Source organism: Cornus florida, unplaced genomic scaffold (genome assembly GCF_030987335.1).
Source record: "Cornus florida cultivar Cherokee Brave unplaced genomic scaffold, ASM3098733v1 CherokeeBrave_3.0.0_Hap2_Chr07, whole genome shotgun sequence".
NCBI lineage: Eukaryota > Viridiplantae > Streptophyta > Magnoliopsida > Cornales > Cornaceae > Cornus > Cornus florida.
The window spans coordinates 58,936,234-59,008,322 of NW_026775577.1; the positions used below are offsets into that span (position 1 = coordinate 58,936,234).

The 72,089-nt window shown below is 36.7% G+C and overlaps 1 protein-coding gene across 1 annotated transcript; it reads right to left on the reverse strand.

The window, feature by feature from the left end:
• Positions 1–17,728: 17,728 nt before the first annotated feature.
• On the reverse strand, positions 17,729–47,040 carry LOC132267241 (MICOS complex subunit MIC60, mitochondrial). Its single transcript, XM_059768342.1, has 12 exons — positions 46,852–47,040; positions 46,384–46,447; positions 30,738–31,430; positions 30,562–30,666; positions 30,249–30,401; positions 30,013–30,090; positions 29,263–29,355; positions 29,053–29,172; positions 25,399–25,476; positions 21,090–21,269; positions 18,324–18,425; positions 17,729–18,232 (listed from the first exon to the last, which is right to left on the reverse strand). The coding sequence occupies exons 1-12, from the start codon at positions 46,860–46,862 to the stop codon at positions 17,999–18,001; spliced, it is 1,911 nt and encodes a 636-aa protein (XP_059624325.1). The 5' UTR covers positions 46,863–47,040; the 3' UTR covers positions 17,729–17,998.
• Between the last annotated feature and the right edge of the window lie 25,049 nt (positions 47,041–72,089).

Sequence of the window (72,089 nt, forward strand, 5' to 3'; positions counted from 1 at the left end):
ATTTAAATGATATTTATTTTTAGTTATTTGATTGGAATTACTTGTTAGTGTTTTAATTATTTAATTGGCATTAATGGTTTAAGTGTAATTGGTTTAATTATTCTATGTATGTCTTATTTTATGTGTGTCTTATTTGGTTTAATTGGGTTTACTAATTATTATTTTGTTCAATTAAATTATTTGTTAAGTATTTAATGGTGAATAGGGTAATTAGGTAAATACATCTAACTAGGGTTTTAATTACAGTATAAATTAGGGCTTTATATTATAGCCGTCGTAGGTTTCTACGTTAATTGGATGGGCCGGTTAGGATTGTGAGTTGGACTTAAATGAACCTAGGGTTTAGGAAAACTCTATAAGTATAAGGTAGACGTTTGTGTAGGGTTTTTTTAAACAAAACACACGTTTTGTGGAAGTGGAGAAGGAAAAACGCAGTTTTTCACATTCTGCCAAGGTTTGATCAAAGCTCCGATTCTGCTTCGTCTGTGGTCCGATCGAGCTGAATTTTGGAGGAGAGGTTCATGACTCAGTGACGCACAATCTGAACGGTGGAGATCAGAGTTTGACCTCGGGAACAGTGATTCGTACTCATGAACAGTAACTGGGTCGCATAGGTTTTTTCCATTCTGCCCAGATTTCATCAAACATCCGATGCCGCTTAGTCCGTCGTCCGATCGAGCTGAATTTTGGAGGAGAGATTCACGACTCAGTGACGCATAATCTGAACGGTGAAGATCAGAGTTTGACCTCGGGAACAGTGATTCGTACTCGTGAACAGTGACTGGGTCGCACAGGTTTTTTCCATTCTGCCCAGATTTCATCAAACATCCGATTCTGCTTCGTCCGTGGTCCAATCGAGCTGAATTTTGGAAGAGAGGTTCACGACTCAGTGACGCACAATCTGAATGGTGGAGATTAGAGTTTGACCTCGGGAACAGTGTTTCGTACCCATGAACAGTATCCGGATTTTGGAACTCGCCGGGATTTTTTTTAAGAAGACGACATTGAAACTTTGAACAAACGTTTCTGAGGCAAGATTCTATCCTTACTCTTTTCCTTAGGCTTCATACTCTTTGTACTCTTAAATGATTCCAGGATTAATGAAGATTAAACCAAACTAAAATGATATCTGTTTTGCTATGAAATTGGTAGTTACAGTAGTGTTGTATGCTTGTTTAACCTAGACTAAGCATGTTTGTGGATGCATTGTGGTTCTGTGGTTCACGTTTTTCCTTACCACTACTAGTATAAATTATTGGAAGGATGGGTCTAGACGATAACTATCTTAACTTCTGTAATAGCAACTGTTGGAACTTAAATACTAGGAGGATTTGAGTTTAACACTAGATCGGTTTTGTGGAACACTATAATTTGAGCATGTCTACATACATACTGTGAATATTGTTTTGATGCTTACATTATCATAGTTAGTATCAACTGTGGAGGTTAGGATTTTGTGATACATACCCTACATATCTGTATGTCATTTGTAAGGTGTTAAATGGAAGTTTTAATTAATTCTGTCTTTATATCAGACTAAAGGGAACAACTTAAATTGGGCATGTATATGTTGTTGTTATGACCCTGTTTATCAATGCTTATTTTATCACTGCTAACATTGAATGTTGGATGTTGGAATTTAGTTGATATGTACTTGATTTATTGGTATTATTGACTACTGGAGGATTGGAAAGTAGGCACCGGTATGGGACGGTCGCATACTAAGGATGGGTTTGGTTTTTAAAACAATACCATTACCCACCTATTTGGAATAAGGATGGGATTAACTAAAAGTTAAGTCCCGTGGATTTGTATTGTCATGGCAACTACTTGTTGAGCGGCAATACCAGGGATTTTGGATGAATTTTATATATGTACTGTTATGGTGCCTCGGTATGAGCTTGAGCCTCAGGACCGATGGCTAGGGAGTGTATATGCATCGGGATGTGTAGCTGGCTACGATGGTTGGAGGTGTACCCTGTTTAGGTATAGGTACATATGCCCACTTCGTGTGCGTTTTAGCATGTTACCTCTATTCAGGTTGAGACCGGCCTGTAGTCCAGTGAGAGTCCTTTAGTGTGACTATATATATATATTTACGGACTATTAGCTATTGTTGAATTGTTTAGGATGTACATGCGTATCGGACCTCTGTTTGGATTGTAGTAGTATAGAACTTGCGTGATTAATGCTAAATTATAAACTTGTCGTGTTCTTTGGATTATCCCAACCTTATTCAATTTCATAGACATCGTGATTCATGTTGCTTAATGTTGATATAACTTAGGAATGATCCTATATAAGCATTTTGACTTAGATTCTAGGTGGCATGAACCGTTTTAGTAGTTATCGTATTCTAGGTTAATAGTTGATAACTTTGGATCCTATGTTTTATTGCGATACACTATGTGCTCCTATGTCGTTTAATTGCACGAATGATCTGGTTTATGCTAGAAACACTATAAAGTAGCTTAGGATGCTCCATGAGTCTCACTTTGACATAGACGTTAGGTGGCGTAAGCCCTTTTAACATGTTTCACCTTAAGGTGATAAATTTGTAAAATATTAGGTTTATGCATGCTTATCTCCAACGAGTAGTTTTATATTACTCACCCCAAAGTTACCGGGGCATTTTTCAGGTACGAAGACTTGGTTCGTGATGATCATCATTCTTTGGATGACTTGTAACTTGTAACGTTAGCATGAAATGTCATTTTGTAGCCTTATATGTCAAAACTTGTATCCTTGATTCCATAAGTACACCTTTTGTAATGTATTTGACTTGTATGAAATGAGGCCGGAGGCCAATGACATTTATATTGCATCTTATGTAATTCTTAATTTCATGAAATATTATGAAAATATTGAAAAATTATAAGTCATTGTTTCACCATGGTTGCATTGGTTGTGGGAATTCCAATTTTATTCTTCCAAAGGGTCTAATTAATCATATATGAAGTGTGGCCAAGAGCCAAATGGTAATTTGATACTATTTTATATTTTTGAGTTTCAAAATTTCGATTCCAAGATCATTTTTCTCATTTTTGGCCGCCGGGGGGTCGAATTTTGAGTCGGGCCTTCTCGGGAGCCGCGGACCATTCCCATGCACTTAGAATCATTTATTACACTTGCGTGTACATTCGTTTCAACCTAGAAATGCATTTAACGTCAAATGCATACTTGATGCAAAGTTATATTTTCTGAGTTTTTAACTCTTTTCTGATCTAGAGGCATTTTGGCCATTTCACAGTGGGTATTTTTCATTTTTTCCCGCGATGCCGGGTAGAAAATTTTATTTCGGGAGGGGTTTCTTTTTATGTTTTTCCTCAAAAATTCATCTACTAGCTCATTTTTGCTCTCAGTTGTTGACAGATTCATAAATTCCATAAGGCATTAGTCTTTTTTTTTTTTTTTTTTTTTTTTTGCTCTTTTCTGATCTAGGGGCATTCTGGGTATTTCACAATGTGTTTTTTTCATTTTCTTCCGCGTGATCGGGTAGAAAATTCGATTTTAGGAGGGTTTCTTTTTCGTATTTTTTCAGAAAAATTCGTTTGATAGCTCATTTCTGCTCGCAGATGTGGACAGTTACTATAACAGCTTTTGGCCCTCTTCACCTCTTCTGATCTAGGGGCATTTTAGGTATTTCACAGTGAGTTGTTTTTTTTTTTTTTTTTTTTTTTTTTTTTTTTTGCGTAATCGGGTAGAAAACTCGATTTTATGGGGGATTTCTTTTTCATGTTTTTTCAGAAAAATTCGTTTTGAACCTCATTTCGGCTCTCAGTTCTGGCTGAATTTTTTTCTTTCCTAACATGTCATGGTGCTCGTAGGATGCTCGTGGGGTGCTCGTGGTGCCTCATCTCGACGTCGTGACATCGATTTTTGTTTTCGCTCGTTCTCTTTCATCCGAGCTCCAAATCACGTGAACTTTTTTTTGAACTTGACTAATTTTTCGCTGTCTTTCCAACTTGGTTGCACCGGGATCTTCCTAGATAATTACCAGTTTATCCTTTTAGCCTTAAGTGCTCGTTTTTCTTCGTCTTGTCATTTCTCCTTCGTTCGAACTCCGAATCATGTGATTCTTGAGTCTATCTAGCAGTGTGCTCGATGGCACTCGAATCCATATTTTTAAAAATGACTGGCTATTTTGGTCCCATTTTTTTCTTGCTTTCCGCCTTCGTTACTTTCTTTTGAGTTTCGTGACTTCATGGGAAGTCACGGATGTGTCTCGGGAATGATACACATTCTAGGGACGTCATTTCCATATAAAATGACTATTTTGCCCCTGTGGGCTTACATTGTTATTTTTCTGATCTTTTGTTTCCGCATCAGTTCTCATTGAGTTCTACGACTTCATGAAAGGTCATCAAAGTGTCTTAGAGATGTGTTGTGCCTTGAGAAACCGTGGTCTTATTTCTTACTTCCGCATCTGGATTCGTTATCGGGTCAATCTTCGGTTTATCACAAGACGCATTGGCTTGAAAATCAGGGTCGTCACAGGTATTGACCTCTGAACCAAAGGATTGGGTATTGTCCTCCAAATCAAAGGGTATTTTATAGAGCATTGATTTTGCAATGGTATCGCAGTATATACACACACACACACACACACACACACACACACACACACATATGTGATTTATAGTGTATACATAAGATATAGTTGTACCAGGGATGATTTACTTTTTATAAATTCAATGTAGGAAAGTTAAAATAATAATGCTATAAAAAATGATGTAATAATTTGACTTTTATTTTTAAATAGTTAAAAAAATAAAAAGTATATATATATATTTGTTGAGACGAGGAGTAAAATCTCATTTTCATCAAGTTGATCAATCTAATAATTTTAAATTCAATTGAACCACTCAAATGACTTGTAGACTTTATAGTCTAAAATCTTTAATTATACAAATTTGTTTGGAATTTATATATATCTTTTTTTTTTCTTTTTTTTTTTCTAGACCTTAAGTCTCATTTAAATAGTAAGTTTTTGCTATGTTTATATTTATGCTTGTTTATGTTGTAATGTTATTGCCTCAATTTATTTTTCATTTTGATTGCTTATATTTTATCTTTGTTATATTTTGGTTAGTCACCCAGATAAAAATCCCGATCTAGAATCGCGGAAGTTGTTTATGAAAGTTGCAAATGCTTATGAGGTATTACTACTTCTTAATTGAATTAGTTCAGCAACTTCTGTGATTTGAATTTTCCAGATCAAAATTGATTCTTTTTCTTTCTCTTTAGTATTGTTCGTTGAATCTACAACAATTTCAAGTGGGTTGTGCACTAATTGTTTACACACACAATGAGAGCCTTTTACTCTCTACATATTATCTTCTTCTTCTTCTTTATTTTTATTTTATTGACTTAATTATGCAATTTCAAACTCAACCTTGGTGATGCTTATTATCTTAGCCCAAAGCTTATAAAATAAGAGTGTTGTTTTAAGTTTCTTAAATTGATGCCTTGCAGATTTTGAAAGATGAAGCTACAAGGAAATAGTATAATTATGCAATTGTGCATCCAGAGGAGGTTAGTTAGTTTGAGTTTTCACTTGTGGCATTTGTAAAGTTTTTCAGATGTCACATATGTGCTTGTTAACCTTGTTTATGTTCAGCTTCTTATAGTGAACCAACCATCTATTAATTTTTTTAGTCTTTCTAAGATGGCTTCAAATTTAATTCACTAAAAGATTCTAAAGAATTTCTAGTACCACTTACCTAATATAATTTATGATACATATTTATAGCCTGAAACATAACTGTGGTAGTTGAAACTGTTTAAACTGAACACCTTGATCATTGTTTTTTAGTTATTGGTTACTAGCTAAAGTTTGTTCCTAAATTGGGCTTGACATTCTTTTCGCAGGCAATTATCCAAGAGAATACTAAACTAATGAAAAAAATGAATATAAGATTCCAAAAATTTGTAAAAATTTTAATTTATAGTCGTATTGAACTGTTGTCAATTTCAACATGATAAGAGGGATAGAGAGGGTTGATCGGTGGGATCACGGGAGAAATAGAGAGGTGCAGAGATAGAGAGAAAAAGAATGAGACAAGCATGGAAGTAGATATAGTTGCCATTAATGGTTCTTTTTGCTTTATTTTAATTATTTTCTTTTTTCTCATTTTTTTAAAAACAAACAAGAATATTTTAAAATATTTTTTTAAAAAGGTGCAAAACGGGGTGTCTACACAATTAATGAGGTGGTATTCCATGCATTTGAGGGAAAAATAATGAGACAAGCATGGAAGTAGGTATAGTTGCCATTAAAATTTTAGTATATATAATGGACCCGTATGATGTCATGTAATTAAAATATGGGACCTTGATCATTCATTAAGTTTCATACCGTACATTAATCTCACATGTGTTGGTTGTTCAAGTATAGGCAGTGTTGTTTAATCAGTGGTGAGTGTTGAGGTTTATCTATGATATCCTTTTTTTCTTGTCTTACCTTAAAGAAATTTTTTTCTTATCATGCAAAGCTTAAGCTAATTGATTGGAACTAATCTGGGTTTTGATCTGCTAAGTAGCTTCTAACTTTGTGGATTATTTTTTCTCTTCACTCATGACACATGATAGCCATATAAGATCGCCTGTATATTAATTGATTATAAGTTAATAGCTTGTATTAAGGAAATATTGAATTGTGATATATCAATGTTCAATTAATTAGACAACAATGCATTTGTTGCATAATTCTAGAAAATTTGCATCCGTTTCTTCTTTGCTCAATTCTCTCACCACCAATCCTCGAACTCTAGACCACACAAACCAACTTCTATGCCAAAAAGTCCATGAGTGAATTAGTAATTTGCATCTGTATCATTCTGGATTTCTTTGATTGATATATATTCATAAATTTATTGCCTCAAACTTGAATCCCTCTTATGCTACATCGATTAATGTAGCAAAAGTTTACTTAAAATACCCTTGAATTTTTTTTTTTTTTCGAACACAAGATTTTGTTGCCAATATATAGGATAGATATATGATAATTTTCGATGACAACAGGAAGCTGCAATACTTACTATTCCCTCTTCTTCTATAAAGATTCTAAATGCTTTATAATAACTCCAACACAGATTATAATAACTTTAATTCGTGCATTATTGACCTGCATAGAAGTTAATTTTGCACAGAATACGCATTAGCAATAAATTTGGTAGCCAAAATTTCTTATACACACACTATACAGTCTCGTTGTTCAACTCTTCATTTGTCTATATGTTATCAAATTGAATACATTATACTAAGTTTTGTGTGTGTGTGTGTAAATTGCTTGATATAATAAGAAAAGTTAAGTCACTTAATTCCGAAGGAATATCTTGTTCTCACCCGGATATCAAGTTTTCTAAAATACTCTTTAAAAAATTTATTTCAGTCTTGAAATTTTAATCTCAATTTTTTTTTTCTTCTTATTTATTTTGCAGTTTTACATTGATTGCAATCTGGCTCCCCTTTTGGATTTGGATCTTAGATTTTTTTTGAAATTTTGATATGTGAATGTGATTAGTTGTGTAATATTGGATTTGGATATTAGCATTTTGATATGTGCTGGAATTATCATTTTTAATTTTGGATGATTTGCACATTTTAATATCTAAATTCTTAATGGAATATGTCTTATATTCTATGATTGATTATCAAATATATTGATTTTGAGTGAGATGCTTGGATTTTAGTTTAGATTGTTTAGTTTATTTATATTCTAATTTAAGTTACAGGTTCCAGATTTTATGTTTCAAATAGGTGAAAACAAAATTATAATATTGTATTTGTTGCAGGACATGTTATTTTGTCACAAGAAAATAGCTTATAGTGATAATAATTTTGTCGCAACATGGTAAATATATTGTGACAAAAGATTTTGTGACAATAAAACAACTTATAGTGACAATACTTTTGTCGCAACTTGGCACATATATAGCGATAATAATTTTGTCACAATATGGAACATATATTGTGACAAAAAAATTTGTCACAATAAAATAGCTTATATGGACAATATTTTTGTCGCAACATGGTATTTTTATTGTGACAAAACATTTTATCACAATAAAGAAACTTATAACGACAATATTATTGTCGCAACATGGTATATATATTGTGACAAAATATTTTGTCACAATAAAGCATCTTATAACGACAATGTTTTTGTCGCAACATGGTATATATATTGCGACAAAATATTTTGTCATAATAAAACAGCTTATAGCGACAATATTTTTGTCATAACATGGTATTTTTATTGCGACCAAACATTTTGTCACAATAAAACAGATTATAGCGACAATTTTTGTCACAAAAGAGTACACAAATAGTGACAAAAATTCTTTTCGTCACAAAATAGTGATGAATAGCGACAAATTTCATAAGTCTTGGAGGGTATAAGGCGACAATTTTTGAATATTTTACGACAAATGTTTTGTCGCAATTTTTAGTCCTTTTGTGACGCAAAGTAATTTGTCACAATATATCCTACCTCTAGCAACAAATCAAAATTTGTCACGAAAAACATATTGTGACGAGCTTCTAGCGACGACCTGGCGACTAAATTTTTTTTGTCGTGATAATTTCTCGCGACAAAATTTGGACTTTTAGCGGCAAACTTTTTTGTCGCCAAAGACCAAATTTGTTGTAGTGCATTGAATTGTGTGAAGATTGGCATGGTGAACTTGTTAGGCCTCTCGACATAGTATATTTCATTGGTAAATGGGGTCTTCACCAAAGAAGCCTTGTGTTCTTTAGCTATCTCCGCTGGTATCTGAATCCTCAATAGCCTGATGAGCACTGAAAAGTGCGCATTTAAACCCGTTAAGCTTAAGCATTCTAGTACCTTTATCTATCTTACTTTGCCGTTTTAGACTTATTACGTGTTATTTATATTTTCAGGCACTAATCCCAAAATTGAGCTAACTCAGCCAAATAAGAGCTTAATTGAAGCAATCCTGAGATAAACCAAAGGAAGGAGCAAAGTGGAGAAAGAAAGGAGCAAAAAGGAATCAAAGTTGTGCAGTTGAAAAGTTCGATCGATCCAACTTAGAGTTCGATCGATCGAACATCTATGATCGATCACAGTACTTCTCGATAGATCCAACCTTGGCCTTTGCTAAAATTCCAAGTTCGATCGATCCAACATCACCTTCGATCGATCGAACCCTATTTTGTCCTATTCAAATGATTGATCTTATCCACAGCTGTACGCCTACCAACCACTTTTGTCCTTTTCCCCATAAATATCTTCGAAATATCTCAGCCTTGTCCTTATCCGGAGGAGTTAGACCACTTCGATCGATCCAAGATGCAGTTCGATCGATCAAACCCATCTTCGATCGATCAAGTTAAGGTTTGATCAATCGAACTTCCTCCAGCGAGAAAAAGTTAAAGTCCAGCTCATTTATTCCGTCCTTCACCCAATCATTGGAGAATATGCCTTGCACGACCACAGCTCATCATAGGGTATATTTGACCTACCTATATAAGGAATATGATACACTTTTTGGTGAGGACCCTAGAGTCTCTTGTCACACATTGAAAATCATCTTGGAGGCTCTCCTTGGAGAGGAGGAAGGAGGGAAGCTAGAGCACCATTGGAGGAGATCTTCACCAACAAGGAGCAGCCATGGAGTTAGCCCTTGAGGGTTGGATCATCACTACCATGAGTGTCTAGACATCCTCTTGGGGCTAGAGTTAGCCCCAAGCATGCTTTCTATACTCTAATCTTGTGTATTATTGAGGGATTAGTGTTGTATGATACATCTTGATATTCATGTATATATAAATCTTGATTATTTCATGGTTTGTATGGTTTAATGCTTCCAATTGACTATTCTATTCTACCCATATGTCTATGTATGCTAGAGTATGATATTCATGTGCTTATCTCTAGATTTAGTGTTTTTGATGCATGTCTATATGTATTGATGCTATAGATCTAGAGATTATCAAGATGATATGCTTAATGAATGCTATTTTGGTTCATTTGATGGTTTATGCCTATTCTTGATGGTTTGTGCCTCTCCCCTAGTCTAGATAGCTTTATTTTCATGCTAGTAGTGTAGATTTAGTGTAGTGGTAGTATAATGTTAGATGGGAGGACAATCTACTCTTGATGTTTGATGTTCCATGCTTGTGAGTCCAAATGGCATATTCCTCTAATATTGTGTTGTATGTGGATTGTGAGCTTAATGAAGGATTAATGACTAGTTATGATATGTTGTATCTTTCACATGTGTTTAGACAATTTATTCCTCTCCCAATAGATAAATTGTGGCCTCTCACATGATGTTTAGATAATGCATGTTTAACTAAGTCATCCTTAAGGATTGCTTGGACTATGAGCTTAATGAAAGGTTCAATGACTTGATTTGATATTTTGTTCTCTTCACATGATGTCTAGACAATATATTCCTCTACCAATAGATGTATTGTGGCCTCACACATGTTGATTGAGACAATTTGCACTTGTTGAGTCACCCTTACCAATTGAATGTCTTTTATACACACAACATTGTTGCAACACATTCATTTCCCTCATTAGTCACTTGATTATGGTTTGGAATAGTATTGTTTGGTGGTGATCTCTACACCTCAAGACCTTTCCTTCTTACTCACTCTTTATCTTAATGCATTTTAATTAATTCTTTTCTAGAAGTAATCAACTAACCCAATTCTCTTTTGCAATCATTTGGTACGCTAGAGTCGAAGTTGAAATTCCAACATGTATAATCCCTTGGGACGATCCCTACTCACTCTTACTACGTTAGTAGTAGTGTTGGTAGTGGTTTTTATAAATTTAAATTTGACATAAAAGGCTTTTCTTGAACCACACATTCACTACATTCAGTTTGGCGTATTGGAACGGCCGTCGTCATAGCCTCTTTTCATTGAAGGCCTCTGGGGTGCCATTCGACCATGTTGTGAGTCGGTGGTTAGACTCAGCCTGCTCGTCCTGCGCGCGCTGATGAGGATGGTTCTCCGAAGTTCTAACTTCAATTCTCGTCCTCTGCTCTTGCCGACTTTCGTTGACTTGGACTTCAACCGCTGAAGGTATGACGTGGTTAAGAGGAGCTCATTGGGCTTTGTTTAGCAAGGTGGCATTATTTAGCGGTGGTTGCGCTAGCATCTGCTCCATAGCTACCTAAAGAGCATCATTTCGTTGCTGAAGCAATGCGATTTGAGCTTTCTAGCTTCGTTTGCTTGTCGAAGTGTCTCGAATTGCTGTAAGAACTCTTCTCGCATCTTCTGCATTAGTTCCATCTGTTGATCGGTTGCAGCACCTCCAGTTGACATCCTGGAACGTAGTCACATAAAAAAAAACACTAATCACTTGTGGGGGTATATTTTTATACATTTTCCACAGACGGCGCCAAAATGTATATACAAAAATTCGTTAACTCCAATGAGTTGAAGAATAAGAACAACATACTCAATAAAAACAGTCAAAATAATACATAATAGAAAATTGGGATTTTTCGATATATTTCATTGTAGGTTCATGCCTCTATTTATACAAGATTTGGTGGTAGAATTATGGTAAGTTTCGCCTTGCTTGCCCCCCACGATTCGTTCACCGTTTTCCTTTTATATTTTGTTCCATATGAGTTTTCTTCTATACAAGGCTATTTCTTCATATAGCTTATTCCATGTAAGACTTCTTTAATGTCGTGATTGATTGATCCGAACTATGTTAGGCCGGAGAGATAACTTCAATCAGTCTTATAATGGGTTGAAATACTGATGAAGGTTCTTTTAGGCTTATCGGGCTAAGCCTTAAAGGTTTGGTGGCCCAAGAGAAGTAGTTCAGAATTCATCTGCTGACGTGGTTAAATTTTATTGGTAGGGGGATTTTTCCCTCCACAATGGTGATTGAAACTTTAATTGCCAACAAAGATACTAGATGAAGATGAAACCTAAAAAAGGATTACAACTTTCTAAATAGTTAATTACCTTATATTTTAATATGGATTCTATTATAATTGACACATAAATAGCCACATTTACTCGGTGAAGTAGTACGTTTTTATTTGTCGGACTAAATAGCAGGACTCATTTGTTTATTATTATTTTGTTGCAAATGAGTAAACTAATATGAGGTTAATCCTAATTCGAGAATTGAATTGCATGTTGGGTTTGAATGAACCTCTCAATTTGATGACTCGCCCAATTTGCATACTTGATCTCAATTCATATTCTTTCAAACATTATATATATTTTATATATGAGTTCAAACCATTAAACTTCTACTTTTAAAATCATACCTAAAATTCTCAGTAAAATAAATAAAAAAATATTCTGAACTAACAAAATTTATCAAGTTATCCCAAAATCCGTGCCCGACTCGTTAAATCGGTTGGGAAATGTCAAATTTAACCTTACTATTTAATATTAAATTGAAGGCTATAATTATTATTTTAAAATTATAAAAATACCCGTCTCGTCCCAAATACTTTGAAAGTCAAATTTGAATTAATAGCTTTTAATTAATATTTTTGTAAGCACTTTGGGCTCTATTCATATCCCAAAAAAAAAATAACAAAATTGGATAACCAAGGATTCTTGTGGTTCCAGAGATCCAACTATAGGAGAACCAGGAACCGAGAGCTTTCCCCTCTTTATTTTTTTCCCCAATTCAATTCATTATTATTTTTCCAATTCATTTCATGCTTTCATTTGGGTATTTTGTAACTTAAAAATAATTATTATATCTTTTAATTTAATATTAAATAACAAGGTCAAATTTGACATTTCACAATCTATTTAATGGGTCGGTCACAGGTTTGAGGAAAACTTGATATGTTTTGTTAGTTCGTGGAATTTTTAATTTTACTAGATATTTTATGCACAATTTTAAAAGCATAAGGGAGTTTTGTGATTTTAACCTATATATATATTCAGAAAATTGGAACATAAATTTTCCAAGGCTAAACAGGAAGCTTCGCCCTTGAAAAGTGAGCCAAAAAGGAATAAAGAATTCTATTGGACCCAAAAATGTATGGGTTGTCCATTCTTTTGCAGGCCCAGTGAACTCATCAAAGCAGGCAAATGGAATAAATTAAGTCATTAAAGGGACTTAATTCTCTTTCTTCAAAAATTAAGAAACAAAACTGAAAAAAGAAGCTAGTCCCATAAAGGTTCATTTTGGTATATATAATATACACCCTCCCTTCCTCCCATAATTCCTGTCCATCATTTTATTTTGAATTGTTCCAGAAAATTTATCCTTCAGTGTAAAAGAATTTTATATCGTTAAAAATATCCTTCACTTTTGAAAACCTAGGCCAACTAACACCATTCTTAAAAAAAATAGTTTTGGAATTTTAAAAAAGACAATGTATTAAATGTTTTTTTTCCTTTAAAAGTTGGATTTTCAAATATGAACATCTATTTTGGGACAGATAAATTATGTGTGTGTGTGTGAGAGAGTGAGAGAGAGATTTTCAAATATGGACATCTATTTTAAAACAAATAGAGTATATATATGCGTATGTGATGCAGTGGTTTGAATTTGGTCCTATTGCGACCTGACGACCATTGATTGAATTTTGTGTGAGCGTAATGTCACACCTGGGAAGTTCACCAAAAATCTTGGAATTTAGGGGGCAGCACCCGTGAGAAAAAAGTTTACCTGAATTTTTGCTTGAAGGTCGTGAACTCTATTTAGTATTCTCTTGTAATCCGATATATAAAGGTGTTTGGGGTTTGGATTGTAAAAAGGAGAGACATTAAAAAATCGTTGAAAAGAGATTTGAGCGAGAATTAAGGTTTGGGAGCTGAAACTTGTAATTTCAAGATTTTTGCGTAATGAATTCTTTTGTTGGATCTTCAATATGGACTTAGGTTTTGACTAACTATGTAAATCTTTATGTTCTTTATGATTGTGATGACCTTGTAGGTGGGTGTGCCGTGGACGGGTGCCAGACATTGATAGGCTATCACACTGGGTAAGTTACAGGTGTACAATCTCACATCACCTGGGTAAGGGAAAGGTGAAATGTTTATATGTAGGTGTATCATTCCAATTAGTGTGAGGCTTTTTGGGGTGAAACTCAAAAGTAAAAACATGCGTGCTCAGGCCCAAAACAGATAATATCATACCGTGTAGTGGAGTAAGTCATTACAAATGGTATCAGAGCCTGATCCAACCGAAAGTGTGCCGATTTTAATTATTTCTTAAGTTTATTTGCCGTAATATCATAATAATGGGTATCTAAAATTTATCTACTTAGCTACCAAATTTAGATAAGTAGCTAAGTAGATATTTCTATTTCGTAAAACAACTTTATCATATAATAATGGGTAGATAAATTTTAGCTAAGTAGATAAATTTTAGGGTTAATTACAATGACACCCCCTGAGGTTTGTCATATTGACAACCATATACAACTTAACAATTTTTTGGACAGAGACACCCCCCATGTTTACAAACTTGAAAAATGATACCCTATTTTTAAAAAACAGAGCCAAACACAGCTTAAAGTTACATAAAATGTCTAATATGCCTTAAGATATATTTTAATCCTCAATTAAAATGACCAAACTACCCCTCATCTCATCTATCTCTTTCAACAGCTCTCATCTTATCTCTCTTTCTCTCACACAAACTGCTCCATCGCCCTCCTCTTCTTCCATACCCTCAAACCGCCAATCCGTAAATCAAACCCAATTTTCTCTCTATCTCACACACACAGTATCTCTCAAACCCCCAATCTCGATTCTTGGTCGCCGATTCCATGCCGCAGTTCCTCTCACGGTTGAGCCCTCCACCGGCTGAGCTGCCAGCTGTCATCAAGTGATCGTGGAGTTGGGTTTTAGATTCGTGTGATGGGTGACTATCTAGCACGGTTCGAAGAGCACTTTTAGGATGACGGCCGGCGAGCAAGAGGGAGTGCTCGGCCGGTGGAGAGCTTGACTGTGGATGTAGGCTCAACCGTGGAGGTCTCACTGCGGCTGGTGAGGGCTCGGCCGTGATGAAGACGGCCTCGGCTGTAGGGAATCAACACTTTTCTTTAGGCTAACTATCACAGAAAGAGAGGGGAAGAGGATAGAGAAGTTAGAGAGAGAAGGTATAGTAGAGAGAGATTCTAACATATATATATATATATATATATATATATATAATTGTATGTGTAAATTTCTTGATTTCATCTAAGCTTACTTGAATTTGGAGTGTCGCCGGAGTTCTTTATGATCTTAACGAAAATTTTAGATGTCAGTTTTTGATAGTTCTTGGGTTAAATTTGAAGCAAATATGGTTAATTAAATCTATGCTCATTGGTCCGGATTGCCACAAGAAGAAACAATATGTTGTTGCCCAATCAATCCGAATCGATTGGTCACACCAAATACATATCGTTGCCCCTTCAACGACGTCGGAATCGTGTCATCGTCGTGCAATCACCACTGCTAGTCGTCGGACCTCGTTGCCTCGTCAACGTCGAATCGTGTCACCGGCATGCCATCGCTGGTGCTATTGGCTGGAGCCTAATCACATCGCTTGGTCACCACTGTCGCTAGAGTCCAATCTCATCGATTGGTCGTCGCCAGAGCCAAAGCCTAGAAAGTTGCAGATATTTGCCATGTTTACCTTCTCTCTCTAACTTCACTTTAATCGATTGACGGTCGTCGCCAGAGCCAGAGCCAAAGCCCAAGGAAGAGAGAGTTGCGATGGCAGTAAGCAGACAGTGGAGGAATGGACTGCGGCTGTGGATGGCTCGGATGAGAGTGACGGCGGGACGGTGATGGGCTCGGTTGTGGGCCTCTGGCGGCGGGGAAGAAGGGCTCATAGGAATGAATGGAAAGATAAAAAAATTGGAAGAAGAGAGAATTTTTTGGATGAGGGTAATTTGGTCATTTTACTTGGTCAAAGGGTAAACATGTACTTTCATCATGTTTGGGGTGTCATTGTTCAAGTTTGCAAACTTGGGGAGTGTCTTTATCTAAAAAACGACTAAGTTGTATATAGCTGTCAATAAGGCAAACCTCAAGGGGTGTCGTTGTAATTAACCTTAAATTTTAGATACCCATTATTATATGATAAAGTTGTTTTACGAAATAGAAATGAAATAAGTTGGTATAGTTTTTCACTATTAATGAGAATCGGTGGCCTTACAATCAGTGACAGATCCAGAAAATTTTATGAGAGGGGTAACTTTTTAATTTGTGGGGACAAACTTATATAATGGGTCCATTTTTGTAATTTCAATGAAGTTTTTTTCATAAATTTTCAAAAATTTAAAGTATAAAATGAAAAAAAATAAATTCAATAAGATGAATTGTAATTTTAATGGGGGCATTTTCATAAAATCATAAAAATTTGAAGTAAAAAATGCAAAAAAAAAATATATAAAAATAAAAATAAAAATTCAGTGGGTTAAATTGTAATTTTAGTGGTAACATCTTCTTAAATTCTAAAAAAATTGGGTATAAAACGAAAATATAAAAGTCAGTCCTATGTTCGGTCGGTCGGTCCCTGCTTACGATGTCAAGGCAAAATTGAAATTACCAAAATGTTCTTCATTGATGAAAAAACACTATTAGATGGGTATATCCTTTATTGCGAGAGCATTTTGCCAAATATATAGGCATCATTTATTAGATGCGTGTCCTTTATTGAGCTCGTAAATAAGTTCTAAATTTTCACTGAAAAAATGTTGTTTATAAGCGCTTTCAGATCATCCACGGGGCCACCATTTTAATGACACCTACTTTGTTAACCCTCGATGAAGTAATTCAACATATATATATTTATACACACACACACACACACACACACACAAATATATGTATACAAATATATGTATTCATGGTTGGCGGTCTTTGGTGTACACAAGTCCGAAATGGAAACATCTCTGCATGAAAAAATAAAACCACATACATCTGACTCCCTTCAAATCTTCCCAAAGACAGAACTTGATAGTTTCCATACTTATTTGTTATTAACAAAAAAAAAAAAAATTATTAAGCTACCGATAAAAAAACAAAAATCAAATCCAAGTATATTTCCTTCTAATTAATTGAAACAAATAGGGAAAAAGTCAGCAAATAGCCGCATCAATTCTAGTCAAGGTAGTAGCCGTTGGCTTGCCATTATCTAATAAAGGGGTGACCTGACATTATCTTCGTGACAATAAAGCTCTACAACAACTAAATGTCCGTTTATTGTCTCGAATGCATTATAGCATGGTCGAATTGGACCCAAATCAAATCCTACCAATTTGAGAATAAGAGTCCCAAGACGCAGAGGTACAAGTCACTCTCGAGTTCTCTCCTCCCCTAAATCAAACGGATATATATATATATATAATTGTATAAGCCATTACCAAGTTTACAGTAACTTATACAAGAAGTGTAATTAAAAACATGTCAAGCAGTATGTGAGATTCGATAACGGGTTAATCCCATCTGTCCACTGTGCATCTTTGAGTGACAGAACACAATTAAAACAAGATGATAAAGAAATTAGACTCCAAAAACACTAAAATTTCAACATTTGTATTGGTAAGTAAGCACACAGATGCCCAACTCGCACACACCATTACCACACCACTTAACACTTGAACATCTTATGTGAGGAAGAAGGAGATGTAACTTGGCAAAAGCCTTGCTCCAAATTTTGACAGCACCTGCAGCATTTCGCATTCAATAGCGCCATAAAACTGGTTAACTAGAAAAACAATTCAGCTCTCCCACGAAAAAAGGACCAAAGGAAGAAATCTTTGGTGGTGAAGTAATGGAATTTTATTAAAGTGAAGAAAACCACTCAATTGTTCATCCCAAAAGAGAAAATGCCGCAATTGCTCACAGTAACTCCCGAGTTTTTAAACCCCTCAAAAGACGAAGGCCATAAGGTCATTATCATCGTTCCCATGGATTACAAATTGGAAGAGCATACTCTCAGTATGCAAGCCCACTAATTCAATGAAAACCTAATATCATACATGAGAAAGTCTACACGCTAAAAGATTGATCCACTATGGATAATAGTTTAAGTAACGCTGATGGAAGTAGCATAGGACTGAAGCAGTGTTAAAGCTTGTTGCGTGATAGCTCTGTTTCTTGCTTGCTTAACCCAATCACGAACTATGTCTGCTGCTTGGCTTCCTTTGACACCATCCTCAAGAGTATCAGCTGCTTCAGAGAGTTTCCCTTTGGCTAAGAAGCTCTCGACTCTGTTTATTACAGATTCAATCCCATTACCAGATTGGTCAGCTTCCCTAACCTGAATATAAGAGAGATTCCAAGTAGTGAGTGAATGATCACTTATAACAACATTGTGAAACTTTAAGTGGAATGTAAAGTCGTTTATGCACCTTCATCCAGGATGCAACTTGAGCTAATTGATGTGAAAAAAAGCCACTGCCACCAGGTGGAATTAGGCTGAATTGCCGCAGTGTCCCTTTCAAAGCATCAAACTGTGAGAACAATAGGGAGTTAGATAAATATATGCATCTACATTGGTTCCTTTTTTTCAATTTTTATTTTTTGGGAGGGGGGACTGATTCTATGTGAACTTGACATCATAGATGTATTCCATCAAGAATCAAAGAAATTTTAACTGGTCAACAGTAAGTTTAAAACATAAAAAATAAATAAAAATAGATGTCTTTCAAAAAACTTGAAGCTTCCAACTAGAATGTGAGTTTTATTTCTATTGTTTGAACACAAGCACAAACCACACCACCGACCCCACACCAATCTGTGGTTCAACACAAAAATCATTAACCATATGGTAAGTTTAGAACTGGAGAAGTTATGATTTAGCCACGAATTTTGTAAGAATCTAGGAAGGATGCACTGACATGTGCTGCATACGTCCTAAGAATCTGGGAAGCACTGGGAAGCACGGGCACGCTAACAAGTGCACACAGAGGGAGGCTTGCCTTTCTTTTTAGCAAAGGCGCTGAATTTTATATTATTATTATTTTTTCATTTTTGTGGATTTCGACAATAAAGTGTTGATTGTGAAATGACAATGAGAAGGGGCTTTGCCGTACTAAGCAAAAAAAGAGCCGTCGCCTTCGCAATTTGACACAACAGTAAAGTTGCTCCATTGTGACTTGAAAGTCACAGGAAACAATCTCTCTAAATGCAGAGCTGAGACTGCATACATGTAACACTCCCAAACTCCGCAACGGCGGGGTCTCGTGCATTGGTTAGTCCATTGTGAAATGATAATGGATGTCCAGACTTTGTGACGGTCGTCATTCAGCCCTCATTGCAGTGAGTGTGGGGATTCAAGGTTGAGTAGTGGGGTTCCGGGAATCCTGTGTAAGCTTGACATTGAGAAATCCTACAACCATCTTAGTGGAGTTCCTTGCTTTACCTATTCGAGAGGATGGGTATTGGGGTGAGGTGGATTGAGTTTTGAATTTCTTCAATGAAGTTTTCGGTTCTTGTGAAAGGGTCCCCGACATTATTTTTAGCAGTTCGAGGGGTTTGAGGCAGGGGGACCCACTTTCCCCTTTTTATTCATTATTGTGATGGAGGCTCTTAACAGATTCATGCGAAGGGTAGTAGAGTTGTTATTATAGGCTTCAGAGTGGGTAGAGAATCTAGAGATCATGCTAGCTAGTTAGAGATTTTCCAACTGTTGTTTGCAGATGACACCCTAGTTTTTTTGTGATGCAGAGGAGTCTCGGCTCATATATTTGAGGTGTCTCTTGATCTAGTTTCACGCTGCTCTTGAAAATTAAGGTGGGGAAGAGTGAGTTCGTTCCAGTGGGGGAGGTGGTGGAGATTTATGCTCTAGCCAATATTTTGGGTTGTGGAGTTGGCGCTTTTCCCATCTCGTATCTGGGGTTGCCTCTGGGGTCGCCCTCGAGAAGAGTGGGTGGATGGGATCCTGTGGTTGAGAGATTTAAGAGAAGGATTGTGGGGTGGAGAAGCAGCATCTTTCAAGGGAGGGACAGTCACCCTGATGAAGAGCACCTTGTCAAGTCTCCCTACCTATTTCGTATCTTTATTTCAGATCCCGTCCTCAGTAGCCATGAGGATAGAGAGACTTCAGCAGAACTTTCTGTGGGGTGGTATGAGAGAGTAGTTCAAATATCACCATGCTCAATGGGAGCAGGTGTGTAGGCCAATTCAATCAGGAGGCCTGGGAATTAGAAGGCTGGCACCTTTTAATGGTGCCCTTCTGGGGAAGTGGTTGTGGTCTTTTGGAATGGAGAGGCAGAGGCTTTGGAGGAGGGTTATCTCCAGCAAATTTGGGGAGGAGAGGGGGGGGTAGTGCTCCGTTGAAGTGAGGATCCCGGGAGGGGTTAGTGTGTGGAGATTCATCCAGAAGGGGTGGGGTGAATTTTCAAAACATATCTTCAGAGTTTGGGATGGTAGGGGCATTCGCTTTTGGGAGGTCATCTAGTGTGATGATCGTACTTTGGCTTGCTCTTTTCCCTATTTATTTCGGATTGCTAGGAATCGGCATGCTCTGGTGGTCAACTGTTATCGGGTTGAAAATGGGAGGACGACTTGGGATTGTGCATTTCTCAAGGCAATTTCAGGATTGAGAGCTGGATCACGTCTTTGGTTTCTTGGAGATTTTGTACCACCAAGAGGTTAGTGATGGAGAGCTCTCGGCTGTGTGGCGCACAACAGCTCCCCTCAACAAGTAAAAATTTTGTTACTCCCATCAGTGGGAAGAACAGCAGTTTAAGGTCTTTGATATTGATAGACTAACATAGAAGCAGAGTTTAAGTCAAACATAGATAAAAATAAATAAATATATATATATATATATATATATATATATATATATATATATATATATATATATATATATATATAAGTCAATAAGAACAAGGCATTTAGTTACAAAATACTAATCACAAAAACCACCAAAAGACGGTCAAAAAATCAAAAATAAAAAAAGCAACCACCCAATGTCCACTTTAGGCATGAATTTCTTGTTAGTACTATTATCAGGTAAAATTGGAGCATATGATCTTTGATAATGATGAAGACTTATGTTGAATGAAGAGAAACATTAAGATAAAATGTGACCAATAAATGAGAGTGTTGACACACAGAATTAGCAATATATCTTATACTGTGACAATGTTAACCCTCAAACAACTTGCCTTTTGATTTAATTGCAATGGGGTATCTGTGCCATGGTTCCGTGTTTCTTCCGGAATGGATGATAGAACCAAATCTAAAAGTGAGTCTTTATCTATGCCTCCAAGATAAGTGTGGAGAACATTTATTTCTTTCTGAATCGGTAGCCCTTTCGACAGTGCATCTTCCAATGCAAGTGCTCCCTGCATGAGACAAAAAAAAAAAATAAAAAAAAAAACACTGACTCAGATACAAGGCTTATTATAAAAAATAAAAACTTTAAAAAGATTAATGTGGTAAAAACTCTTATGTAGTTGACCTTATGATAAGAAATAATTTTGGAGGCCGCAAAATTTATTGAACAATTGAATTCTTAAGCTTTAAACTTCTTCTTTGAATTTCCCTAGCCAAAACATTTCATAGAAGTCTACAACCTAGTGCAAAAATTGAAAAAGATAAGGCCTTTCTTTGGGGAGGGGTACAAAAGCCTTTCAAAATTGGCTTCAATACTTCAAAAATAAAATGAAAATAAAAAAAAATAAAATAATATGTCACTTCAAAGACACAAAAATCAGCATGTTCTACCCACAAAAACCCATTATTAGAAATTCCATATGAATGGGATTTACCTTGTTGTGGTGCTGGAGCACGACATCACAAAAATCAAGCATACAACGCACATCATGACATGTTTATTCTAAAAATTGGGGCCAGCATTTTTTTTTGACAAGGCCAGCATTTACTAGTCTCAACTAAAGAGCACAAGAATCAGGTTTTTAGCAAATTGATTGATCACATACTTTGCCAAGAACCATAACTTTTGCACCATTACAAGAAATTATGATAGAAAGGCTAAGATCATTGGGTGATACTATTTCTCTGCATCTTATCTCTTACATAGGGCTTATTAAATGTTGGCCCCATCTTCAAGATAAGCATGCCATCTTGTACTACAAGTGTCCTAATATAAAATAAAATAAAAAATGTTCTTTGAACGAGAAATTGATGGTAGTTCAAAAAGTGAGTTATATATATATAGAGAGAGAGAGAGAGTTTTAGTTAAGTAGTTTTAATCTCTCTGTGCCTTACATGTGAATGAATAGGTAGACTGCACTACATATCTAATTAAGATGTGAACTTCATGGTAGACTGCACTACATATCTAATTAAGATGTGAACTTCATGGCAAAGAAAATCTAGGTAAGAATATTTTTATTTATTAATAAATGTAAAAGCATTCGAGTGCAAGCAAATATGAATTTACTTATGTATCTCTAGAAACGAAGACACCACAATTAATTGTGTGAACCACATATGGAGGGTCATTGCCCAGTTCAGCGGTAAAACAATTGAGCAGAAGTCCACTGGTGTGAGTTTGATCTTAGAGCAGCACTATAAAAAATACCAAATATTAGGTCTGCCTCGAGTCCTCCCTCCCCAGGACCCTGTCATGGCGAGATTATAACTATATAATGCACTTTTTTAACATATGGCTGGTTCTTTTTGGCCTAAAATGATTGCAATTTCTTGATGTCAAAATGGAGCCCTCTTCATGTAGATAATTTCAAATTTAGAAATACTTTTTTCTTTTCTTTTTTTCATGAATGGGTTGGTAATATTATTTCAAAAGATATAGCAATAAAGTACAATAGGAGGAGAGGGCATACCCTCTGCAAAACAACACCCTAGAGAATAGAGTACATCCATTTCCAATAGGAATGAAAAAAATTTAGGAATACTTGTTGGTTGAATAGGTGTAAATTGTATAACAAATAGAATAAGTTCACGGCAGTCACTGGAATACAATTTGCAATCCTCACACACCCTAAGAAACGCACACATAAAACCCCAAAAAATAAAAAATAAAAGAAAAGGAAATAAAAGAAAATTGAAAACTCTGTTTTTTATTTTTTATTTTTTATTTTAATCTTAGTTGATACTCACACACACATGCCTCCACTGAGACTCGAACCCCTGACCTCCCTTTGGGAAGTAGGGGCTTGGTACCGCTAGGCCACTAGCTTGTTGGTGAAAACTTTGTTTTCAATCTTTTAAAATTTAAAAGAGCATCCCTGGCTGGAGGAGGGCAAGGGAAGACCAGGAGAGATGAACTTCTACTATCCATGCTACCATACAACTGAAGCCATCATCCTAATTCTAGGGGGATTAGGTTAACATTAATAGGATTTAGGCAGACAAATTTCAACAAAAGGGAGAATGTATTTTTACTTTTTTTGTTTATTTATGTTTTTAAAAGTTAGTTTAGTTAGTTAAGTATTACTGTTAATTTTGATCCAAAGTGCTTCAACGGAGTGAAGTCAAGACTTCATCAATGGCAAAAAGGTAAATCATCCTCTCAAGTACTGATTCACCAAATTAGGGCTTTTATAAGAGCATTCACATCAGTTTGTGAGATTGAAAAACCATGTTTTAACTGAAGAGGGAGTTCGATCGATTGGTCCTTTCGATTTCAATCAACAATCAATGGATAGATTGAACCTTGAGGGAAGAAGTTACCATTTATTATTATTATTATTATTATTATTATTATTATTATTTTGATAAGTAATAATGAAATAAAAAGGCGTTCAAAAAGAGAACGTGTCCCTTAGACAAAAAGTGGAACCGGGGACTAAGGCCTCAAAGAATCCAAAAAAATAATTAAATCATTGGAAGAGGAACAAGAGCTCCTCTTTACGTAACTGAAAAGAGAACGAATAATTTTAGCGTCGCCGTAGACGTCTCCTTTCCTTCGAACATTCTACTATTCCTCTCCTTCCAGATGCCCCACCAAACACGATGTAGGACAATTCTCCAGTAATCGCGTACACCTCTACTCACACGACATCCTCTCCAAGCTTGAATCAAATCCTTAAAAGAACGTGGCATTACCCAACGCATGCCAAACAACCCAAGAATAAGATACCAACAATCGTACGCCATAGGGCAATGCATGAGGATATGCTTGCATGTACCCCCAAGCAATCCACAGAAGACAATAAAAGCTCCAAGGATTTACAATTTTGCCCATGCACCAACAAAAATAAAGAACTAAGTACAAAAATCATTCATCACTCCTATTGTGGATTCTACTCCATCAAAAGGCTCTTTCCTTCCACAATGCCCACCATAAGAACAAGGGGGCGACTCGCCAAGCATCTCTAGCTTGGGATCCCACTACACATCCGCTCCGAGTCTCGAGCAAACTTTTACTGGAAGCCGGCATGGCTCACTGCATCACGAAGCTGGTGCATAACATGGCCCATTCGTCTCTAGTCATGGGGCAATGAAGGAGGAGGTGATCAACTGTCTCCTCGCCACTCTTACACAAGTAGCACCAATTGACAATGATCAGACGCCTCCTAAGGTTGTCAATCGTCAAAATCCTACTGAGGATTGCCATCCAACCGAAGAAAGCCACCTTCAAGGGGGCTTCGGTGGGCCAAATTCCCTTCCATGGGAAGGAAGACCCCTGAGCACCCAATAGAATGCTATAGTAGGATCGCACCTCAAACCTCCCGTGGCTTCCCAATTAATTTAAAACTATCTTTGCAACACAAAGTCCTATATAATCACTCCTAGGTTTCGAAACACATCTCTCATGAACACAAGTATTCCATCATCCCTTGAGAGCACATAAGCTTGCGTGAGATCCTTTAAGAGCACATAGGCTTGTGCAAATGCATTGCTTTCTGTCTTCGTACATACCTTCCGGCCCACCCAGTCTGGCGGGACCGTAAGGCCATAAAGTAAGTTCAGTTGAAAGCCTAAGCCAAGAAGGTACAAGCAAAGTGATGGGATCCTTTACAGATAGTAAGCGGCTTTCATGTGGTCATAGTCAGACCACCTATGGCTCACCACTCTCTTACTCCCTCCCTCCATGAGTGAGATCATGTGCATCGTGCATGCACAACTTTCTAGTATTCTCTAAAGGCACCGTCACACACATGGACCCGTTTGTCACAAAACTATTCTATCGACCTTGGCCCCAAAGAAAAACTTCCCAGGTCAACCACTAATGGTAGGCCCCATCATATAAGGTTAATGTCAAGCTGATATGATCTATAAAGCAAACCCCATAAGTGGGATTAAGGATAGCTAGTTTTGGCTCTTTTCACTATTAATAATCTACAATATAACCAAAGTTGGCTTCTTAATAGCTTTGTTAACTATTATAGATTATTACGTCAATTATTAGTTATTAGAGGTCGACCGTAATCAATAGAATTTGGATATCAGCCTCTATTATTTTCTGACCAGAAGTTCCCTTGTTCGATATTATTCAACATGTAACTGAAAATAACATTATAGAGAATCAAAAAAAATTATTACCAAAGCAAGCTTGTGAACGGAATGACTCTGACGAGCCTCTTCAGATCTTGCATAGAATGCCATGCACAAGGCACTTATCTACAAAAGACGAACCTCAACTACATCACCTTCCGAAATAAATCAATCCACGATTTTTGTATGGTTAGGAAGAGAAATAAATAAATAAGAAATACATAAAACAATTTATTTATTATGCATTATCCTATTTGACAAGAAAATTTTAATACACAAAAAATTTCATAGAAAGTAAGATAAATTAAACCAACGTTTGACATCTGACCAGAAACTTCAGAGTCTAAACAAAAGGTTTAGTTTTTCCAGTAGGCAAATGGCATATCTTTTGCATTTCATTGAAGTGTCAAAGTTTCTCAAAATTTTGATGTCCTGAAAACCATATTTTTAATAAATTTCTCCAAATTACAACTTGGTATCCTTATTGCAGTAAAACTCTCACCAACAATCCCTCCCACCTTCTGCACCTGATGTTGATTTTCCATTAGTCTGTAAATTGTTATATAATAGTAAAGTAAAGCTAATTACATTGACACTTGAGGTAAGGCCTAATTACAAGAAGTTCTAAGTTTTATAAGAACCTAAATTGAGACCGCCTGAGATTTGGCGCGCGATTTCTTCCACGCCCTACTGTTATCTAATCATTGGGTCTGTTTGTTATCTGACACCTTGTGAACTGCAATTTTTACCCATTGATTTGGTAAAAGGACCTATGTGACCTTTATCACTTGAAATGACCAATTTATCCTTTGAAAATTTTCATATATGGACAAAACCTCTTTTTACATTGCACATAAATTTGTAGTCTCTCTCTCTCTCCAAAATTTCAAATTACTATGTAAGAAAAATATTACAAATTCATGCAAGTTTCCAAATTAGTAAATTAATGTTAAATTTTTTAAAATTGCAAAATGTAAATCTATGTTACATGGACCCTTCAAAAGTAGGTGAACTGCCCGTGTAGGAAACACAAGACTCGAACATGGGTATAGAATGTGTCTGACAATTTTGGTTGGACATAGACCTAAAAAGACATTCAATAATTGAAATCTATTATATTATGGTTTCAAAATGAGTGAAATGTCAGTATTGAAGATTATGTTACATAAAGGCATTATTTTACTCTAAAAAATAAAAAATATTAACTGATATGAATATTTAGCAGTATCCATGTGTCCTTGTATTTGGCAACTTGACACGTCTAACGCATACATAGGTACCGGACACATGCACCTAAGTCCATATGGCATAGATGTAAATTACAAATGCTGTAAATTTTATTAAATATATTTTTAAAATGTCAACTATAACTAATATTATCTATAGTCAACTATAACTAATATAATCTATAATTTTCCATTAAATATATATTCATATATTATATAAATATTTAAAAAAATAATAATTTATAAACTTTAGAAATTTCTAAAAGTTTGCAAATTATATATACATACATATATATTTATATATTTGAAAAAATAAATACACAATCTATTAAATTAAATTGAAAATTGAATATATATTTAAGGAGACATAATCTCTTACTCACCAGTGAGCAAGAAACTTTCTCCACACCAAGCATGGTGACCATTAGATTTGATGTAAGTGTAAAAAAGGTAATTACGAGAAAAACATAACAATCAGATCCAACAGTCACCATGCTTAGTGTAGATGAATTTCTTTCTCACCGGTGAGCAAGAGATCATTTCTGTATATTTAAGTATATAACAAATTATTATATCTTCAATATGAAAAAAATATATATTATTTTATCTTCAAACATATATATTACATTGCCATACAATTTTTTTTTTTTTTATAAGTAAAAAATTAATCGGATTTTACAATTAAGCCCAATCCCGGACCGGATTGCCATACATTCTCCCCAAGTTCTCCTTTATATTACCAGCCCCAAGTACTCAATTCTCTCTCTCTCTCTAAAACAGTCTTCAACCAACTTTCTCTTTATTCCCTTTGAGCTCCCCATCTTCTTCCACAAATAGAAGTGAATTACCACAGAATGAATATAAAGAACCATATTGAAGATGGCAAAGACTTTGTAGTGATGAGGCTATGGTAGTGGTATGGGCGATGCTAGTTTGGTAAAAATGGGGGGCTTAGAGGATCACGATGATGCAGGGAAAGAGGACGGTGATGTGAGGGCTCGATTGAAGTAGATGATCAGCAGCAAGGATGGTCGATCCGCCATTGTTATAGTTGGGTGAATGAATAATTCCAATTTTTTTGGTTTTCTTATAAACTTATTTTTTTTCCCTTGTCAAAAGGAGAGAGGTGCATTAAAGACCTAACAGGTTACAGTCCAGTCTCTCAACCTCCTCAAGCCACCCTGGCCAAGCAAACCACTGACCCACACCCAAGTTATCGCTCAAAACTCTTCTGCCCATCTCGTTGGCAACAACATCAGGAGAGCGAGGAATCCATGCAAGAAAGACACCCTTGCACAGACTAATTTTCTTATGAATCCTGTTAGAAGTTATTGGTGTAGGGTCTCATTCCTCCTTTTTTTAGGTGTTTTCTTATGAATGCAGTGATAAGTTACCGGTCTAGGGTCCCAATTTTGTGCAAATTGGTGTGAGATTGTTTCAAAAGTTTCATTTTTGTGGTTTTCTTGTGAATATTTTTTGAGAACAGTTGTTATGGTTAGTGTTGTTTTTCAGGAATCTAATATTTATGTGGTGTTGGGGAAGAACAGGTGGAGTACGAGAGTGATCCAAAGGAAGCTTCCACTCACAATGTGGCGGAGGAAAGCAAGCGGCGGTGAAGAGGAAGGAGAAGAGGATGAGAGAGAGGGACAGGAGAGAGAATCAATGGTAAAGGATTGGTTCTCAAGTGAAGAGAGAGAGAGAGAGAGAGAGAGAGAGAGAGAGGGTGGGTGGTTGTGGGTGGAGTGAGATAAAGAAGGGGTGGTGGTGGACGGGTGGAGAGAGAGAGAAGAGATGGTTGTGGCGGGTGGAGTGCGATAGAGAAGGGTGGCAGTGGTGGGTGGAGAAAGAGGGGGAAGAGGGAGAGAGAAGAGAAAGATAGGGGTGGGTGTTGTGTCAGTTATACATTAGTTAGGGGCATTTTAGTCATTTTAGTTGTGAGATGTTGGTTAAAACTAGCATTATAAGACAAGGGACAAAAGCGATGTTTCCCACGAAATTCTAACACTAACTACGACGGGGTGTTTGTGTAGGTTTTTGCAAAACTCACTGCCTGTAATAGGCCTTAGCTCATGGGTGTCACTGTAATTTACCCTAAAATAAAAGTTTTACTATAGCATATAACTGTGATTAAAGTTATATTTAATTTTTTTTTATGTATTATAGCATTGGAAGTTAAAATCACCGAAATATATTATTCTGAAAATTATATAATTAAAGATGCCCCCAGCAACTGAATTTAGGTCTTAAAATGTCAACTTCCACAGTAAATTTCACTGTGTTATTTTATGTTTTATCAGCAATTCTGCACAGGGAACTCTACAGTAGTTTTTGCCTAATATTTCTCGATATTCCCCTTCAAAATTGAAGTTGGTCTCTGAATTTCATTCAGCTAGAATATGTACAGAATATAGGCACTATAAATTAGCAATTACAGTTACATCGATACGAGCTGAAGTAACTTCAGCAGAAGACATACATGAATATTTGCTTCTGCCATTTTTTCAATCTGTGATGCCTTCTCGCTTGCAATAGCCGCAGCCAGTTCTGCTTTTGCTACCTCCTCCATTGTCATCAGATTCCTTTCTGCTTCAGCTTCCTACAATTTTAAGGATTGGCAACTTGTAGAAGCCTTTAATTATTGTACTATAAAGAAAAATTTGTTCACAGCATGGAACTAAATCTGGACCTTTTGTTCAAGTTCCATCACGAGTTTCTCTTCTAATTTTTCTTGTAGTGACTTGAGTGCAGCAGCCGCTTTCACTCTCTCTTTGTTTAATTCCTGCAAACAGGTTGGGTAATTGTGATTTTGATGACCATTCATATATCACAAGATAGCAAAGCCAGTTTAGAACAACTATACAATTGATCATAAAATAGTGGGGATGTGGAAATTATTATCTGATTCCCTTGAGAGCATTAGTAAACTGTACCAGTAAAACTCAAAAATATTGCCAGGATCATACAAAAACTACACATAGACAAGCACATGGAACACAGAGAATATCCAATGGTTGTCATATAATTTCAAGGGTTAATCTTTCCTATGGAACACAACTCAAACATTAACAGTTTACTAAGCTACAACTCATACATATATATCTATATATATATGTTGGTTTGAGAAACTGTTTCGAGTGGTTTCAATATAGTTACAGCTGAGAACAGAGAAGGCAAAGTAGAGCCTAAAAGACTTCAAAGAGTGATTTGAAAGAAATTACTTGTGTGGCTCACAACAACACGCAGGATGCAAAATGAGATAATTGCAATTCTCAGTAAACCAGCACTAACATCGCATAAAGTAGCCAGAAAGCAAGAAGCAAACCATTGAAAGCTCAAGTCTGGAGTTGATAAATGAGAAAGGGGAATGTGGATGTCAAACAAAATAAAAAAACACAAATATTAGATATAAAGTAAAACTGTGTTTGTTTCTGCATACCTTATCCAACATTGCTACCTCTTCAGCATACATAAGTTCTTTGGCCCTTGCATCCTTCAATTCCTTTTCATACTTCTCCTACATTATTTAAATAAATACAATCAGCAAATTAATATCACTGTTAAGCAATGACCCAAGGCCCTGAAATCAAGAATAAGAGATTTTAGCTGTAAACCACGTATTACAATATTATAAATTTGAATTTCCTGTGCTAGTGTTTTTTTATAAAACTAAACCTTTAACATCCTCTTTTCTTCAGCAAAAATGTGAGCATCTAATTCTGCTTGCCTTTGCTCAGCTGTATGAATGGCTTGTAAGAAATCAAGAACCAATTTTCCATCCTTGGATATGTAAACATCATTTGAACTTTCAACGCCACCAACTAAATCCTTCATTTTTACAAAACCAAGGATTATGACAAAAAATAGCAGATGTTATTTCTCCATAAGAATAATGATGAATTAGCAAGGGTGAATGCATGCAATCTGCTACAAGTTCTTTCAATAAAGCAACCCCCTTTTATTTGGAATAATATTTGAAAGCACTAACCTTGTGTACATTTGAGGAAGTTGCAGAGGTTTCTTCAGCCTTATCTCCTAAACAATATGCATCAAGGAGGGAACTTGGCTGTTCTATACCATTAGCGGGGGTATTCTGCAAGAAGAAAGTACCCTGAAATATGAAACATATTCAATTTAATGTTTGATGCAGAAAAACGTTTGTACCTCTGGCATGTCCTTAGTGGTGAGACGCTGGGGTGGCATTGACTTTGTCTCATTTTCTTCAGGAATTGCATTAGCCTGGGTAATTACTGGTGTCATTTTAACTGCCTCATGCTGTTCAGCTCTGTGTTTCAACTCTGGGCTTCCGGTGTCAAAACTCTCTTCAGATGTCGTGCTGCTCTGAGGAGAGCTGGGCAACTCTTTTTCTTGGATTGGAAAAGTATCATCTTCACGCACCAAATTTGATTTATCACTTTCCTGAAGCTGGCTCTCTCCTTCACTTCGGCTAAAATCTTCAAGGGGGGGGACAACTGAGTGAGTTTTAGTGTTTTCCTCAGTATGCTCTGCACTAGAAATCGATTCTTTTGACTCTTTAATTTGGGGAATGGCAACTTCATCTCCTAAAAGTTTGCTATCCAGCGAATCTTCTGTAATCAACAAGTCCGGTGAATCCTTCTCAACGGTGCCAAATTTAGCAGAATCAGTAGCACTACGCGGCTCTTTCACAAGAAGTTCATCCAAATAGCCAGTTTTGTAAGCTGTCATAAAAGCTGCACCTAAGGCAACACTTCCAATGACAATTTTTGACACATAACTTGCTGACTTGGTTGACTTTCCTGTTGAAGAAGACCCTTGGGGTACATTTTCCTGTGGTGTTACAGAGAATTCCTTCCTAGAAGAAAGATATGAGGGTATCTGCTAAAAATGTGCCAACAATTAACAATGGGGAAGGAGCAAAACACAATAATGATATAACATAACGAAGGCGTATAAGATATATTCCCCTTTTATGTCAACTAACAAAAGAAACCATAATGAAAAATACAAAAGATAAACAAGTAACAGCAACACCAACAGCACAACGAGCAGAAAAGCCGAATGACCTATTTTATGCGGGTAGAACTTGATCTTACTCACTCTTTATTATAAGAAAGACAATTACATATTGCTTGAATTTCCGAGAAAAAAAAAAAAAAGACAATTATATGAGAATAAAACAAGGACAAAACAAAAAAACACATAAGCATGAAGGTTCTTCGTACAACGGCTGCAAATAAAATGTAAAATACAGCAGAAAACAAAAGCCACAACCAACCACATTCTGACGTACGCTTGAGGAAGATTTAAGTGTCCATAAGATTATTTTTTTTCCTAGTCAACAAGTACTGATCCACGGGTAATCCATGAATATGGAACAATAAACATTCAATATCTCAAAGTGTAATGAATTCAACTCCATGGACTAATCATAGTCCACCAATAACAAAAATCAAAATGAGACAGCCCGTGACCGAAGCCCCCACAACATTTCCAATACCACAAGGAAAATAATGTGTTACCATTTGAAATGGTTAAGAAAAACAATACAGCAGCTCTAATTTGGCAATGAAGAGGCGCGCACAGTTCATAAGATAATTGAGTCAAATAAGTTTTTGGCCCTTAAGACTCCTTGTTATCATTTTGGTGCATGAGAAATTTGTTCTTATCAGCCAAGCAGCCAATCTTTCATGTTACCCCTCTACAATGGATCTCAATTATTAGTGCTGCTTGAAACAAGGCACAAAGAGGTCCTCAACAATTCATCCATCAATGCAGATGTTGAAGCCAACAACATAATAATAGTATCTTACTATCTTGTCATAGAGACTCATAGAATTCATAATCCTCAGTTATACACGGGGATCAACCTCTTTGAGAACATCAATGTGTTAAAACTCAGCACAAACTGTGTCATAGCTGAGTCGTGACATACTCAATTAGGGGCCAGACCAAATTAGTCCTATATCACAGTGTGTTAGAATTTCGTGTGATTTGGCTGTTCAGTCCTAAGAAGCACACAAAATGGACAAAGTGATAGAGAAAAATAAAAAATAAGAAAGGACATAGCCACAAAAAGGATACGTCAAAAAAAGATAATATAGTTGTTGAAAGATACAAAAATTGAAGAGAGAAATTAAGCATGAAAAACACAAGGATATAACGTGGCTCGGCCACTACAGCCTACATCCATGGCACACAGCCCAAAGGACTACACGACTTTCATTATATTCTCTCTTAAAATTGTTTACAATAAGTACCTCCATTAATAGGTGAAAGAATACAAGTGATATATATGGAAAATACATTGATTTTTTTTTTTATAAGTAAAAATGAATTAGAGAGCATTCAAGAGGGGAACACATCCCACAGACAACACAACGGCCGGAGCCCAAAAGAAAAGGTCCTACGGACCCAAGGAACCCAAAAAGTCAACTATCTCCTCTATTGAATTACAATTTCTCCCCATCACCCAACAAAAAAGAAAGCTAATAGTTAAATTTCAGAACCCAATGGGAGATTCCTCCCCATCAAAGGATCTTCTATTCCACTACATCCAAATGCACCACCAAACACAAAAAGGTGCCACCCTCCAAACATCATGGGCATGGGGTCCTGCGGAACACCCTTCCAAGCGTCAATCAAGCCTCTCGAAGACCGTGGCATAACTCATTGAATGCCAAACAAGCCAAAAATAAGACTCCAACAGTCATGAGCAACGGGGCAATGCAAAAGGAGGTGATCCACTGACTCTCCATCCTTCGTACACATACAACACCAATTGACAGTAACTTGTCTTCTCCTTCTCATGTTATCAAGTGTCAAAATCTAACTCGAAACTGCGGTCCAAACGAAAAAGGCCACATTGAGAGGAGCCTTCGAACGCCAAACTGTATTCCAAGGAAAATCAACCCCTGAGAATCCAGAAAGGCAACAATACGAGGAACGAACATCAAATCTACCCATAATTTTGCAACTTTATATCATTTTTCTAAATAACCTATAATATGTTTAAAATTTTCATTAAAAAAAGTTTTTTTTAAAATAATAATAATAATTGCAAACTACCCGCCATGTCCATGTCATGTTCCACCATGTCCAACTGAGAAAAGAAATATTCAAATTAGAGGACACTTCTAGCAGTGTCCCACACGTGTTCGTATCGGACACATGCCCGACACGGTCATGACACTCCTACAAGAGCGTTTGTACTTCCTAGGCTCAGGCAAGACGACCTCATAATGGCCATTATAAAGTCGCCAATGCTCGTCATAGCCAAGTCGGCCACCTGACTATAAAATCTTCTTTTTCCCCACCTCTTCCATTTCTACCTCTTCCAACTTATTTTTTTAGCATCCAAACGCTACCTACGCATCCGATCTACATTCAAAGTTCATAAAACACAAGACTTGGTAAAAAAATCTTCAATCACATTCCAAATCTGCACTTTGTTCTAACAGGAAAACATCATTTAAAGTTAGATGTATAAACCATGTTTGTAGATTTGGTCCACATCTCCCAATCTAACAATCTTTAAATTTTTTATATTTTTGTTCAAGTCATAGTTTTTGTTTTGAAAATATAAAGATGATCCATTGTTCAAGTATCCAAATTTTTAGATTTTTTTTTTCTTATTTTTAAAATTTTCTGATTTTTAACTTAGTTATTCAATTTTTTTTGCATTACTTATTTAATTTTTTTTTTAAAAGAATATTAACCATTATAAATATGTGTTTATTAAATATTAAATACTTCATACTTCACATGCATTATTCTATAGGATTTTTTCTAATGGAATAAAAGTAAACCAAAAATATCAAAATGTTATTAAACTTGGCAGAAATTTTCAGAATGTCATAAAAATTCAAAAATAAACTAGTTATACATTAATAAAATTTATATAAATATAACTAGTTTACAATTAACTAGCAATTATTAGGATAAATTGACTAATAGGCTAATTTCACTAATTTCTCAATATACAAATTTCACTATATTAGTAATACTAATAATCTGATATACAAATTAGTTCCATTTATATGTGTTTGAGAGTAAAAAAATTGCATGTGCAAAGCACGTGACTAGAAATCTGGGGAAATCATACAAAAACTACTTTTATGGGTGATAATACTTTTCTTTTCTTTTTTTCCCTCAAAAAAAAGGTTTTTCATTGGCCGTTTTCCTTCGGCCTTAGCATGCTTGTTTGGTTGCCCACTCTTCGGAATTTCTTTGTTGAAATTTCTCAAAAGTATGAAAAATAATATATTCAAAGTATAGGATTGAAATGTCAGATAATGTGTTCAGTTATATACAACTTTAGAGGCACATATGTATAACTACCACCTCATGCAGGTGCAAATGAGGTATTAGTACAATAAAGGATTGATATAATCAATTTCACAATATTTCATATTCATTTAATGTCCAATGAAATTAATAGCCAACACTATAAGAATTACCAGCCAGTTAACTAGAACTCGTGAAAATCTCACACATTTTATCCCCAAGGGAGAGTGAAAGAAAACATATATATTGTTAAGAAGGAAGACGCTGAACTTGAATCCAGAGTGGCATTGTAGGAGTGAAATCTTGATATTATCCGACAAAGCAAGCGACATCCGAGGCCATAAAATATGAAAAATACGTATTTTTCATATTTCTAGAATTAAACAAAAGGATTTGCAAATAAAAGGAGCTAAGCAGTAAGTGTATCGAAGCAAAGGTTCCCCAGGAATTTCAATTGCGCTCATATTCATCACTGTCAGAATTGGTTCAAGCTTTGTAGTGAACCAAAACAAAACAAGAATTACAACAGAAAAGTAAACATGCTACACACAAAGAACACAAAGATTTTCGTGGTTCGGCATAAGCCTCCTCCAAGGTGGGTTTGTGCCCACAAAGCCCGTTGAGACCCGGGCCGAAACAAAATTTGGGCCACAACATCACATATGTGTGTGTGTGGTTAATTCTATCATTTCATGACCATGATATCATGCTAAAGAGCTATAAACTCAACAATTTAATGGCTCAACAACCATGAGGATAAAACCAATTTGACCATTCATCGTAACATTTCTATGACCATGCCATCGCACTAAATAGGTATAAACCCAGCAATTTAAAGGCTCAATGCATAATAAAGCCTTGAGGATTAAATCATTTGACCATTCATCACAATATTCAAAAGACAGTCATCCATAGAGAAGGCACAAAAGAACATAGAACTTTGTGGACCAACCCAACGTCATACACTATGGTTGTGGAATTGGAGATGAATTCTATCTCCATTCTCCACATGTTGATAAGACACCCCACCGTAAGTTTTCTTCCCTAAAAAGTGCAAATTCTGACATGTACATTTGTGTGTACATGTGTTTTCAACAGACTAGTATACACACCAAAATTTACACCACTAAAAAAAAACGAAATACATGACACTATCAAAATTAAATGCTGTATATAATGTCATAGTTATTTTTTTTTGTTTATGTCATAGTTACTTCAACGTGCCCTTATTGGTTCAACCAGCCATATTATTGCACTTACCAGGTTTCAAAATTCAACAAGCCAACCAAGTCCAAATGTTTTTCTTGAAAATGTCCATGAAGTTTAGTTTAAAGCATCCAGAGTCCAAGAGGTAAGCCATCAACTAAACCACCCTTCCAAATGTGTTTGTTGGCCGCATATACGGTACACAATGATTCTAGCATAACCTCAGATCCACCATCTATAATTATGTAAGCATTTTGGGTTGGGGGGGGGGGGGGGGGGGGGGGGGGGGGGGGGGGGTGTGCATAATAAAGCCTTGAGGATTAAATCATTTGACCATTCATCACAATATTCAAAAGACAGTCATCCATAGAGAAGGCACAAAAGAACATAGAACTTTGTGGACCAACCCAACGTCATACACCATGGTTGCGGAATGTTTTTCTTGAAAATGTCCATGAAGTTTAGTTTAAAGCATCCAGAGTCCAAGAGGTAAGCCATCAACTAAACCACCCTTCCAAATGTGTTTGTTGGCCGCAAATACGGTACACAATGATTCTAGCATAACCTCAGATCCACCATCTATAATTATGTAAGCATTTTGGATGTTGGGGGGGGGGGGGGGGGGGGGGGGGGGCGCGGGTGCGGGGGGGAATGAGAGGGCAACACCACTTGCATACAGAGGCATCTCTCTTTGCTCTTTAAATTCTTCTTTAAGATAAAAATACTAATTACTATGTCCTCTCATCAAAACGATTGATCGAAATTTCTGACCAAATAGAGTGTGTATTAAATATGTACAAGAGGTGAATGAGGGGATCAAATGAATACGGTGGAGCGATCTGGTAGGAGAAGCGACACTTCTGGTGGCCGACATATGCCCAAAGGCCCCTGAGTTAAATTGGATGGTTGCTGCCAAACGTTGTATCATTTGGAAACTAGAACGGTAATTTAGTTTAAAAGGGTATCTAATTATCCATTAAAGAGTGTGGTGTAATTTTAGAAGGTACCTCTCCTGGTTTTTGATTGATTTAAGATAAAATAAGATTATAGATAATGTGAATAAAAATGAAATTAATGTTGTCATTTATATAGTAGTATAGATATGTAATTTATGGTAAGCATGTAGATGTTTGATGTAGATTTGTATTAAATTTTGTTCCAGAATATATATATATATATAGTATATCGCATCAAAATGGAATTACAATAAGTGATGATATAGGTTGGAGCTTTGGTACGCCGGTTAGGGGACAGACACAAGTCACTTGTAGTTTTTGAGTGAAACAATTAATTATCGTACAACACAGTTGAAGAAGCATTTGCAACACAAGAGGAGTAACATGACACTATGTAAACATGTTAGTTGGAAAGCTAAGGAACAGATGAAATCGATAAGAGTCAAACAGGTGATCCATAATGTCAATGGGTTTGCTGTTGGGAGATTTGTTGAGCAGTTTGAGAGAAGGTTTGCTGGTTGAAAGAAATAATATCTCTCAAAAGTGGGGCATCTAACTCTTATGAAGAGCACACTTTCGAATCTTCCAACATATTTTATGTCCCTTTTTCCGATGCCCATGTCAATTGTCAGAAAGTTACAGAAGATCCATGAAGTTTTTGTGGTGTAGTATGGGAGATGAGTTCAAGTACCACTTGGTGAATTGGGGGAAGGTATGTAACATTATTCAGGAAGGGGGATGGGGATTAGGAGATTTTTTTTTTTTGATAAGTAAAAATTTATTAGAAAAACGTTCAAAAGGGGAACGCATCCCTAATACAAGAGAAAAGATCTAAGGACCAATAGAATCCAAGAAATCAAAGAAATTATCGATCGAGGAGCATGTACTTCCTCTAACATAAAAGAATAAAGAACGAAGAATATGAATTTTTAAATTAGCTAAGGATGATTCTTTTCCTTCAAAGGATCTGTTATTTCTCTCACGCCACAAACACCACCAGACACAATGAGGAACAATCTTCCAATAAGCACGAGCTTGTTTCTTAACAAGACAGCTTTTCCAAGCGTTAATCAATTGAGAGGAGTGCTTAGGCATTACCCAAAAAATGCCGAATATGCTGAAAATAAAACTCCAACAACCAAACGCCACAGGACAATGCAAAAGAATGTGATCCACGGATTCACTATCATCTTTGCATAAACAACACCAATTAACAATGATGTTGCCTCTCTTTCTCAAATTGTCCAAAGTCAAAATCTTCCCCAATGTAGCTGTCCAAACGAAGAACGCGATTCGAAGAGGGGCTTTAGAGCACCACACGGACTTCCAAGGAAACTCGGAACCAACGAAATTGGATAAATGAATAAACATAGAGCGGACATCATACCGACCATGAGCCAAAGGAACCCACAAAATATCATCACACCCTCTGCCACTATCCTTCTGCCTATACAAAATATCCAAAAAAGCAGAGACTTCCTCCATTTCCCAATCCTGAAAAGACCGCCTAAACCGCACATCCCACGTAACTCCATTGTTATCAAGATGATAACAATCAATCACGAAAACATGCTTATTAGTTGCAATGCTATAAAGCCTAGGAAATGAGTGTGAAAGCAACTGGTCGCGACACCAAAGATCCTCCCAAAAACGAACATGCCTGCCATTACGAACTTTGAATCTAATAAGAGTAGAGAAGACATCCCATCCCTTCCGAATAAATTTCCACAAACCAACGCCTCCCGTAATAGTGACTGGAAGAGATGACCAACCCCCACTCCCCTCACCAAAACGACACGAGACAACTCTTCTCCATTGACGATGTCGTTCCCTTCCAAATCGCCATAACCACTTTCATAAGAGAGCACGATTAAAAGGAACAATTTTTCGAATGCCTAACCCTCCGAATCTCAATGGTTGGCAAACTTGATCCCAATTAACAAGATGATACTTAAACTCCTCTCCCCTTCCACCCCACAGAAAATCCCTCTGAATTTTTTCAATTCTATCAGCAACAGAACATGGAATTTGAAACAAAGGTAAAAAATAGGTAGGAAGGGATAAAAGAGTACTCTTTATAAGTGTGACTTTCCCACCCTTAGATAGATACTGCTTTTTCCATCCTGCTAATCTTTTCTCATATCTATTAATCACTGAATCCCAACTCCCAACCAGTGTAGAAGAAACTCCCAAAGGCAATCCTAAATAAGGAAGAGGAAAAGAACCAACTCCGCACCCTAAAACAGCAGCTAAGGAGGAAATATCTGGAACATCCCTCACTGGAACAAGCACACTCTTTCAGACATTAATCTTAAGCCCAGAAACTGCTTGGAAGCAAGCAAGAGTGCACCTCAGATATCTGAGTTGAGAAATATCAGCATCACAAAATACCAAAGTATCATCAGCAAATAAAAGATGGGAAATCTGGATCTGATGATCAACATCTCTGCCAACTCTGAACCCCCTAATGTAACCCAAATCTTCTGCTTTTCTCATTAATCTAGTCAGACCTTCCATAACGATGAGAAAAAGAAAAGAAGATAATGGATCACCTTGTCGCAGACCACGTGAGCTAGCAAAAAAACCCGCAGGAGAGCCATTCACAAGAACAGAAAACATAACTGATGAGATACAAGTGTCAATCCATTTTATCCATCTATCACCAAATCCCATCCTCCGAAGAAGATACAAAACAAACTTCCAATTAACATGATCATAAGCTTTCTCGATATCAAGCTTACACAAAACGCCAGGAACCCCACTTCTTAATCTAGAGTCAACACATTCCCCAGCAATAAGAACAGAATCCAAAATCTGCCTTCCACCAACAAAAGCGTTCTGCGATTCTGAGATAAGACCATCCAACACTTTACTCATCCTGGAGACAAGAACCTTGGCAATAAGCTTATACATACATCCGATTAAGCTAATTGGCCGAAAATCCTTGATATCAGATGCACCGCCCTTTTTAGGGATGAGAGCAATAAAAGATGCATTCAAAGATTTTTCAAATGTGCCATGAGAATAAAAATCCTGAAAAGTGCTCATCACCTCCTCTCACACCACCTCCCAACTCTCCTTAAAAAAGCGCATAGTAAATCCGTCTGGCCCTGGTGCTTTGTCCCCGTTACAACTAGAAAGTGCCTTAAGCACTTCCTCTTCCGTGAATGGAATCTCAATACTATCCCTATCCAACGCAGAAATAGTATTAAATGGAAGACCATCAAGAGTAGGTCTTCGATCCAAAGTTTTAGTGTAAAGCTGCTGATAAAAAGAAGCAATTCCTCCGCGCACATCTTCTTCTCTCCACAAATCAGAACCATTAACCCGAATACGTCCGATATGATTACACCTTCTGTGAGCATTGGCCAGTCTATGAAAGAATTTTGTATTCCGATCACCATCTTTTAACCACAAAGCCCGAGACTTTTGACGCCACGAAATCTCCTCCATATGAGCAATCTCAGCAAAAACCGCTTGACAAGAGGCTCTTTGAGAGCGTAAAGACTCCCTACTCTGTCCCACCTCAGCTAAACGATCAAGCTCAGCAATATCAGCAAGGGCTCTATTCTTTTTCCATTCAAGATTCCCAAAAACTTCTTTATTCCATCTCTTAAGCTCAGTTTTAAGAAACTGAAGTTTTTTAGCTAACACATAACTAGCAGAGCCTGTGAAAGACCCTTTTTGCCACCAAGACTGAACCTTCCCTTGAAAGTCTTCAGATCTAAGCCACATGTTTTCGAATCTGAAAGGAGTGCGTCTAGACCTCAAACCACCACAATCCAAAACAAGAGGTACATGATCAGATGTGACTCTAACCAACACAGCCTGAGAGACATCCGGGAAATGCTCTTCCCAAGCCCCAGAAATCAGGAAACGATCCAATCGAGAAAAAGTAACCGGTTCCCTACCATTAGACCAAGTAAAAGCCGCTCCTTCCAACGGAAGATCGATAAGAAAATTATTGTCAATAAATTCTGAAAACATGGTCATTTCTGAAGACCACCTACCTCCTGTGGATCTCTCAAATGGGGATCTAACAGAGTTAAAATCCCCACTTAAGCACCAAGGCAATGACCATAAGTCCTTAACAAAGCAAAGCTCTTCCCACAGGACTGGTTTATCACTATCAGTAACAGGCCCATACACACCTGAAAACGTCCATTTGAAATTGTCTTCTTCCATCTGAAACATGCATGACACCGAGAAAATACCCTTCCAACAGTTCAAACTGAAGTGCCTGTTGCATTTAAAACTTCAAAGTCCACAAACCTACCTCCCCAAAGACTCCTGACAATCTCAACAGTAATATCAGCCAATTTAGTTTCTTGTAAGCAGACAACATGAGCACTCCACTTCCTCAAAGCGACCTTGATAACTCTTCTTCTTTTCGGGTCATTAAGACCACGAACATTCCATGTTATAAGTCGTAGCTTCATGAAGAACCAAAAACAATCAATTCACCTCCTCCCCTTTTACCACTCCTGGTTCTCCCCCTTTCTTTGGTTGACCCATTCTTTCCATCGTAGTTAACACAAGAAATCAAATTCTTCACTTCCTGTTCGCCTTTCCGATGTGAATTTTTGACTTTGACTCCTTTTGTGTCACGAATTGGTTCACTGCTACCATTTCCTGCAATAGTTTCGTGGAGAATACACAGGGTTTGTTCCTCATAACCTTCTGCAGAGACACCCAAAGCTTCACTAATTGCTCCAATATTCTCAATGACCCATTCCATGCCCAGATCAGTGGTTGTCTTCAAACAATCAGGCCGCACAACAGCCAAAGGTTCCATAAAGTCCACTTCATCGTGAGCAGGATCTGTCCCGGAAAAAGATGCGTTAAAAGGGTGCTGCTGAAAAGCAACATCAATCACTCCTTCCTGTAAAATCCCCTCTATTTCCGAGGCATTAACTTCTTTGGATGGGATTATTGAAAACTCCTCATGCTCAGATGAAAAATTGCTCAAACCTTTAACTGAAGTAAATAGCCGAAGCTCTTTAAGCAAAGCTACGGCTGAATCATTATTCAATTTGAAATGCAAATCTTTTCCAACACAAACTGTCACTCCATTGAGAAAACCCGTACTCTCGGTAGTAACCTTTGAGACGTCCAACTCTGATTTTGAAGTCGAAATCCCAATGATACTTCTCTGTTGACCCGAAACATTCTCAGCAACATTCCTGTCGCTAGCCACTTCACCCGAAGAAGAAGGAGAAGAAGTAGAAAGAGTGTTGAGAGAAAGATTAGGACTCAAACCTGGAGAAGAAGTGCGAGAACGTGCGACCCATTTCTGCTTTTCATTCCGAGTCCACCGAGATCCATGGCGTCCGACGTTCGTCAATCTCCTCTCGGATTTCATCAAAATATTAGAGGGTTTGGTATGGGCTTGTGATTCATTAGGACCAGGTTTGATGTTTGTAAGTGAGATAGATAATGAGTTAGGCCCTTTTCGTACCTTTCTAATAGGCCCAGACTTGAGAGGCCCATTTTGGAGTTGCCCAGTTTGACCAAATCTAAGTGGCCCTTTCCGTAGTCTTCTTCTAACAGGCCCAGAACCCAAATACGCTCTGTAAGGTTGAGATTGAATGAGCCCATGATTATCAGGCCCAAATTTCCTGACCTGTCTTGATAACTTATGGCCCAAAGTAAAACCTTTATCAGCCCGAAAATAATCCTTCCCTACCTTATCTTCAAGAAATAAGGATAGAGCTGAATCTGAAGGGGTAGCCCATCGTTCACCATGTGTACACCAGTGTTGCTCATCAACGACGCGTTTGCTCGGCGTGTGAATCTCACCTCGTCGTCTACCTCCAATAAACTTCACCTTTTGCTGAATTTCACGATTCTTCAGCCACTGTTGAATTTCAAGAATCCCTTCTTCACCTTTGCGAAGAAGCTCGTTCCATTTTTCTTCCGACATAAGATGAGATCCGTCACTGCCTTCAAGACTTTCCGTTGAAGGAACAAGCTCCGGCGAAATTTCTTCCCAAATCGCGACCTTGTAGCAGAAAGTGTCGTCGTTGATATACACAAACTTCGGACAATCACGACCAACTCGTACTATTATCCGAACGCTTTCAGCATCCCTGGTCTCATCCGCGTCAGATCTGACATAACCACCACAAAGTTCTCCCACTTCGACGAACAGAGCATGGCACCATAAATGTAATGGAAGCCCAAACAACCGGATCTGCTTGAGACCTTGATCACTGAGAACGCCACGGCAACCAACACGAAAGGACCACACGTCGATCCTCAAAGTTGCAGAACCCCATTGTCTTCGCCCTTCTTTCAACACACGTTTGGCCTCTGCCTGAGAAGGAAACCGGAAAAGAAGCATTGAATCGGATAACGGTGAAACCCCCACTCCATAAGTCGTATTCCAAGCCCTCGCTGCCCATTCTTTCACGCGATCACAACTCCCCACTTCCTTGTCAAATTTTCCGACCAAACAAGAGGAGAGAACAGATATCCTTCCTCCGACGGATTCCCCGTCGATATACAACGACGGACCGCGATGAGGAACCGCCGACTTCACATCTCCCCCAAGCGAAATTCTTGGTAACCTTGCGATATCCAGAAAAGATTTCATTCCAAAGAAACAAAACACAGATCGCCTCACAAATCGCCCCTAGTGGGGTGAAATCGCACATAGTGACGTGTACATCTCCATATCGGCTTCCTTCCCTTTATCAGTTATTAGGAGATTGGATTTGTTCAACAAGGCTTTGTTCGACAAATGGCTACGGAGATTTGGGGGAGAGGTCCAGATTGTGGAGGAGGATCATTGCTTATCGGAATAGAGAGGGTGGTTGCCTAAGGAGGTGAATTCTCCTTCAGGGTAAGGGTTTGGAAGCTTATCCAGAAGGGCTGGGATGAGTTTTCCAAAAGTACTCGATTCAATGTCAGAAGTGGGAGGCACGTTAGATTTTGGGAGGATCTCTGGTGCAGGGACATTGCTTTGGCTTGCAAGTTCTCACAACTTTTCAGGAGCGCGACGGACATGTATGTCTTTGTTGCCGACTGTTATCGGTTTGATAGCGGGAGTTTTGGAGAGAGTTCCATGATTGGGAGATTGAGGAGATTGCAGAGTTCTTAGCTTTGTTGTATAGTCATGCAATGGAGGAGGAGGGGATGGATGAGATGGTTTCGGCTAGCTCCTCAAGATCGCTCTACCAGAGCGTTCTATAGATTCAAGGACCTACTTTCCCTTGGAAGACCATTTGATTTGCTTGGTGAGCTGCCCTTAGAGGATTCTCACTTAAGGCAATCTGAGAAGGAGGCGTCAAATTGTGGTGAACGGGTATGTGCAAGAATGCGGAGGAGTCAATGTATCAGATTCTTCTTCATTGTCCAATAGTGAGGGATGTTTGGCCTGTGTTTCTTGCTATGTTTGGTATGCATTGGGTGTCCCCCAGTTCCACGTTGGATATGATAAAGGCTTGGAGAGAGAGTATAGTGGATAGCGGAGCCAAATATGCTTGGAGGGCCACTCCCTTGTGTTTATGGTGGGGCTTGCAGCGTAAGAGAAATAGGAGGTCCTTTGATGGAGAGGAGACTCGTATTTGGTCTCTTAATACATTATACTGAGTTCTTTATTCTTTTGGGTTATGGGCGAAATTGTAAATCTGTGGGGATATCGACTTTGTTGATAGCCTGAAATTATAGTTGGCCGATGTTGGCTTTTTGTGTATTCTCTTGGCAGTGCTCCCCTTTTGAGCGCCCTTTAATGAAGCCTTTTAACAAAATTGTATATCTGTAGGGATATCGACTTTCCTAGGGACCTTTAATATTAAGATTTAACCTTATGAATTAAATATTACTGTACCAAGGGTCTTGTGGCCTAGTGGTAGTTCCTCTACCTTCCAAAGTGAATGGTGAGGGTTTGAGTCCCCAAAGGGGCAAAGTGGGTGTGTGTATTTCTTGCCAATGAAAAATAAATAAATAAATAAAATATTATTGGTCATATTTATGTGAGCAGTATAGAAGGCCCTTGTAAAGCTCTAAGCACTTCTCACTTGTGTATACTCTAGAATGTTATGGTGTTTGATTAGACACATGGAGCAACTCACCATCCCACCCAGAGCATAGATTTCTGATGAGTTTGTCATAATTTCAGTAGAAGGGAATAAATGGCTATCATCAAGAGGGCTGTCATGTCAACTATAATTTACCGCCTTTGGAGTTTGGACTGAGATAGCTGTCAAAGTTATCTACCACCTACTAGCCTGCTAAAATCATTACTTAACAAATCTTCCATGACGCTTCCACCAAACTTTGGTTGGGTAAAGACTCACCAGTTATTAGGGAGTTCTTCTGAGGTTTAATTACTCTGCTTTCTTGTCGTTGTCACAACACTTGCCAATTATACTGGAGAGCCCCAAACCCCACCCCCACAATAGCTCATGGTGTCCCAATTTTGAGCTGTCGCTGCTAAGAAAACTCTTGAGGGATATATCAATTTTTTTTTTTTCTTATAAGTGTCGAGGAATATACTAATTATGATTGCAAAAGCAAAATATGCAAGGACGCCTGTATTTGTGGAGGCAAGTGGCTATCATTCTTACATTGTCCTTCCATTATTTCAACATATTCTTAGTGCTCATATTAGTTCTCACAACAAGGATTAGTTCCAGCATAAAGGAAAAAAAGGGTAAAAAACAAAATAAAAGTTAAATTAGTGGGGTAAAGGTCCAATCACATTCGAAAGCTATGGCTGAAGGAATCAGAGGGACCTGTGGAAGTTCTTGAATATAGGTATGTTGAGGAAAATCCGATTATTATTATTATTATTATTTTTTTATCACCTAGAAAATACTATTGATAATTCACTTGAATATCTACTTGACACAATTTTTTTAGATCGCCTCAATCAAGAACCAACAACTGATTTTTTATCCATTCCCTTTTCATTTGTAATTGAGCTATTTTTATACCTCTAGTTTTCTACATCTCTCTCCATTGTCGTAGCAGATGTCTATGAGACTACATGTAACCTCCCAAAACTAATAAACAACAGATAACATCATATAGGTTGGTGAGATGATATGAAAGCTACAAAACAGTTGACACCATCGTGTCTTATCACAAGAATCATGATTTATGGGTTGAAAGAAGTGCGCAGGACACCGACTGACAATCTTAAGAAAGTTCTTTCTATTAACACTTTATTCTATATATTTTGACTTTAAAATCAGTGTATGAAATGTTATTAAGTTACTATTTATACACACAGCATAGAGGTTTTTTTATGATAAGTCACACATCATAGAGGTTTTCCTTTTTCTTTATTTCACTTTTCCATAGAAAAACAGTAATGCAATTCAAAGATAAATCCAAAATCCTTTAATACAGCATGTTAGAAAACTCATACAACATACCTGAGTTGTGATCTGGGTACGGATTCTTCTAACAGAATGACGGGACGAAAGCTCCAAAAGGGACCTAACAAATAAACGACATAAGACTTCAGAGAACAATATTATTAACATATTATGGCAACTACAATTGATAGGGCAACAATTTCATGTGTATAAGCTTACAAATACTGACTCCAGTTTAATTACCGAAAAAAAAAAAATTTGTGACTCCGTATGTAATTCATCTACATCAAAACTAAATCAGGAAAATATAAAACCCCAAATGTGGGTCGGTGGACATTGATAAACCATAATGAACTTGAAGCGCTTAAAAAACAATCATTGACGCTAAATATATACACACGTATGCATAAACCCTAGAATTCAAATTGTAGTTTCTAAGAAAACCCAAATACTAACTTTCGAACTATAGAAAAGAAACAGGTACTATATACAACGGAGATATATATTTATATATATAGTTCGTACCTCCGCAACATGGTGGTCTTTCTTTGATCGGGAAATTCACCGGAGAGTGCAGTGGTGATACTCCAATTGATTGTTGAGAGAGAGAGAGAGAGAGACGGAGTGAAGTACGGAAACTTTGCCGATTAATTGATGGCCTCGCCTGAAGCTCAGAATTATAGGTCATTTTATATTTGCTTTGTTTTTTTTATATTTTCATTTTCATTTTTATTTTTAGTGAATTAAAAAAACCTGTTATTGGAACTTTTTTTTTTTTTTTTTTTTATCACTTTAAATTGTAGGAAAAAAATTATAATCCTCTTTTAAAACAAATAAATAAGTTGGTATATTAGACACATTTTCTCTAAAATATTACAACTATGTCTCTTTAAACTCAGTTTGTTTTGACGCAAAATAATATTCTTTTATTTTTACTTTGTCAGTATTTGGTAAAGGACGTACGTCGAGATTGAAGTCGAGTCTATTGGATCAGGTATGTAAAATAACTTGTCGAAAATTTATGAATAAATTATTTTTATTGAATTTTAATATTTTTTTTCTTCATTAATATTTTACGACAACTAAACATAAGAAAATAAAAATATATATATTTTGAAAATTATTTTACAAAAAATTTTAAAAATAAATAAATAACTATACCATCGGGAAACTCTTTGATTATGGAGGCGCTCCTTATGTTGGATATACAACGTTTAGGATCTCTTAAATATGGACCATATGGGAATTTTTTTTTTTGTTAGAGGCAAGCAAGAATTAGGGGTTAGTGGTTAAATTGTTAGAGGGGTGAGGGAGGAAATATAACTCCTAAACTCAAGAAGTAACCTATTCTTTCGGACAACACAGTTCTTGCAGTATGGACCATATGGTATTAATTTAACTGTGTTGGATTAAAAAATAATGTTAATAGTTTTGTTGGTCTTAAGGATTTTATCTAAAGATCAATCTAATATTTTGATGATTATGTTTAAGTACTAATATTTTCATTGAGTGATGTATAGATTTAATGATGAGTTATAAGGTCTAATCCAGGCATTCCAAGCAATGGATACAAAGTGATGAGCTAAAGTCTAATACAAAGTGATGAGCGAAAGTCTATTCCGAGCATTTCAAACAACAAATTCAAGTTATCAGAGGCATATCCAATCATTACTCGGACTACAACTATCATTTAAACATTTTCAAAGAAAGAAAGCATGACTTCATCAAGCCTAAACGATCATGGTCAAAGAATGAAGAAAAGGGGTAGTTAGGTTGGTAAGTGGTTAGGTATCAATGTTGAGGTATTTTTGAATATTTACTTGAAGCTCAAATTCATAGGATCATGCATAAGCATTCTTATTTTGTTTTCAAGAACATAAAAATAGCTCATGAACTTCATAAACACATTCACACATGAGCCACACATCATAGAAAGTATATAGGACTAAAATAAATTTATTTTAAGTCACATACTGTAATGGAGTAGGCTCTATGAAAGATAAAGCATGTTGCCAACATTCTAGTAGCCAAATTTTCAATAAAAATCAAACTCCCAGCAAGAGAGCAAGCTCCCAAAATGGGGAGCAGGCTCACAGAGGTAGGGAGCCGACTCCATGCAATGGAGAACCAGCTCTTAAAGAAAAGGGAGCAGGCTCTGCTCCTGGAAATCTGTGACCAACGACTCCTTTGACTTTTAATTCAATTTTTCCTTATTTAACATCATTATTCAGATCCTTAAAACTCTATAAATACTAAAGGAAGTCTGAAGGAAAAATTACACCTTTAAAAGAGCATTCTACTACCTTTCAAGATCATTAAAGAAGCATTCATTGAGCTTTCATTTCCTCTTAATATTTCATTCCATTTTAGTGATATTGAGCTTCATATATATATTCATCTTTACTATAGTTGTGAGCTAAACTTTGTACTACTATCTTTGAGAGATTCATTGTACACTTCATTTATATTACAAGTTATTGTAAAGGGTTGGTGTGACCCAAAAGAAGCCTAGGAAAAGGATGTCCTCCTAGCAAAGAAGAAAAGCAAGGTCTTACTTTAATTGAAGGTTTGCTCTCCACCATTAAGGAGAAGCTTTAGTGAATTTGGGAAGTCTCAAGGGAGGACCTTGAGCCGAAGAGTAGGAGTTTCTGAACCTCACTAAATCGCCGAGTCATTGTTTGCAATTTCCTATCTCTTTTATACTTGTGCTATATATTGCTTAAATATTTCAATTGATTATTGCATGATAGTTAGTTGGAAATAATTTTTATAAATTGCAAAAATTGCCCATTGACTCTATTCACCCCCCTCTAGAGTCAATTAGTGGTTAACAATTGGTATCAGAGCCTAATCTCTAGAAAAAGATTTAACCATCTTAAAGAACGATCATGGCCAATACAAATTTTCATCAAGAAGGTCAATTTAACAATAGACCTCCTTGGTTTGACGGAAATAACTACAACTATTGGAGAATCAAAATGAGAACATTCCTAAAAGGCCTAGATATAGATGTTTGGGAAGCCACTGAACAAGGAGACCATGTTCCAACCAAAATGGTAGATGGTGAAAAAGTTCCAACAACCGATATTGAATGGACCCTCAATGACCGTAGTCTTGTACAATGCAATGTCAAGGCTATCACTAATCTCTATTGTGCCCTAAGCAAAGACGACTTCACTAGAGTTTTGGATTGCGAAACATCCAAAGAAATTTGGGATAGACTTGAAGTTACCTATGTAGGTACTAGTTATGTTAAGGAATCCAAAATGAATATGCTCGTCCATAAATATGAACTTTTTACCATGAACAAGAAAAAAACTATTAGTAAAATGTACTCTCGTTTTACTAACATTGTGAATCCTTTGAAAGCTCTTGGAAGGTCATGTACATCGTCCGACAATGTGAGAAAAATTCTTAGGTCTTTACCTAAAAATTGGGAAGCCAAGAAGACCACCATCCAAGAGGCCAAAGATCTTAACACACTCCCCATAGTTGATCTCATTGGTTCATTGATGGCTTATGAGTTAGAAATGAATGATAGATGTTGCCCAAGTATAGACTCTAGAGAGGGGGTGAATAGAGTCTTTGGCAAACAATGGCCAATTTTCAGATTTGCAATTTCTACTAAACCCTTCTAACAATTATGTTATAATCAAGATATAAACATAAACAATTAATAGCATAAATCTAAAGGAGATAAGGGAAGAGAGATTGCAAACATTCACACGGCGATTTTAGCAAGGTTCAAAAACTCCTACTCATCGGCTCAAGACCCCTCTTGAGACTTCCCAATCCACTATGGTTTCTCCTTACGGGTGGAGAGCAAACTTTTACATGAAGCAACTCCTTGCTTCAAAGTGCTAAGAGAAACACCTTCTCTTAGTCTTCCTTTGGGTCACACCGACTCTTACAAATATGAAGCTAACTTGCTTCTTCTTCCTTGGGCCACACCAGCCCTTACAAATTGAAGTTCAAATTTGTTTCATACAAATGTATCTGTCAAAGATTGATATGCAAATATTAGCTCACAACTTTCAGCTCACTCTAGAGTATATATGAATATATTGAAACTCAATACTCTATGAATGATATGGGATAAGAGAGTATGATATAAAATGAAGAACAAAAGCTCTTTGGATGCTATATAATGTTTCTCAATGGTAGCAACACTTAATTCCGAAGTCCCCTTACTCTATTTATAGAGTTTCAACAGCTAATTCAAAAATAGAGTTGTTGTGCACGCTGCTCGAGAGGAAATAGCCGTTCAGATTCAGATTTGGGCAAGGTTCGGTCGACCGAAATGAAACACCATTGTGTTTCGATCGTTCGAAATGACTTAAGGTTGGCTATCACTCTTTATTTCGGTAGACCGAAATAATCCTCATTTTGTTTCGGTCGTCCGAAATGGTTAAGGTTGGTCTTCATCCTCAGTATCTCTGTTTCGGTAGACCAAACTGAGTTGGGCTTGTATTTCGATAGACCGAAATAGAACTGATGCTTCTAAGTTTACAATATAAATAAGGAAGTAGCCCCCATTTGAATTCAATAAAAATACTAGAAAATTGAAATCCAACTAAATCAAAATGTAGAAATTCAGTTTTAGTACAAATTTGGATTTCCGACAATTTTGGTAAAATTGAATCCTTATGTAGACCAATGTAGATTTGGTCAAAAATTCTGATAAAATCAGTTTAGGCTAGTTTAAGTATAAAGAATTATTACCGGAAAAAATTATTTTGAAATAATCATTATTTCAAAAATCCATTTTTCACACTTAGCCAAAAACACAGTTTTTCATGTCGCGCATTCTGGGGTCCTAATGCCCATTACCAACTCATGGTAATGAAGGCTTCTCATGCCTTAATTGTTGACCAATATGAATTATATGAATGATGTGCATGGTCTTAGCATTTCTAGTACAAGTGATGAGTTCTTTCAAAGCTTATGCAAGTTTGAACTAACTCACTCTTTAGCAAAGACTCCATATGTCAATTGTATATGAATAAAGTGCATAGTTTATTGCTAATGGATATAGGAGCATATGAATGATGATATGATATGCATGGTCCTATAGAGATAAGCTTCAAATGGATTCATAAATACTTTGACATTGAATCCTAAACACTCACCATCTTACCTACCCCTTTTCTTCAAGCTTTGTCCATGATCGTGTAGGCTTTTAGGTAGACTTGCTTTCTTCCTTTCTTTGAGTTACTTTCTTGTTCATTGTAGTCCAAGCTATCTTTGGATGGACTTTGCATTTACTTCTTTGCAACTTCATGTCTTCTTTGTATCTATTGCTTTTCTTGATATGATCTTGAATAATGGAATACTTGGAATGATCTTTCGTACTTCATTGAGGTCATCCTTTGAATGTGAATAATCTATAACACTCATTGTAAACATTAGTCCTTAAACATCATTAATGGTTTGTTATCATCAAAACCTCTAGATTGTCCTTGGATGGAATCATTAAGGTCAATAATAGAGATGAAGACAAAGAAACTCAAAAGAAAGATCTAGCTCTTTAAGTTACTACTAAAGAAGTTGCAATTGATAAAGCTCCTAATGATGATGAAGAATAAGAAATTGCTCTCATTACCAAAACTGTGAGAAGAGTCCTTCAAATGAAGAAGTACCAAAAGAGTAACAACTTCAAAAGAAATGGTTCATAAAGTGAGTAAGGAAAAAGAGAAGCACTTACTTGTTTTAATTACGGAAAACCAGGACATTTCAAATTCGATTACTATATTTACAAAAATGAAAACGAAAGGAAAAAGAAAGGCAAAGCCATGCGAGCTACATGGGAGGATGATGATTCAAATGGATCCAAAAATAAACGATGAACTCAATGAATTGGTCAATCTTTGTCTCATGGCCGATGAAGATGAGGTAAACTCTAATCATGACTCATTTGATTTATAAACTACTTATGATAAATTGGTTGATGAACATAACTATTTGCTAGATGTTTTTAAAGAATTACATGATGAATTAGGCAAAATGGTTGAAAAATGTGCTAATCTTAGAAGAGAAAAATTTATTATCTCACAAAACCTTAAAAAATCTCAACTTGAAAACGAAGCTTTGAAAAAGGAAAAAGAATTAGCTAAAGAATCGGCCTCAATTGACATAATTTCTGAAAATGAATCATTGAAAGTCATTATTGAGGATCAAATTAAGATTTTAGCCAAATTCACAAAAGGTAGAGAGAATTTGAGCCTCATGATTGAAAAGTAAAGAAATGCTTATGCTAAGGATAAGCTTGAATATGATCCTCACAATAAAGATTCTTGTTTATTGAAAAAGAAAAAATATTTGAACAATTATTTTGTTAAAAATTCCTCTTTAAGTCCAAAATGCAATTATTGTAAAAAGTTAGGACATAAGATCAATCATTATCCTATTAGGCCATGTATGACAAAAGAAATTTGGGCTATTAAAGGGACATATGTGCCTCTTCCTAACTCTCATGGACCAAGAAAATGTGGGTACCAAAAGAAGATTACTCAAATTCCTTTTTTAGGTTTGTGTGAAAACTCTATATTCATCCAAAGACAAATGGTTCCTTGATAGTGGATGCTCAAGACATATGACGGAAGATCATTAAAATTTCTTTCCATCTAACCTCATAAAGGATGAAATGTTATGTTCAGTGACAATTCAAAAGGCAAGGTCATTGGCATTGGAACTATTGGTATCTCCTCTTCTGTGATACCCCTCGATTCTAGAGCCACGGGTGATTAAGTCCGGACACAGATCCGAGGGATACCAAACAATCAATATGTAATTGAACACAGAATATAAAAAAAAAATGAAATAAGATAAAATAATAATAAGCTGATAAGAATTCTAAATACGAAAAATCCTTCAAATAAAATTTTAATATAATTTAAACCTTCCAATCCTTATAACTCGGGAATCCACCAAGTGAACCCCTAAAAATCCTCAACTGTAAATGAAATACAGAATTAAAACCCACGACTAAAATAAGAAAGGAACTCATATATAGTTGGAAGAGTGAGTGTCTGTATCTGCATCACCACGATTAAGCCCTAAGCCTGGTACTCACGAACACCTGAAAAATAAGGGTGGGTCAGGCCCACATGCAAGTTCCATACTACTACAATCCATACATAAACCCGATACGTAGATACATCCTAGATAGCTCGGCAATAGCTAAAATAGTCCAAATAGATATAAATACACACTATAGGATGCTCACTAGTCCAATAGGTCTGTCTCAGCCTGAGTAGAGATACCATGCTAATCGCACATAATGTGGTCATGTGTATCTAGACTTACCAGGGAACAACACCTATGTCCAGTTATCCATCCTAGGCGATATACGCACCCTAACCATGGTCCTGAGACTCAAGCTCATACCATGGCACCATAATGATATGTATATAAAGTCCGTATACTCCTAATACAAAATATCATCCATCTTTTGTAGTGATCTGATATAAGTATAACAATTCATCCAGAAACCAAAGTAGGTCATTCAATTCATAATTGGTATGACACAAATATGAGTGGGACTGAACCTTTATGGTAAATTCACACCTCAATCCAGAATAGGTAGGTTATAGTGTTTGAACTAATCCATACCTAGTATGCCACCGCCCCATATCGGTGCATACCATCCTCCATCCAATATAGTTGACAAATTAATAATAAATATTCATCAACCATACTCCAAAATAAACATAAATACAGTCTATTATATGTATGACCAAATTATGCATCCAATATATGATTATAATCATAAAACTTCCATTTAAATTGTTACAGCATTGATAGACATTTTAAACCATCCATATCCATCCAATTGACAAAACATAAATTTCAACAGTTCATCAATTAACACCCACACCATGGTATAATGACTATCAGAAATATGAGCTGAGCACATTATACTAGACATCCCTAACCATACTCTCATTCTAGTTCATTTAAATTATTAAAACAAAGACTAGTAATGAAAATCCTCCTTAATCCCTGATGGCATGAAAATTATCGTTTCATTACATGACGTCCTTTTTAATCCTCCATGTTAAAGCCTGTGCTTGACATAATATGTCAACTAAGAAGTCTCATAACACATTATATACAACCCCAATGGTATTTTATACTTACCAAAATAAACTGGTTAAAACAAACCGGCAAATAAAAACTCCTTCACTCCTGACAGCATGCAACAATGTATTTAAATTACATGACGTCCACAACCACAACCCAACCAACCCTCATGAAACTTAAATATATCACAAATATCTTTGGTACAACATCCCTAAAATATCTTTCAATTCAGTCCATTCAATTGGCTAACCAAACTAGAAATTTAAAACTTTCTCCTTCCTGGACAACATGCACAATAATCTTTTTAAAAATTCATAATGTCCATTAATATTAACATACTAGCATATACTAACTATTTTATGGTTTTAATAGGTTAATTTTAAACATCTAAAACCCCACACCACTTTCCATTAATTTCATTTAAGCCCCTGAAATCAGAAAAACCACAAAACGCACTTACTGTGCATTACCAAAAATGGAGCCGGCTCCATTATATTTTGGAGCCTGCTCTATCCTCTTGGAGCCGGCTCCAAAATAGTTTAGAGCCTGCTCCATCTCAATGGAGTCGGCTCCTTTGAAGAATGGAGCCTGCTCTATTATCTGAACCTCCGTCTTCTTCAATTCCGGACACTTTCTGACTTTCCGGTTGCCCCTGTTCAAGTTCCTAACCCACTATTTTAAGTTCCAGACCATCCCAACTAATTATAAGAAGTAATTTTGCATCACTACATGATTCAAAACAAGTGTACATTCAAGAGAAATCATGGTTAAAACAGGTATATAATCCAACCGTAAAAGCAGTCCTAAAACAAATTCAATTTCATGCAATTAAATTCCTTTAAATTCAAGCACGTTAATTAAATAAATTTTACTATCCATTTAAGTCCTAACAATCCTAGAATCTTCTCCAATTTGAATATGAATTAATTGACAAAACATAAACCATAAACGAAACAATTTATGGTTCCCCTGTTTGCCCTCTTTGCTACCGGCGAACTCCATCCTTCGGTTCTGAATTTTTTTTAAAAAGTTTACAAGGTTCAATTAGAGTCTAAACAACCCTAGAAGCCCTTCATGTTCCAATGTAAATCAATTGACAAAAATCTAAACCGAAAATAACACAATTTATGCAAGAGAACTGAGACCAGTTAATTAAGCATGTAACAGGTTACAGTCTGATAATCTTGTATCAACCTTCCATTTTAAAGTTAAATTAATTTCCTGGAGACCATATAGAATGCACAGAACACAAGTTTACAGGAAGGAGATAGAATGAAACTTGCCTTTAGGTTTCAGTTTGAAACCTTACAACGTCGTCTATGGAGTTGCCGACGAACGGACGACCGGCAACCTTCCTACTGCTCAGTTCCAATACCACAATCCATCCACTCCTTCCTCCTTGATACGACCTTCAGGTCACGGTTGAACTCCTAACTGGTGGCCCAGATAGTTTCCTCTCCAAACCATTATGTGTGCCTCTATTTTCTCTCTCAAGAATTCTTACGTGCATAGGTTTGTTTTTAACCCTAGCAGACTTGTAAAGTTAAATATATAGGCTACCATAAAAACTTAACCCTAATTCTAACCTCCTATAAGTCGGCACCCATAATTACATAATCGTAATACCCTAAACCTAATTAATTAATTACACGTAAAACAAATAAGGAAAGCAAATAAATAATCACTCAAAACACATAAATAAATTCAAGACAATAAATAATTAAATACATACCCACTATTCACAATTAAACAATATTAATTTAAATACACACTATTAATCACTCAAGAAAACAAAACAACTAAATCACATAATTAAATCAATAAATCAATAAATAAATAAATAAAAATTCCAATTTTATCCTTTTTAAAAACTAGGGGTATTACATTCTTCCCCCCTCCAAAAAGTAATTTCGTCCTCGGAATTCACGAAACTCTGAATTAATGACTTCTCACAATTCATTTCCGTTTTCGTGTGGTACAGCTATTTTATATGAGCTCCACCCAAATTCCAACACAACCAACAATAACCAAGTTTCTATGTTTAAGAAATACCATACCTGTACAACTCTTAAGTTGTATTTATCAACGATTCAATCCTACCCAATATTTAGTGAAGGGTAACGATCCCTATTCCTCCAAGTTCCATAAAACAGACGCATATAATTTCTATGCATCCAGCGCTAACAAATTGGTAACACTAAGAAATAGGCTACTGCCTAAATCGATAAACAAAATCTTTGAAAAGTTAGTGTAACACGTAAAACTGACCTTCCTCCAAAAACATCGCTTCCAATACGGAAGACATCCCAAGCAACCATTTCCTGATAGAAACTCCTATGTACGAGTTCAACAATGTACAAAATCCGATTGCCGCCTCCAAACCACGCTCAACCATTTGCAAAAGAGAATATTTATCTCCTATATATCCTTAAATAAAGACAATGTCTTATTATATAACCTCATTTCCATGCCAAACCAAACAGTGAGAGATCGGCACGCATACTATCCAAAATCCCCAAACATCTCAATCATCCCGACCTTCCTAGAATTAGAAAGACAACTACCAGTCCTCTTTCAGTACCCTAAACTCATCTGAGTAAAGTAAGACCTCCTGTGGGATCAGCTTAAATATTCTAAGTTGACCGCCTCCATTTCCCTGGTAATAGCAAGTGTTATTATTTCCACATGCTAAACTCAATTATCTTATCAACTGATAAGATCATCCTCCTCCCTATTACTTCTATCGGACGAAACTCAATGCAAAGTGTGAATCCCCACATCTATCCATCTAAACCGTCTCGTGATCCGTGCTATTCATAGGAACTAATATCTTACCAGTTCCAAAATAAACAAAATGAAACTGATTTAATTGTATCAGTCAGCCAATATCCCCACCAAAATCCTGACCCTTGTGTAGAATCAGCCATCTCTCCTCTAGATCTGTGGAAACTACTCTGTTAGTCCCGTTCTAGCATGAGAAGTGACTGCAAGGATCTAAGGATCTTTGACGGTCCATCTAGATTACCTACTAGATATCAGACTTTGAGGCAAATCACTATGTCCCTTCTCCTACCTGCCTTCCAACCATCTCCTTCCTTTTTCAAAGCAGATCCACTAAGAACTAAGAGTTGTGAACCTCAATCCTTACATCCCCCGTCCAATTTGTCGAATGAAAGTATTATTAGTCTGGTAACAACAGCTTCCATAATTAGATGTTCGGCCTCATCTTCAAGTCTTTGACATCTTACTTGTCTAATACAAGTAAGTGTCTAATAGACATCCTGTCCAAATACAACTTCAGATAGAATCTCTTCATCCTCCAAATAGATTACAATTTCTAGCAACAACTATTTGTTGCAAATTGTGACCCTTAAAAAAAAAAAAAATTCCCGTATTATTTGTGCAAATGAAGAGACTTTGCTTCATCCTCAATATGCAACTCCAGCAACTCCTCCTAATGACATGCTCTCATAAATCAAATTCTTGATTATGGATAGACTGATGAATAGTTAATCCGTCTACTACCCTCAGTCGGTGTCATCCTAATAAGAACTTAAACCAGTATAAAATCCTCCTGCTGACTTGGGAATTTTTTTTTTTAGAAGATATTCAATTAAGCCGTTTCCTCCAATTAACCATCGTGACACTACAGTTTATCAAATAAATCTATATCATTTGACTCGAACTGCAAGTTTACTTATCCCATCCTGAAAACGTACTATAACTACGCATATCCAGGTTCATTAGATTGGCTTCAGGTAGGTATACTTACCAAATCCTATGACCACATGCCCAAAATGCTATTCCTCCAAAACGATAATTGACTGTTTACTCACTTGTGTCCTCAACTAAATCGTATTCCCGATCCTGAATAATTAACGAAAAGAAAACACATAATGCACTCATAAAAACACAATAAAATACAATAGAATCCTACGTAAAACATCGTTCCTCCTAGCAAAGAAAATCTCTTTTAGAAATCAACTTTACCGGATTGGTTCACAATCTCCTTTTCCAGTTCCAGAGGTAATCATCCAACCCCGAAACATAAGCTCAAATCATAGCTCATAACAAAAATCCATTTGTTTCAGAAAATTCCCAAGGCTTAACCTCCATCCTCCTTATACCTAGAATGCAACCGTCTAATGTAGCTATAAGAAAGCAACTTAGACCGTCACAACCTAATTCCCATACTCCCTAGAACGTGATATCACATCATTGCTACGTTCCGATAATAACTCTATCTGATCCTAAACTCCTGAAGAGTTCTCTTTAGCAACCTCTTTTAAGGTAACACGAAAATTTTTCTCGTAGCAAAGCATTTAGAGTGTTTAACAAAAGAACACTAGTGGTTGTAGAATCTATACATGTTGTATTTGATGAATCACCATTGCCCCCTCTTATATGTTTAGTGGATGATAATGAAGATGTGATTGAGATTGAAAAGAATATTGAAAATCTTGATTTAAATGATTCATCTCTTGAAGATCTCCCCAAAGATGATCCAAAAGAAAGTCACTTTCATAAGGACACACTTCATAAGGCTTGGAAGAAAGTGCCTAATAATCCAATAAATCAAATTATTGGCGATCCATCCAAAGGAATAAACACTAGATCTCAAATTAATAATATTTGCAATTATATGGCTTTTGTTTCTCAACTTGAACCAAAAAATATTTATGAAGCCGAAAATGATGAATCTTGGCTCTTGGTCATGCAAGAAGAACTTAACCAATTTGAAAGAAATGAAATTTGGCAATTGGTTCCAAGACCTAAAGATAAAACCATCATTGGCAAAAAGTGAGTATTTAGGAACAAAAAGGATGAATTATGAATAATTGTGAGAAACAAGGCAAGGCTTGTTGCTCAAGGTTATAATTAAGAAGAAGGAATTGATTATGAGGAAACCTTTACCCCTGTAGCTAGACTTGAAGCGATAAGATTGCTTCTTGCATTTGCATCCCATAAGAACTTTAAGTTATGTTAAATAGATGTTAAAAGTGCTTTCTTAAATGGCTTCATTGAAAAAGAAGTGTATGTAGAACAACCACCGAGCTTTGAAAACTACAATAGTCCAAACCATGTTTACAAATTGTTAAAAGCATTGTATGGTTTGAAACAAGCTCTAAGAGCTTGGTATGAAAGACTAAGTGATTTTTTTTCTTACTAATGGTTTTATTAGAGGAAAAATTAACAATACTCTCTTTACTAAGACCATTGATAGCAATTTGTTGGTCATTCAAATTTACATTGATGATATTATCTTTAGATCAACCAATAGTGTGCTATGTGAAAATTTTGCCTCAAGCATACAAAATGAATTTGAAATGAGCATGATGGGTGAACTTACCTTCTTCTTAGGGTTGCAAATCAAACAAACACTTGACGGCATTTTTGTTTGCCAATCTAAGTATGTTAAAGATTTGCTAAAGAAATTTAGTTTGGAGGAAGTCAAACATGCCAATACTCCAATGAGCTTATCTTTGAAACTTGATAAAGATGAAAATGGCATTAATGTGGATATTAAAAAATATAGAGGTATGATTGGTAGTCTTTTATATATAACCGCAAGTAGACTGGATATTATGTTTAGTGTATACTTTTGTGCTCATTTTCAATCTTGTCTTAAAGAATCTCATCTATGTGCCGTTAAACGCATCTTTCGTTATTTAAATTATACCACATTCTTAGGACTTTGGTATCTTAGGCATACATCATTTGACCTTGTTGGTTACTCGGACGCTAATTTTGGAAGATGCAAAGTTGATAGAAAAAGTACTAGCGGGACTTGTCACTTCATTGGACAATCATTAGTGTCTTGGTCTTTCAAGAAACAAAATTTCGTAGATCTATCAACGGCGGAAGCCGAGTATATTGTGGCCGGTAGTTGTTGCGCTCAAATGCTTTACATTAAGCAACAACTTGATGATTTTGGACTCTATTTCGATCATATCCCCATTATGTGTGATAACAAAGTGCAATATGCATCTCTAAAAATCCTATTCAACACTCTAGAACAAAGCATATTGAAATTCGGTACCATTTTCTTAGGGATCATGTTTCTAAGGGCGACACTGAACTTGTATTTGTCAATACCGAAAAGTAATTAGTTGATATCTTCACAAAACCACTCCAAGAAGATAGATTTTGCTTGTTTAGAAGGGAAATTGGAATGTCCTCAGAAGAGGAATTAATTCACTGAAGCAAGAAGCAGCAGAGCCGGCTCTATTCAAAAGAGAGCCAGCTCTATACACAAGAAAGACGGCTCCCAACCTGGATGCCATTTACACACTCTCGGGATCTTTCTGCAAACTATTAGAGCCAGCTCTATTCACTTAAGAGCCGGCTCCATGAAAAGAGAGAAAGCCGGCTCCCAACCTGATTGTTAGATATAGTGTAATACCCCTAATTTTAAAAGGATAGTCTCGGCATTTTAATTAATTTTTTTATTGCATTTTATTTGCTTCTTGGTTTATCTGCATATTTGTTTAATTGTTGTTTTTTATTTAATTGAATTATTTACGTAATTGTTTTTATCTAATTGAGTTTTGGTTTAATTATTTGATTTCATTAATGTATGCTTATGTGGAAATTTAATTATTTGTTTTCATTAATTGTGTAATTAGGGTTTTATATTCTTTTAGGTAATCACGTATTTGATATAGCCAACTTAGTTATAGAATTAATTGTTTTCTTTTCTTTTCCTTCTTTGAATATAATTAGAATTAGGGTTTGTGTTTTTCTAAGCCTATAAATATAACAGTATACGTCTGTTTAGGGTTGGAAAACCCTAATCACGTATTGAGAGACTTGAGAGAAAAATAGAGAGGCTCAAGGAGGAAGGAAGGGATTGTTTCTAGGTTGAACCAAGAGTAACAGAGGTGTTGAACGACAGTTTAGGAATTTGCTAGAAACTTAGAGACGACGATGTAAGGTTTCGAACTGAAACCTAAAGGCAAGTTTTATATCTAACTCTCTCCCTTTGACTTGTGTTCTTTACATGCCTAATTTTATTCCAAGAGTAATGAAATGTTAATTTAATCTGTTTTATTTGATGAATTTGATTAAAGCAGTATGTGTGTTAACAAATTGATAATTGTGTGAAATTTAAGTCTTCTTGCATAGATACTGGTTTTAATTGGTATTGATTAACGTATAATGAATTTAAATAATTCTGGATTACTCTGGAACCTAGTTCAGACACCTAGGAATCTTGACAATGGGGGACTAGAAGTCACCGGAGATGAAGCGGACGATGAAAACAAGGGTGGAGCAGGCTCCTTTAGAAGGGAGTAAGCTCCCTTTTACAAAGAGGCGGCTCCCCCTTGTAGGGAGCCGGCTCTACAAGGCCTGGAGGTGGCTCCCCCTTGTAGGGAACCGGCTCCTTGAAGTGTGGAGGCGGCTCCCTCTTTGAGGGAGTCAGCTCCATTGAAAAACTTATTATTATTATTATTATTATGTTTTCGACGAGTTTTAGGTACTGCAGTTGGATTTTGAGGTTCCAAGTTTAATCTGGGAGCTTCTATGGAGTATTTAGAAGATTTTTAGGTCAAGTTAATATTCCAGAACGAGTAATAAACTGTGCCTTGCTGGGAATTTGAACAATAGGAGGTTTTATAAAAACTTGCATGTTGATACTAGATGGGGATAATGTAAATTGCTTAGTGTTATTTTAGCAATTTTCTGAGGATGGTTATACTATTTTAATCATGTGTAATCAGCATAATATAACCATGTTATTTTATATATTTTTATTATGCTTGTTTAGATTAAATTGATGCTTAACGTGGTAATAACTTATCAATTGTTGGAAGCATGATTTACAGTAATATGTTAAGGGATTGAGCAACATGAATAAGAGAATGGATTATAAAATAAAATCCTACTTATATTTAAGTCAGATCGGCTGAACAAGCATGAATGACTAACTGGATTTCTTATGGATGGATAGGATAAAATATATATATATATATATATATGATTATAGTACCTCGATATGAGCTTGAGTCTTAGGATTGATGGTTAGGGAGCATATATGCGTTGGGATGCATAACTGGCTATGATGGTAGAGGTATACCCTGTTAGGCTTAAGTACACATGCCCACTTCAAGTGCGTTTTGCATGTTGCCTCTATTCAGGTTGAGACCCCCTTTGTAGTCCAGTGAGAGTCCATTAGTGTGGATATATATATGTACGGACTATATGGCTATTGTTGAGTTGCTTAGGATGTACATGCGTATCGGGGTCTCTATTTGGATTGTAGTAGTATAGAACTTGCTCGTGGGCCTGACCCACTATCATTTTTCAAGTGTTCGTCAGTTCTAGGCATCGACTTGTTCGTGCTGAGCAAAGACTATCACTCACTCTTCTGACGACGTAGGATTTCTCTTCATGGTTTAGCTTTAGATTTTATTTCAGTTGTTTACTTTTGAGTTTGGGATTTTATTAGGGGTCCACTAGATGGATTCCCGAGTTGTTAAATTATTGGAGGATATTTATGGAGGTTTTGGATTATTGGATTTTAATCATTTAATTTTGAGGATTATATTTTAGATTCTTCCAGCCTTTATTTATTTATTTATTTCTTATTATTCTTTTGTATTCTGTGTTCATTTAAATATTAATTATTTGGTATCCCTCGAATCTATGCTCGGACTTGATCACCCGTGGCTCTAGAATCGAGGGGTATCACAGTTGGTATCAGAGCACTCCAGGTTCAGTGTCTCTAAGGTTAATTCGTATTAAGACTTCCGCGTAGCGTATTCTCTTATTTAGAGCTTTAAGATTAGGATTCGTTGTATTCTTATATAGTCCGTTTAAAAAACGTATTGATGTCTGTCTTTTTATGTTAACAGTATGGTTAATGGTAAAATAAGATAAAACATGCAAGGAAATAGGCGGCAAAGGAGAGCAGCACGTAGGCAGCAAGAGTGCCTACAGCGTCAGCTAATGGAAGAAGAGCAACAATTGCCAGGGTTTCAGGAGGATGATGGTTAGTTTCACGAAGAGCAGGAGGAAGTTCAGTAGACTCAGGGTCAGGGAGGAGATCCAAAGTATCCTCCTCATATCAATGACCTCATTGCTCGGGCTATAGAAGTAGGGGTAACAGCTGTACTTTGGAATCAACCACAGGTTCAGCAGGCACCTGTACCAGCACTAGTGGTTTCGACTGATCCTTGGGAAAAGGATAGGAGTTCTTTCACAAAGGGGAGCCCACCTGAGTTCTCAGGCTCCACCGATGCGAAAGTAGCTCATCAGTGGAAAAAGGATATCGAGTGACATCTTCGAATGGTTCAGTGCATGGAGGTTCAGAAGCAGATGCCTGCTACCTTCAAGCTCGTCGGAGATGCCTTACAGTGGTGGGAGTCAGCTACTACCACAGAGGAGAGGACTTCGTTGACTTATGATCAGTTCAGCGCTCGCTTCAATGAGAAGTACTTCCCATACGCAGTCAGGACAACTATGAAGACTGGTTCTTAAATCTTAAACAAGGAAACATGATAGTGGCGGAGTATGAGCAGCAGTTCACACGCTTATCTCTTTTTGCTCCAGAGGAGGTGGATACAGAGGAGAAGAAATGTAATAGTTTCATTAAAGGACTTATGTGGTCTATTAAGTGAGCTATTACAGGTAATCCAACCTATACTACATATGCTCAGGTAGGAGACGCCGCTCTACAGCAATATCAGTTGACCGTGGACTTCAGATAGGCTAGGGGTGAGAAGCGGGGTGACAGAGACTTTGTTAATCAGTCAGCTGAGAAAGGGAATGGCAATGGACACCGACAGAATGATAAGGGCAAATTCCAGGGATAACAGTCTTGGAAGAAGCACAAGGGTGGTTCTGATGCTCACAGGAATGGGGTACCTATTCAGAGGCAACAGGATGGGGGACCACAGGTAGGACAGGATCAGCCACTGGCTAACCGATAGAGGAGGCCATTTGCTACTTTCCAGGGTAGTTGCTACACTTATGGAAAGTTTGGTCATACTTCCAGTCAGTGTCCTAAAGCAGGACATGGACAGGGACAGCATGTGCAGTAGGGACAGAGGGCATCAATACCTTTACCCACTCCACAGGTTCCACGGATTAAAGGATAGACATATCCAGCTTAACCAGCATCGCCACAACCTCAGGGACAGGCACCGCAACAGTTGTATTATGGCAGGGTGTTCAACCCCATACCACTGGATGTTCAGGAACCTCAGGCTGTTAAGGGTATGTTTCTTATTCATGGTACTCAAGGTTATGTTTTATTTGATACGAGTGCTACACACTCATTTGCATCTAAATCTTTTGTTGCTTTATCTGGGATAACGACGTGAGTATATGATAGACCTCATGGTATTTCTACACCGTTGGGCGATACTGCCATTTTACATGAGAGTGATGGGCCTGTGACACTAGATATTGGTAGACTCGGATTTCTAGCCAATCTATTGGTCCTAGACATGCACACTTATGATGTGATACTTGGGATGGATTGGTTATCTTACTATCATGCCCAAGTTAATTGTTATGATAGGTCTGTTATTTTCACCATACCTGGTCAGGATATGTACGTCGTCGCTATGCCACGTTTTAACAGGGTCACTAGTACTTAGTTGTTCCTTGTGGAGGAGGAAACAGAGGAGGGAATTACTGTGTCATTAGATAGCATACCAATTGTACAGGAATTTTTGAATGTTTTTTAGGAGATTCTAGGGTTGCCACCTAATCGAGAGATAGACTTTGTGATTGACTTAGCTCCAGGCACTACGCCCATTGCTAGAGCACCATACAGGATGGCACCAGTGGAGATGCAAGAGCTGAGGGATCAGATTCAGCAATTGCTCAGTCAAGGTTTCATGCGTAGGAGTACTTCACCTTAGGGAGCTCCAGTTTTGTTTGTGAAGAAAAAAGATGGTTCACTTCGCCTGTGTATAGATTATAGGGAAGGTGACTATTCGGAACAAGTACCCTTTGCCCAGAATTGATGATCTTTTTAATCAGTTGAAGGGAGCTACATACTTTTTTAAGATTGATCTTCGTTCTGGATATCATCAACTTCGAGTTAGAGAGCAAGATGTTCCTAGGACAACGTTTCTTACTAGATATGGTTCTTATGAGTTTCTTGTAATTCCTTTCGGGTTAACTAATGCACCAGCAGTCTTCATGGATTTAATGAATAGGGTCTTCAGGGCTTATTTAGATCAATTTGTCATTGTCTTCATTGATGATATTTTGATTTATTCTAAGTTAGAGGACGATCATGGTAGACATCTGCACATAGTGTTACAGACATTTTGTGAATATCAGTTGTATGCCAAGTTCGAGAAGTGTGAATTTTGGCAGCGGGAAGTGAGGTTTCTGGGTCACGTAGTATTAGAAAGGGGAATATCGGTAGACTCAGCCAAGGTATCAGCAGTGGTAGAGTGGGGACAACCTACTTCACCTACCGAGATTCAGAGTTTCCTTAGATTGGCAGGATACTATCGTAGGTTCATTCAAGGGTTCTCGAAGATAGAGGGACCATTTACTCACTTAACTAAGAAGGGGGTACGATTCGCATGGGATGAACATTGTCAGAAAGCTTTTGATAAACTCAAAAGTAAGTTGACTTCTACACCGGTTCTGTCTACTCCACAGAGTGGGATAGAGTATTTTATCTACACAGATGCTTCTTTGCAAGGTCTTGGGTGTGTATTGATGTAGGAGGAACGACCGATTTCGTATGGATCTCGTAAGCTTAAGCCTCATGAGCTTAATTATCCAACAAATGATTTGGAGTTAGCAGCTGTGGTCTTTACCTTAAGTATTTGGAGGCATTATCTGTTGGGGGAGTCCTTTAAATTATTTAGCGATCACAAAAGCCTGTAGTATTTGTTCACTCAGTAGGAGCTGAATATGAGATAGCGCAGATGGTTAGAGTTTGTGAAAGACTATCATTTACAATACCATCCAAAGAAAGCGAATGTGGTGGCAGATGCACTCAGTTGTTGACCCTATACGAGTCTTTCTACTTTATTCAGCACTGAGTGGAATGCTTTGAAGACAGTTGATGAGTTGTCTGATGCTTTTATAGCTTGTATGGTAGTTACACCTTCTATCATTCACAAGGTCTTGAAAGCACAACTCGCGGATCAGCAGTGTATTGACAACGTTGCAGAGATAGCTTCTGAAAAGGTTCCATTTTGCTATGTTGGGACTGATGGAGGTTTGAGGTGCAAGGGACGGTTAGTGGTACCTTCTGCTAACAATTTGAGGAAGGATGTGATGACTGGACTCATCGCTCTGAGTTTTTTGTTCATCTAGGAGGAGACAAAATGTATCAGGATATGAAGCGGCATGATGAGCGCTGAAAAGTGAGCATTTAAACCCCTTAAACTCGAGTATTTTAGGACCTTTATCTATCTTATTTTCCCGTTTTAGATTAATTTCATGTTATTACCCTTTTTAGGTGCTTATCCCCAAAATAAGTCAATTCAGCCAAATTAGAGCGTAAAAGAAGCTATCTCAAGCTGGATGAAAGAAAGGAGCAAAGTGGAAGCAAAGTGGTGGAAAAACAGCAAGCTTCGATCAATTAGACATATTTTTAATCGATCTCACAGTGATTGATCCAGCCTTGCCAAGATGGATCGAATCCCTTGTCCTTATCCTCAAGAATTTCCATCTTTAATCAATCCAACTTTCCTTCAGATCGATCGAACTTCTTTGATCTTATCCCCACCTACCACTTTCATCTTTTTCCTAAAATATCCCAAAAATATCTCAGATTTGTCTCTTTCCAAAAAGGCGCTGCCAAGGATTGATCGATCTGGCTTTATTTCGATCGATCTGGCTATAATTCGATTGATCTCATTTGAAGTCGATTGATCGAACTTCCTCCAGTCCGAAATAAAACAGAGTCCAGCTTATTAAAAGATGGCTCATGGTGCAATCATTGAGAGGGCCCTAGTGCACGAGACCTGACCATTGGGTGTGACACTTGAGTTACCTATATAAGGATTTTGAGCCATTTTACACATATACATCAATAGAGATCAAGAGAGATATCATATACAATCTTGGAGAAGAGGCTAGAGATTAGAGAGACATACACCATTTGGGAGTTCTTCTATTCATCTAGGGTTTCCATCAAGGAGAAGATACTTTCTACCATGGAGATGGCCCTTGAGGGTTGGATGACTACATCAATGAGTGGCTAAACATCTTCTTGGGGCTAGAGTTAGCCCTAAGCATGCCTTCTAGACCTTGATGTTTTGTATTTTAAGGGGATTTGTGTTGTATTCTTATCTTGACATTTGATTTATATATGAATCTTGTTTCTACAATGATTTGTGTTGTTTAATACTTCCAATTGATCATTTCATTCTATTCATATGTCTATGTATGCTAGAATAGATGTTCATGTGTTTATCTCTTGGTTTTTGTGATATTGATGCATATCTGTGTGTGTTGATGCTATGAATCTAGAGATTGTCAAGGCATAGTGCTTTAATGGAATACTCTTATGGTTTGTTTGATGGTTCATGCTCATTTCTTGATGGATTGTACCTCTATCTTAGTTTAGTTAGTTTAGTTTTCATATCCCTAGCTTAGTTGTAGTGTAGTTGCTTTACTTTCCTAGATATGAGGACAATCTATGCTTGTTGTTTGATGTTCCATACTTATGAATGCAAGTAGTATAATTCTCTAGCTTGTTAATGTGTTTGGTTGTGAGCTTAAAGGAAGGAATAATGGCTTAGTTTGATGTATTGTGCTATTCATTAGGTTGTCTAGATAATAGATGCTTAATTAGTTATCCATGCTTGTTGATTCAATTATTCACACCTCTTGGTATTGCAATACATGTTTCCCCTCATTCATTACACATTGAGTGTCTAGAAAGGTGATGTTTAGTGGTGACCTTTAAATCCCAAGACCTCTCACTCTTGTTCTATACCATTTATTCATTTTAATTACCTTGTACTGAATTTATTTACATTGTAGTTTGATTAACCAATCAAAACACCTTTTGATCATTCAACCTACTAATCCAACCTTGTTTCTATTTCAAACACACATCTGATCCCTTGGGACGAGCCTTACTCACCCTAACTATATTAGTAGTTAGAGGTAGTAGTGGCACTTTATAAATTTAAACTTGGCCACACTTTTTATTGCAATTTGGGGTGTTATGATGCGATCGCACCACGGCAGTTTTGGGGGGTAGGTATGAAAAAAGACATTGCTATTTTTGTCTCTTGATGTAGTACTTGTCAGATGGTTAAGATTGATCACCAGAGGCCGCCTGGTTTTCTACAACCACTACCTATACCGGAGTGGAAGTGGGAGAGCATTTCTATGGATTTTGTGGAGGGATTGCTTAATTTATTTAAGGATCACAATTCCATTTGGGTCATTGTTGATAGGTTGACTAAATCAGCTCATTTCTTTCCTATTCGCACTAACTTCACTTCAGAACAATTGGCGAGACTTTACATTATAGAGATTATGAAGCTACATGGTATTCCACTGTCCATTATATCGGATAGGGATTCGAGCTTTGTGTCAGGATTCTGGAAGAGTTTTCAGCACGCTTTGGGTACAGAATCGCATTTTAGTACTGCTTATCATCCTCAGACAGATGGTTAGACTGAGAGGGTTAATCAGATCATGGAGGATATGCTTCGTTCGTGTGTTCTTGACTTCAAGGGCCACTGGGAGGATTTTTTGCCAGTTGTGGAGTTTGCGTATAATAATAGCTTCTAGCAGACTATTGGTATGGCACCGTTTGAGGCATTATACGGTCGACCATGTCAATCTCCTGTTTGTTGGATGGAGGTTGGTGATAACAGATTTTTGGGTCCTGAATTCATTACAGATACTTCTGAAAAGATTGCTCTTATTAGGGATTGCATGTGTACTGCCCAGAGTAGGCAGAAGAGTTATGCCAATCGTCGTACTCGTGACTTGGAGTTTCAGGTTGGAGATCAAGTTCTACTTAAAGTGTCTCCTATGAAAGGAATAATGCACTTTAGGAAGAAAGGGAAGTTGTCACCGCGGTTTGTCAGTTCATTCATGATTACGGATTAAGTTGGAGCTGTTGCTTATCGGTTGGCACTTTCGGATCATTTGGATCATGCGCATAATGTGTTCCATGTTTTAATGTTGCAGAAATTTCTACGAGATGAGGATCGGTATCAGCATATCGATGTTTGGGAGATTGAGTTGCAGTCGGATGCAACATATTTGGAGCCATCGTGTCGCATTGTCGATCGTCGGGATCAAATTCTTCGCAATAAGGTTATTCCATTAGTACGCGTTCAGTGGAGTCACTGTGACGACCCTGGATTTTTCAACCCAGTGTGTCCTATGATGACCCGATACGGATCCAGAATGTGGAAGGAAAAGATGAAACAATGGTCTCTAGAGATACAACGCGTCTCTAAGACACCAATGTGACACTCAATGAGGTCACGGAACCTAAAGGAAACAAATGCGGAAGCGGTGTTTCAAAAACGGACAAGAATGAACCTAAGGGAAAAATGGTCATTTCCAACATAAAAGTGGGTGCCACTAAGCACACCATTGGAAAGACAATGAAAAATTAATGAACTTAGACTCAAGAATCACTTGATTCAAAGTCCGGATGAAGAAGATATGGCTAACGGAAGAAAGAATGGCAAAAAGGTTAAAAGGAGCAAACCCTAGAACATCTAACTAGTTACCACACCTTCCTAACTGGTTAGGAGGCCAAAAACCATGACCACAACACTATCCAAGCACATCTAACCGGTTAGGAGACCCTTTCTAACCGGTTACGAAGCAAAAAACCAAAGGGTTAACAAGGAAACCTGGTAGCAGGGGTTTTTCGTCAAAAATTGGATTTTTGAGGGCCAAGATGACATTTTTTGGAAAAACATAAAGAAGAAACCCCCCTTAAAATTGAGTTTTCTACATTAAAACATGAAAGGAATCGAAAAAACTCACTGTAAGATGCCCAAAATGCCCCTCCATGAAATCAGGTCACGAGGGTCCAAAAGCTGCTAAATGCAAAACTAAAAGCTGAACTTCGTGAACGATTTTCGACATTTTCTGGAAAAACACGAAGAAGAAACCTTACCTAAAATCATATTTTCTATTCAACCATATTGAATGAAGAAAATAAAACCACTGTAAAAAGTCAAGAATGCCCCTAGATCAGATTATGTAATAAAGATGCGAAATGAGTCCATAAGAAACTCATTTCACCAAAGAAGAAGTTTTTCTTGAAAAGAATCATGCACGCAAACGTAACTTACCTATTTGGATGCACTACAATGATCCACGGCTTAAAAATACCGCCGATGGAAAATCTGACCCCCCAACGGCCAAAATGACAAAAATGAAACTTGGAATGAAAATTCGGAATTCAAAATTATGAAATGGTTTCAAAATACCATTTGGCCCTTGGCCACACTTCATACATGATTAATGAGACCCTATGGAAGAATCAAAATAGAATTCCCACACCCGATGCAAACATGGTGAAGCAATAACTCAATATTTTTCAATATTTTCATAATATTCCATGAAGTCAAAAATTACATAGGATACAAATTACATGTCATTGGCATCCGGCCTCATCTCATACATGTCAAATACATTGTAAAGAGTGTAATCATGTACACATTACATATATGGAATCAAATATACACATTTTGACATAAAAGGCTATAAGTGGCATTCCAAGCCAACCTTTACAAGAATTAAAAACCTTCAAGTCTACAATCATCCAAGCAATTGTAATACCCCTAATTTTAAAAGGATATTTCTGGTATTTAATCTTTAATCTTTAATCTAATTACATTTTTATTTGATTAATTGTTTAATTGTTTTATTATGGTGATTAAATTGAATTAATTGAGTTAATTGTTTAATTGGATTTAATTAATTATTTGAATTAATTGGCTTATTTGATTTAATTGTATTCTTTGATTTAATTGACTTAAATTATTTGATGTAGTTATTTAATTATGTAAAATAAGTGAATGACTTGTTTTAAAACACTACGTTAATTAAACAGTAAGGTTAAGAAGGTTTGTATAGTAAGCCGCCGTATTTTACAACATAGATGGTTTCATGGGCCGATTAAGGATTGGACTTAGGGCTTAGTCTCTAAGTGCACATGAACTAGGGTTATTATTTTTCACTTATAAATATACACAGTATTGTGGTCTAGGGTTTTAGTAAAATAAACGTAAATTCTGTAGAACAGAGATAAAGAGGGGTATTGAGAGAAACAGAGGAAGATAAAGAGAAGAGGGCTAGGTTTTGGTCTAGATCAAGGTTGGACCAAGGAAGGAGAGGTTGTTCGTGGGTGAAACCAAGAGTAATGGAAGTGGAACAATAGTCAGGAATTTCGTCGGAAAATTCAGAGACGACAGTTTAGAGTTTCAAACTGAAACTCAAAGGCAAGTCTTTGTTCTTCTCTTTCCCGTTAATTCGTGTTCTGTGCATGCCTAGTTAGACTCCAGGGATTAAATAAAGACTAAAACGGATTTAAACAAACATTATAACAAGTCTTTTATGCATATATGAATTTTATTTGATCTCGTGAAATTAACTGGTTTGCATGAATCTGTGATATTCTGTTATTTGTTTCTCTTGTTGTTCACATTTACGTTTTGTTTAATGGAGGTTAGTAATGTGAATGGATGCTTGGTAATTGATCTGGG

Excerpts from the sequence above, each read along its gene's own strand:
- LOC132267241 (XM_059768342.1), bottom strand. Across the intron at positions 30,667-30,737 it reads CCACTAAGGACATGCCAGAG|AATACCCCCGCTAATGGTAT; the intron begins GTACAAACGTTT and ends TTCTTCTTGCAG. Across the intron at positions 29,356-30,012 it reads AGGTAGCAATGTTGGATAAG|GAATTAAACAAAGAGAGAGT; the intron begins GTATGCAGAAAC and ends ACCTGTTTGCAG.